This window comes from Onychomys torridus, chromosome 1, assembly GCF_903995425.1.
Source record: "Onychomys torridus chromosome 1, mOncTor1.1, whole genome shotgun sequence".
Lineage (NCBI taxonomy): Eukaryota > Metazoa > Chordata > Mammalia > Rodentia > Cricetidae > Onychomys > Onychomys torridus.
Window position 1 is genome coordinate 56,189,556 of NC_050443.1, and position 71,098 is coordinate 56,260,653.

Here is a 71,098-nt window from a genome sequence, read left to right on the forward strand (position 1 = left end):
AATAAAAATAAGTAAAGAAATAATGATAGGACTAGAGAGTGGACACCGTGGTTAAGAGCACTGGCTGCTCTCCCAGAGGACCTGGGTTCCATCACAGCAACCCTGTGGTGGCTCACAACCATCTGCCACTTCTTTTGGTCTCTTTAGACACCAGGTGCATGTGTGGTACACAGACATACATGCAGACAAAACACCCCTACACGTGAAATGAAACAATAGAAAGCAGACAAATAGAAGTGCCACAAGCCTGCTTCTGAGGGCCTCCAGGGGTGAGCAGGTGGTGCTCAGTGGGCTTCAACGTTCAAGTTACACAGAGACCAGAGTCCAGCAGAAGAGCCAGGGATCTCCAAACCCTCAGGTGCAGCCAGAGATGCTCAGTGGGGGCGAGGCGGGGTCCCTTTCTTTCCTCCATCCTGGGTTGGAGGGTGATGGAGGACACCCTGCATCTTTATTACAGAAAGAAGAGCTGACATTTCTCAGCAGCCAAAAACGAAAGCCGTGTCTGAAGAATCCGGGAGCTGCTCTCCTGGCACTGGTGGGAGTTATGTAAGGACTGTGCCTCACTGTTCCCTCAGGAGCCCTGGCTCTCTGCCTCTCAGCTGAGAAGTGTTTCAGTGACAACCCTATGAAAGTTGCCCCCGTCTGGTGTTCCAGCCTTTGGTGCCAAGTTCGTTATCATGTTCTGTAGTTATCATGTTCTGTCAGGATCTTCTTCTTCAGGAGCTTAAGAGAGCTTCTTGGACTGTGGGTCCTGCAACCTGAAAATGGGGCTGTGGAAAGTCTGCCAACAGTAAAAGTTTCTGGATGTGTACAGGCCACACAATTCACTTTTTAAAAATTTATTTTTGGCTGGGCGGTGGTGGCTCACACCTGTAATCCCAGCACTTGGGAGGTAGAGGCAGGTGGATCTCTGTGAGTTCGAGGCCAGCCTGGTCTACACAGCTAGTCCAGGACAGGCTCCAAAGCTACAGAGAAACCCTGTCTCGGAAAAAAAAAAAAAAGAAAAAACAAACAAACAAAAAAATTTGAGGTATTCCTTGCAACGTTCACCCTTCACTAGAGCCTTGTTTCTGAACACACACACACACACACACACACACACAAACACACACACACACACACACACACGTGCACTTCATATTGCAAGTTACTGTTCTCCGTAATGCTGTTAAACACTGCCTGAAACAGCTCAGATCTGAGACTATTCACATTGGTTTAATTGCAGACAACAAAGACTGTAATACTTCCTCTCTCTCTCTCTCTCTCTCTCTCTCTCTCTCTCTCTCTCATCGATTTACTGTATATACAGTGTTCTGTCTAAACGTTTGCTTGCACACCAGAAGAGGGCATCAGATCTCATTATAGATGGTTATGATCCACTATATGGTTGCTGGGAATTGGTGCTCCTACCCTCTGAGCCATCTCTCCAGCCCTGAATATTTTCTCACCATCATTTCTCAGTGTTGGGTGATGGTTGGGTTAAGTATCAAATCTCCACAAATTAGAGTCACTGGAGAGCAGGGATCCTTATTTGAAAAATCTGTCCTGACTGCCTTGGTTGATGCAGGTAGACGTACACGGGGTATGGGTGTTGCCTTCTGCTAGAATCCCAGATTAAAAAACAACACAACAACAGGTCAGAAGGAAGCTTATTCACCTCTTGCTCACTCATCCTTTCCTTTGCTGAGGGCTTGATTTACCCATTGCTGATGCTGACTCCTTTATTGCTACCAGAACCAATGTTTCCAGACTCCATTGCGGATGAAGGACCGACTGTTTTGTTTTATTTTGGCCTGGTTTTGTTTCTCTGAGTGTAGCCCTGGCTGTGCTGGAACTCACTTAGTAGACAGGGCTGGCCTTCAACTCACAGAGAACTGCTTGCCTCTGCCTCCTCAAGTTCTGAGATTAAAGGCATGCACCACCACACCTGGCATAAACTGAATTTCTTTAAGATCTATTATCTGTAAATGTTTGCTTTACACTTCTGTTTCAGAGATCTATGTGCCTGGTGTGTGATTTTTAGTTGTAATTGTCCACTTGAATCATGTGAGTAGAGTCTCAATAAAGGATCATCTAGATTAGATTATCCTGCTCAGTTGCCCTTGTATGGTGGGAGGGAGTGCTGATTACATTAATTGATGTGGGAAGACCAGCCCTAAGTGTAGATGTATCCGACTTGTTAAATAAGAAACACAGAACCGATTGCAGAGTTAAAAACCACGAGGTCAGAGCAAGAGCGGAAAACCTTACCCTTCACTGCTTCTGCGGTTCTTCCTCTCCGCAAGAGACCTACTGCTGTGTGTCCTGTCTATTTAAAGACTTTCTGTTCTGTTTTCTCATTGGTTGTAAACCCAGCCACATGACCTCCTTGTCACTGCCTGTTTGTACAGATCTCCAGGTCTTCTATGGTTGGTATTGAGATTAAAGGCGTGTGTCTGCCATGCTGGCTGTGTCCTTGAACACACAGAGATCCGCCTAGCTCTGCCTCCCAAGTGCTGGGATTAAAGGTGTGCCCCACTACTGCTCAGCTTCTGCTCTGGCTTGCTCTGACCTCAAGGCAACTTTATTGACATACAAATAAAATCACATTTCAATACAAATAAAATATCACTATACCTAAGAGTGGGAGGCTCCTTTCCCTGAGTTTGGGTCCTGGATTGTATGAAGAGGGAGAAAGCTGAGCAGTGGGCATGCATACAAGAACTCATTTCTCTCTCTCTCTCTCTCTCTCTCTCTCTCTCTCCCTCCCTCCCTCCCTCCCTCCCTCCCTCCCTCCCTCCCTCTCTCTCTCTCTCTCTGTTGACTGTAGAAGGGGGATCAACTCTCTCAAGCTTTGACCCTGGGACTTCCCATGGATCATGGACCATAATCTGGAATAGAGTTATAATAAACCCTTGCTCCCCATGTTGATTTTGTTGTCGGTGTTTTCTCACAGCAACAGAAAATGAAACTAAGACATCTAGGGTCATGGAAGCATTTCTTAGATGAAAAGGGACCTTTGGGAGAGACTTAGGGAGCCTTGCATTAGGCACTAGGGCATCGGGTCTATGCCCAATTTTTGGGAGGTTGTCTAACACTCAGATGATCTACCTTAAGGACTGTCCTTAATTAACGTCATCAGCCTGCGATGGTGTCCTAGCCTAAAAAGTGGGCAGGCCCTCTGTGCCTTCCTTTTCTCTTTCCTCTCTTTTCCCTCTGTGTGGTCTCTCTGTTTCTCTGTCTCTCTGTCTCTCCCCCCCCACCCTCTGTCCCTCTCTCTCCCAATAAAGCTCTAAAAGGTAACTATGTTGCAATGACTCTTCTGTCTGGCACTCTCCGCCAGCCACGAGCAGCGCCTCTTTAACCAGCACTACCTATTGAAATACTAGAAGCTAGAAGAATATACAGGCTCTAAAATTCCGTTGTAGCCCTGGCTGTGCTGGAACTCACTCTGCAGACCAGACTGGCCTTGAACTCAGAGATCTACCTGCCTCTCCCTCCTGAGTGCTGGGATTAATGGTGTGCACCATCACCACCCTGCTCTAAAATATTATTATTATTATTATTATTATTATTATTATTATAGCTGAGGATCGAACCCCGGGCCTTGTGCTTGCTAGGCAAGTGCTCTACCACTGAGCTAAATCCCCAAGTACCTAAAATATTTTTTTAAAGCAACTCAAAAGCCAATTATCATTAAATATCTACTAAATGAGATACAAGGAAACTGGTCTGAGGCTGCTCAACCCACCCTTTGCTTCCAACTGAACGACAGGGTTGTTTTACGTCCCAGATAGACTTTCCTGAGCTTTGCTGGGAGTGCAGTTTTTCTAAAGAGAGGAGACTAAGTAGGCTTTCTGGAGCCTTCATGGCCCTGCGGGGTTCCCAAAGTGGACCTCAGAGTCAGCATCTGGATGGGAACCATGCGGTATGGATTACGTGAGACGGTAGAAATTTAATTCCTTTGAAAGAACAGAAAGTCCTCGCACAAACGCCGCCACCTGATTCTCTGAAGGTTTTTGAGGATCTCCCATCTTCTCTGTTTTCACCATCAGAGAATGAGTCAAGGTTCCCTGGAGCCACGCACATCCCGACTCCTACTCCCTTTCCTCCGCCAACCCAGTCCCTACAGGCAATCTGCCACAGACAACTCAAATGGGGATGTTCTCTGCCACCCGCTCTGGATCCCAGAAACTTGTTCTGTGCTGAGGCTCACAGATGTCATCCTTCTGCCCGTGTTCTGGGTCCCAGAGATCGGCTAAGGAATCAGGCACAGACCCGAGGACAGGTGAGTCTTCACTGTCCCCATCCTCCTCATCAGGACCAGTGTGCCTGGAAGATGAATTAGCCTGCTGTAACTTCAGTCCCAGTTTCCTCCACGGATGGCGAGACCATCAGGCTTCTGTGGCCTGTTTTGTTTGTTTTTGTTTTTCAGTCTGAAGTCTTCCTGCAAAAGGAATAGCTTTTCTCCATTATTATTAGTCCACGAGTGATGAAAATCTTCTTCATGAAATATGGTCAAAGGGCCATTGCAAAAAATTCAGTAATGACCATTATTAACCCAATTTCCTCTGGCTTTCTCATTGTCTGGCAGCTAGAAACTGCTAGAAATTCAAGTTTTCTTACCCAGTGCAAGACTAAATTTGATACTTCAGATGTCTCCTGCAGCCACACAGGACTTCAGACTTTTTTTTTTTTTTTTTCCAAGACAGGATTTCTCTATGTATCCCTAGCTCACTCACTCACTCTGTAGACCAGGCTACCCTCCAACTCATAGAGATCTGTCTGCCTCTGCGCCATCACTGCTGGCTGGCTTTAAATCCTTTCCTAACAAATGCTAGAACTGAGAGAACAATGTGAGGAACCAAAGCTTTGCTTAGGGAGAATGATAACATTAATAACAGCGTCAACAACAGGGAACTTTGTTTTTCCCTGAACTTACTTAGTCTGGCAGAAAGTAAGGTATGTCTGTGCATTAGATGCAACGATCCGAAAGCTCACATGTTGTGCAAGCAGTGTCAATAGTGAGGCCGTGGGGTGATCCACCGATGGAGTTACACTCTGAATAGACCTCTGAGAGACAGAAGTGCAGACAGTGGGGCCTGATTTAGGGGACTAAGTCACAGGGGCTTGTCCTAGAAAGACACCTCACCTCTTCCGGTCATTCTCTCCCTCCCTGGTAGTTGTGACTTGAACAGTTCCTTTCTCCACATGTCCTCTCCACCATGACGATATTACCTCAGGCCTAAAGTAATGACACCAGAGAACCACAGTGGAAACCGTTCTAGGCACCAAAATAAACGCTTTCTGTCTTTAAATTGCTCTCAGGGGCTTGTCAGAGTGATGACATTCTGTCAAACCATGGGAGATCTTTGGGAGGTTGTATGTCCTCAAGGTTCACATCGCCTTCTGTGGAGTTCTAGAAGAGTGAAGCTCGCCCCCAAACCCCTACCCCCTCACTCCCCACCCTGACACACACACACACACACACACACACACACACACACACACACATACACACACCCTTTCTGAGGGTAACATCGCTTACCTACTCAACTTCTAAACCTTGGAGTCAACTTAGTTGCACAAATGCACTTTAACAGCTTTTACATGGATGTGGAGGATCTGAACCCAGGCCTTCATGGCTCTGCAGACTTTAACAAATGGGTCAGCTCTCCAGCTCTGCAGTAGTTTGAATGTAATTGGCCCCCGTAATCTTATAGCCAGTGGCACTATTAGCAGGTGTGGCTCTGTAGGAGTTGGTATGGCCTTATTGGAGAAAGTGTGTCAGTGTGGGGTTGAGTTTTGAGTTTCCTATGCTCAGGTTACTGCCCAATGTCTCAGTCAACTTCCTGTTTCCTACAAGCCAAGTTGTAGCCAGCACAGTCTGCCTGTACACCAGGTTCCCTGCCTTGCTCAGAACCATGATGATAATGGACTGAACCTCTGAAAATGTAAGCCAGCCTCAATTAAATGTTTCTTTATAAGAGTTGCCCTGAGCTGGGCGGTGGTGGCGCATGCCTGTAATCCCAGCACTTGGGTGGCAGAGGCAGGTGGATCTCTGTGAGTTCGAGGCCAGCCTGGGCTACAGAGCTAGTCCAGGACAGGCTCCAAAGCTACAGAGAAACCCTGTCTGGAAAAAAAAAAACAAAAAAAACCAAAAAACAAAAAACAAAACAAAACAAAAAAAGAGTTGCCCTGGTCATGGTGTCTCTTCACAGCAATAAAAACCCTAACTAAGACAAGCCCCTTGCCTCATTCTTTCTGGAAGTTTATAGTTTTGTGTTTTAAGTCTGTGATTCTCTGTGGATGAGTTTTGTTTACGATCTGAGGCTTAGGTTAAAGCTTACTGTTTTGTTGTGTGTGTCTGTTTTAGTTGCTTCAACAATTTTTTTTTTTTTTTGTTGTTGTTGTTGTTTAAACAGTAATCCTTCTGTTGAGGGTTACAAAGAAAGAGACCACCATTCCAACAGAGTGTCTGGACAAGGCAAACTGGCTCTTGATCCTAAGGGTGCTTCAGAAAGACAAACACAGAGGCAGGAAGTGCATTTGGTGTTTACTCTAACTCAGGTGGTGACTGTGTCTTTTTCCCTTTGGCTGGGGTCAGACCTCTCTGTGTTATTCCATTGGCTAGTCTGAAAAGAATTGGTGAGCAGAAAATGAAGGGAGAAAGGGGTCACTGCTCCAGGCCATCAGATTCCTGGAATGCAATAGGAGGCCTTTGTGTAAACCAAGGTTTACTAGGTGGGGGATTAAAACCTTTGCATCTAAATCTCACAAGGTGAGGGAGACAAAAATATCTGAATCCCTTGTCCTAAGCAGGAGTTTATAGTGTGTGACCGAAGAGAGTGGCATTTGATATTTCTATACTTTTTGCATCGAATTGTTTCCTTATCTTTGTCTAAAATAAGATGACCACATATATGTGAGCCAATTTCTGGTTTCCTCAGTCTATCCCATTAATCTGTGTCCCCTTGGGGCCTATAAATAAACATTTTACTTCCGGGCAGTGGTGGCACACACCTTTAATCCCAGCACTCGGACAGCAGAGCCAGGCAGATCTCTGTGAGTTCCAGGCCAGCCTGGTCTACAGAGTGAGTTCCAGGACAGGTACCAAAATTACACAGAGAAACTCTGTCTCAAAAAAAACACACAAAAAAAGTTTGTTGTTTTTTTTTTTTTAAACACATAACATAGGTTAGGGATTTAGCTCAGTGGTAGAGCACTTGCCTAGCAAGCGCAAGGCCCTGGTTCAGTCCTCAGCTCTGAAAAAAAAAAAAAAAAGACACACACACCAAAAACTACTTAACACATTTTTTCATAATTGATAAGTGTTCCGATCTGAAGAATGATTTTTTCCTACTTATTCTTTCTTCTGAATCTTAGACTAAACATTCTATGAGCTTTTCATAGATGCTCTCTGTCAAGTAATATTCAGTTAAGTTGCTGAGAGCTGCAGGGCAGTGGTGGCGCTCGCCTGTAATCCCAGCACTTGGGAGGCAGAGGCAGGTGCATCTCTGTGAGTTCAAGGCCAGCCTGGTCTACAGAGCTAGTCCAGGACAGGCTCTAAAAGCTACAGAGAAACCCTGTCTTGAAAAAACAAAAAAACAAAACAAAACAAAAAAAACAAACAAAAAACAACAACAAAAACAAAAACAAAACAACAACAAAAAAAACCTAAAAAGTTGCTGAGAGCTTTGATCATAAATAGCTGGAGAATTTTGTCACAAGCTTTTAAAAGTTTGTTTATATGGCAGAGTATGTTGATTAGCTTTTGGATAGCAAATTAGCCTTGTATACCTTGAATTAATCCAACCGAGTCATGGATCTAGATCACTGAACTCTGCTGGTGTTTTGGAGAGGGCCCTTGTGCTCAGTTCATGAAAATACCCCTATATACTTTCTCTCCGTCATTTGTTTTGTTTTACTGGTTTTGATGACAAGGCAATAGTGGGTTCATAAAGGAAGTTGGGCTGTTACTTCCTGTAATGATTTAATCTGCATTGTCAGCTTGATTGGCATGAGAGGATGCCAGGGGGAGAGTAAAGCACACCTCTGGGTGTGTCTGTGAGAGCGTTTCTACAGCAGTTTGGCTCATGAGTCAGCAACTGAGTTGGGGGAAGACCCACCCTGATGGAGATGGCTCTGTCCAGCAGGCTCAGAGTGTTCATGGAGAAAAAGCATAAGGAAGAGGAAGGCAGATAGCACATGTGGAGTCCAACTTCCTGATCCGATGTGCCTGTGGGTCCTACCTTGACTTGAGGGCGTTGATCACCAGGTCCCTGGCCTTTCCTGCAGACTCCCACCAAAGGCTATGGAGGGAGCTTTCAGGCCCTCATTCTTTGAATAGGGCTGAAAGTCGGCTTGCTCCCTCTTGTCCTGGAGGTACTAGATTCTTGGCTTGGGTAACTTACAGGGTTCTTTGAGCTTTTAGCAAACAGATGACTATTACAGGATTATCCAACCAGCTTTGAGGTCAGCCAATCTAATACATTTTTAAAAATTATACATGAAGTTGGGCTGGCGTGGTGGCACAGACCTTTTTTTTAAATTTAATTTTATTGATTTATTTTTATTTTATGTTCATTGGTGTTTTACCTGCATGTATGTCTGTTTGAGGTTGACAGATCTCCTGGAACTGGAGGTACAGACAGGGTGCTTGGAATTGAACCCAAATCCTCTAGAAGAGCAGCCAATGCTCTTAACCTCTGAGCCATCCCTGCAGCTCCCCACCTCCACTCCCATACACTTTTAATGTCAGCATTCGAGGCAGGGGATTTCTCTGAATTCAAGGCCAGCTTAGTTTACAGAGAGTTCAAGAGTAGTCAGGGCTACATAGAGAGACCTTGTCTCAAAAAAACAAAAACAAAAACAAAAACAAAAACAAAAACAAAAAAACAAAAACCACACACACACAAAAACCCAACAACAACAACAAAAAAACCCATGAAAAACAACAACAAAAAGAAAAAAACTATCATCACTTTTTTATGTGACAAAATGCTATATATGAATGTGCACATATGGAGATAGAGACAGACAGACAGATGTGATATTTTTTGTTTTGAAGAGAACCTCACTAATAAACTCCATCCTGGTTCTTGGAAGACATTATGTCTCCTTGGTTTCATTCTTTAAACATCTCACAGATTCTCCAGTGAGACTCTCAGGACTTGGACAATTACTTTTTGGAATCTGTTATTTCACTAATTCTGATTCTTTAGTGGTTACAGAACGAGGGAGATTCCTTTGCTAATTCTTGGTTTTGGAAGAATTGGACCTTTCTTCAAAAAGGTGTCATATTTATCTCTCTCAAGCTGCTGCTAGCTCACCTCCATTGGATTCATAATGAGAGAGCCAAGGGTGTGTGGGGCCAGCTCCTCATTGTTCTTAGTAAGTGTGACCTCTGTCTTTTTGCTTTTGTTGTTCTCATTAGATGTTTATGTTTTAGTAATCTTTTCAACAACCAGAATTTTTTGTTTTATTGATTTTTTTCTTCCTCATATTTTTCTGCTCTTCATTATTTCCTTGCATTTGGGTTATGCTTTTTTGTCATATAGAAATATCACCATTTGACTGAAATATTTCACTTCAATTATTATTATTATTATTATTATTATTATTATTATTATTGTTATTAATACCATGTTCTGCCTGCGGCCAGAAGAGGGCACCAGATCTCTTTACGGATGGTTGTGGGCCACCCTATGGTTACTGGGAATTGAACCCCGGTCTTCTGGAAGAGCAGCCAGTGCTTTTAACCACTGAGCCCTCTCCCCAGCCCCAAGATTTCACTTTTTAATTAATTAATTGTGTGAATGTACACATGTGCTACCTCACACGTGTGGAGGTCAGAGGACAACTTGAGGAAGTCAGTTCTCTCTTCTTCTCATGTAGGACTGCAGAGTCACATACTCAGGTCATCAGGCCTGGGGGCAAACACTTGTACTACTGAGCCCTTTCCCAAGACCCAGCTGAAATATTGCATCGTCAGGAACTCCATTTATAGAGATCTGCCATGTAATACTTGTTGTGATATACAACTTGGGAAAAAGACTGTAACGTGTGTTTTATTTATGTGTTCTATGGTGATATTTTATTTGTGCTGAAGTGTGATTTTATTTGTATGTTAATAAAGTTGCTTGGAGATCCGAGGTCATAGCCATTTAGCAGAAATCCGGCAGTGGTGGCTTACGCCCTTAATCCGATCACGTGGCAGGTAGAGTCTCTGTGTGGTCAAGGACACAGCCAAGCAAGCTGACCTGAACTTTTAATCCCAGTATCAACCATAGAGACCTAAGGTCTGTATAGACAGACAGTGACAAGGAAGTCATGTGGTTGAGTTTAGAGCCAATGAGATGGCAGAACAGAAAGGCAATTAAAAATACAGTCAAATAGGAAGAAGGTCTCTCTCTGGGTGGTGGTGGGAGGAACAGCGTGGAGGTGGTCAGATAAGGTAGTCGTGGCTCTTGCTCTGATCTCTTGGCTTTAACGCTGTATGGCTCTGTGTTTCTTATTTAATAAGACCGTTTAGAATTTGTCTACAGTGTTCTGCTCATCTGATAGAGATTTTCACAATATGTTAGACTGAAAAATTTTTTTCTGGGCTGGAGAGATGGCTCAGGGGTTAAGAGCATCCACTGCTCTTCCAGAGGTCCCGAATTCAATTCCCAGCACCCACACGGTGGCCCACAACCATCTGTAATGAGATCTGGCGTCCTCTTCTGTGTACATAATAAATAAATCTTATAAAAAAATTCCACTTTTATTTATTTTTCTATTATCAGCTTGATACAGTATTAATTCTTATCCTAATAGTGAAATGTTTAATTGAGATTTGCCCAGTAATTGAATAAAACCAAAACTTATTATAAGCCACAGTCATCCTAGGGTCCCCCCTGCTATACATCCTCCCAGGTTCTGTGGGTTGTAGACTGATTGTTCTTTGCTTTATATCTAGAATCTACTTATGAGTGAGTACATACCATGTTTGTTCTTCTTGGTTTGGGTTACCTCTCACTCAGGATGATATTTTCTAGTTCTATCCATTTGCCTGCAAATTTCATGCTGTCATTGTTTTTCTCTGCTGAGTAGTACTCCATTGTGTATATGTACCACATTTTCTTAATCCATTCTTCAGTTGACAGGCATCTACGTTTAAAATTTAAAATTTTTAAATTTAAAAATCACTCTTTAAGAATTAATTTACAGGGGTTGGGGATTTAGCTCAGTGGTAAAGCGCTTGCCTAGCAAGTGCAAGGCCCTGGGTTCAATCTTCAGCTCCAACAAAAAATTAATTTACTTGTGAATCTCGTCCATATATATAATACACAGTGATCACATTCATCTCTCTGTCCTCTAGCCTTCTCACACCCTACAGCACCCTCTCCTCCCTTGCTCTTTTCTCCCCTTGTCTTGAAGTGGGAACTTAATTTACTCCCTTCTGATGTACTGAATGCTGTCGATATCCCAGGACTCCTTCGGCTGCACCTCACATTTTGATACTTTGTATATTCATTTGGTAGTAGTCCAATGTGCATATTATCCATTGTCTGTGATATTATTTCACGTAAATGATGTCATGAAGAACTTCAACTCGAAAGCTCCATCATTTCCTGTGTAAAAATAAAAAAGCAAACACAATAACCCTCCACACCTCCAGTGTAGGTCTGTAACATTTCAAAGATACCCTGTCAATCTTGGAGGAAGATCAGTGAAACCTTGGATGGGCTGGGGATGTAGCTCAGTAGCTTGCCTGAGGACCTAGGTTTAAACTAAGTCCCGAAAAAACAGTGGAAGAGAGAGGCATGGACACTCTGCCTGCTGAGCTGTGTGTAGGTTTCCTGGCAATCTGCTCTTTTCAGGAGAAGGAGATGGTCCAGGCATTTGCCAGCTGGTGCCCAAATCAATCTTTCTGATTTTAAGCAAACACTATCTCATGAAGGAGATTCCTGCTTGATCTGTTGGTTTTATAGGGAACTGGACTTTTGTGACTTGTTATAAAGCTGGTACATAACAATACATTTATGGTCTACAATGTGGGATTTTTGATAGATGTGTAAGTGAGATGATCAAATCAGGGTAATTACCATACCCAGCACTTCAAACACTTGTCTTTTGTGATGGGAACATTTACAAACCTCCTTCTAACTATCTTGAAGAACACAGTAATTTTTTTTTTTTTTTTTTTGGTTTTTCAAGACAAGGTTTCTCTGTAGCTTTGGAGCCTGTCCTGGACTAGCTCTGTAGACCAGGCTGGCCTTGAACTCACAGAAATCCACCTGCCTCTGCCTCCTGAGTGCTGGGATTACAGGCATGAGCCACCACCGCCCGGCTCACAGTAAATTTTTAACTGTATTTGCCTTTCCTTGCTGTAACACATTAAACTTTATCAGGATCTAACTGATCTTATCGTAATTACCCACATAATGTGCCCATTATGTGACATTTAATATTACATTGGCTTGAGTGACATCTTGAGATGTGTGTGTGTGTGTGTGTGTGTGTGTGTGTGTGTGTGTGTATGTGTGTTCTGAAACAAAGCCTCATGTATCCCAAACTCCTGATCTTTCTGCCTCTGCTGCCCAATTGCTGGGTTACAAACATGTGCCGCCATGCCCAGCTTGTGTATTTTCCTAAGATTATTTTAAAAAAGATTATTCACTTTAAGATTTGTTTTCTTTTTGTCTACAGTAATTAAATAATATATTATTTACACCAGGTGTGGTGTTACACACTCTTAATCCCAGCACTCAGGAAGCAGAGGTATGGAGATCTCTGTGAGTTCGAGGCTAACCTGGTCTACATAGGGAGTTCCAGGACAGTCAGAGCTACAAAACAGAGATTTTTTTAAAAGTATATTATTAAATTTCTACATGTTTAGAAATTTTCTCATTATCTTTCTGTTGCTAGTTTCTAGTTTGGTCCCATTAAAGTCAAAGCACACATTATGTAATTTAAATTCTTTTTTAAATTTAGTACTGTCTGTTTCCAGATCCAGACATATGCAATCTTGTTCTTGTTTCATGAATGCTTAAGGGAAAGTGTGCATTGAGTTCTATACATCAACTTTGATTTGCTTTTTATGTGTGTCCCTTTCATGTGTGTGATGTGAAAGTGAATGTGTGTGCATGTATGTGGAAGCCAGATAATAACCTCACAAAGGCCACCTCCAAGAATTCCATCCATCTCCTTGGAGTCAAGGTCTATCCTTAGCCTGAGGCTCATTTTGGCCAAGCTGACAGGCCAGGAGTCCTTTGGTATCCTTCTGTCTCCCGCTAGCTTTACAAATGTCCACCCCTCCAAGCCCAGCCTTCGAAGGTAGGTTTTGTTTATTGAACTCAGGTCATTTGCTTGCAGTTTGCCGACTGATTATCACCCCAGGCTCATTCTAGAATTTTTTGATACTTTAAACTAGCAGGGCATGGTGGTGCACGCCTTTAATCTCAGCATGTGGGAGGCAGAGACAGGTGGATCTCTGTGAATTTGAGGCCCACCTAGTCTACTTAGTGAGACCCAGGGCAGCCAGGGCTATGTAGAGAGACCTTGTCTTAAAAAAAAATCTAGAAAACCAAAACAAACAAAGAAACAAAACCAAACAGGCCTTAAATTGTGGGCTCCCTGAAGTACTAGCTAGATGGCGATCTTAGTGGGTGTAGGGTAGGAGTGTTGGTTGACATGAAGCACCTGTCCTTCCTTCTCCCCTGTTACCAGAGCCATAGCTTATAGCGAGAAGAGAAATATTTACATGAAAGTCTGTATTTCTCAATGGGCCTCGGCGGTTCGTGTTCCTGGAGTTGTGTCCATGCCAATGGATGCCCACACGCTTCAGAAGAGAATTTGACATAGCTGCTGTTGTTGTTACTGTTATAACAGCAGCGACCACTGCTACTACTGTTTCTGGGATTGCCATTTCGTAATTGGTTACTACAGCTAGCACAGTGGAGACCCTGGCAGCAAAAGTAGCTACCAGAGTTAATTAATCTTTTATTCTATTGGGCATGACAAATTTAAATCAATAGTTATATACATTTCGATTGGCTTTGAAACTTACATTTACAAACTCAAGTTCCATTTACGTTTGGGATACCATCTTACAAGGACTCCAATTTGCAGTAAGGCTCATTAAGGAAAGGAATGGCTCAGTTGCCTTTAGCCTACCCGCTATTGGTGGGTTAAGACTTCTGTTGATCTATTCTGTGTCCAACACACAGGTTGTAAGCCCAGTGTCACTTAGAGATCTTTGGCAACAGTTAACTCTGCAGCTGTCACACGATTGAGCCTGTATGATAATGAGTATTCAGAGACGGGTAATTCCTGGGGGGTACTCACCAACCTAAGACAGAACACCTGTGTGGCCTGGACAGGTGTCTCCATGACGGGTAAGCTGACCTGCTGATGTCCCACGCAACCTAAGTCAGAAGCTCATTTTTTAGTAAAAGTGGGGGGGGCTGTAGGTCCCTCCCCCCCCCTTTTGGGTAACTGTTGCCTTGCTTGCTGACCTTGACCTTGATATCCTCCCTATGCTAATTCCCTGTGAGATTCCACCCTCCTGAATGTTTAAGGGAAGTTCCTTGTCTGTGTATCCAGCATATTGGGCGTTAACAGCTTAGATACAAGATTGTAAAACATCAGAAGCAAACTTCTGCCCTCCAGGGTTCTCCCATTGTGCTGTAAGCCTGTATTTAAGACCTCCTCCCTCCTTCAATAAACAGCATTCAGCATTAAAAAAAATGGGAAAGAAAGAAATTGAAGACAGAGATGTTCTAAAAAAGGAAGTGGTGATGGTGTTATGGGCCTATTAGGATGCTAGACTAAAGTCTATCAAATTGTGTAAACAGGAAAATTGTATACTATGTGAATTATCTGTCAATAAGGATCATACATATATGGGTTGGGGATTTAGCTCAGTGGTAGAGCGCTTGCCTAGCAAGCACAAGGCCCTGGGTTCAGTCCCCAGCACTGGCAAAAAAAAAAAAAAAAAAAAAAAAAAGTCTGTATTTCTCAGCTGCCCTTGCAGAAACAAACTTCTGTCTTATTTATGTCATAGTTAATTTCATCTTTTCTCTCATATTCCGTATAAGAGAGCTCTGAGAAAATGGAGGGGGAGTAGATCTGGGGGAGAGGAGAGGTAGGGAGAGCTGGCAGCAGTGGGGGGAGGGAGCTGTTGTAGAGATGCATTCTATGATAGAAGAATCTAGTTTTAATAAAAAATAAAAAAGAGTTCTGAATGTTACAAGATTTGCTGGAAGTACTTCAAAACTGCAAAGCCCACTGTGTATAACACCGAGATTTCTGAGGTAACCGAGGTGGGCCCCTTCCCCTCAGGATTCCATGTGTGCTGGGCTGGCCTGGCAGGTAGGGGCTCTGACAGTGGGAGGCTACAGGGTCCATGCTAAAACTGAAACATTGGCAGAGCAGACTTATCTCTTCTTTCAGCTCATGGCTAAAGTCTATAATTCAACCCGTGTTCTTGCTCTGATGTCTTTTCATTTGCTATATTTAATATTCATGTATGCCATACCTCATTTATGCCTCAGAGTTGAAGATGGGAACAGTGATAATGTGGGCCGGATTTTAGATGGTTAGCATGTACAAGTTCACAGAGAGCCTTTAAGGAACCATGGTCACGGCTATGAATTTGCTAAGAATCAATTTTGCATGGGAACCTTTATCCAGCCCACAAAGACCTAAGTGCTGTAGCCTCATGAAATTGGCAGGGTACTAAAACTATAAATGCAGGCTGTCATTCATTGAATGAAACTGTTGTTTGATGCTGCCTTTTCCCTTTGGAAAGTTCCTTAACAGCACATTAGGCCAACTGGTCACCTCTGGCCAAGGCTCCTCTTAAAATATAGGACGGAGCCCTTCTGCCTTAAATGTCTCCAGATCTGGGCCAAATGGAGACACTCTATTGAGCATTTACTGGCTGCAAGCCCTAGCTCTTTACAATAATCCTATGGGGAAGGTTTGGTGATATTCCCTCTGCCTACAAGAATCAGACACTCAAAAACAGATCAACTTGCCTGCACTTCCTCGGAGGTCTTGAGGGGCAGAGTTAGATTCAAACCTGGACGCCAGGCTACTTGCAGCTACATCTGACTGCTCCCGCCTTCCCACCGGTACACTTTATGTTGTGTGTGTAGCAAAGATCTCTTTCTGCCAGGCTAAGCAGCTTTCTGCACAAGGGATCTGTTTTCCATTTTCCACCAGTCAGCCTGCTATTTATCTCCAAATCTTTTGCACCCTCCCCTCCCTGACAGACCTTCCTCCTGGCACTAGCCATAAGAGAGCATAAATCTGCTCTCTGGGATTTATCCCCATCCTTTCTGTGCCTCTGTGGTGCTTGTCACTTTTGTTTTTAAGATGGAATCTGACAATGTGACTCTGACCTCATATCGCTGTCCTTGAACTGTGTAGACCAGGCTATCCTTGAACCCACAGAGATCTGTTTGCCTCTGCCTCCTGGGATTAAAAGTGTGCACTATTATGCCTGAACAGTTTATCACTTTCTTAACTTGGGCTCTTGGTGTCCTTAAGTGAGCTGTTTCAATGATGACTTATTTGGTCCTTCAATCCTGCAGATATTCCAGGGGGAGTTTACATCTGCTGCTTTACAGACAAGGAGACCAGACACATAGCAAGCTGATGTGGTGGAAGAAAGGACAAACCCAGATTACAAGGTCTCAGAATTATAGTGCATACACACAACACCCCTCTGTCATAGGGTAAAGACATCTAGTAATTCGTTTTTGTTGTTAGTTTGTTTTTCGAGACAGGGTTTCTCTGTGTAGCCCTGGCTGTTCTGGAACTCACTCTATAGACCAGGCTAGCCTTGAACTCAGAGACTATCCTGCCTCTGTTTTCCCAGTTCTGGGTTTAAAGGCACTCACTACCACTGCCTGGCCTAGTGATTCTTGTTGTTTTCCAAGACAGGGTTTCTCTGTGTAGCTTTGTGCCTTTCCTGGAACTCACTCTGTAGCCCCGACTGGCTTTGAACTCACAGAGATCCGCCTGGCTCTGCCTCTCGAGTGCTGGGATTAAAGGTGTGCACCACCACGCCCTGTGCGATGGCTATTCTTGATTGTCAATTTGATTATATATGGAACTAGCTAAAACCCAAGCAGCAGGGCACACCTATGAGGGATTTTTCTTGGTTGGATCATTTGCGATAGGAAGAACCACGCTAAATCCAGATCTTTGGAGATGGGAAGAACCACCATCAATCTGGGCTAGATCTTCTGGTGGCAGCCTACATAAAGGACCTGAAAGAATGAAGCGCTTGATGTTTGCCTTCTTGCCTTCCTTCTCACTGGTATACTCATTCCTTCATTGGTATTAGAGGCCACTTCTGGATTCCAAAGTATACTGAAGACCAGCTGAGACATCCAACTTCATGGACTGATAACTGGATTCTTGGCCAGACCACAGGCTGTAAATCAGTCTAATAAATTCCATATATGTTGTGTATCTATGTATATGCAGATATAGATTTTATCTATTAATTTTGTTCCTCTAGAGAATTCCGATAGTGTAAAGAATATTGGAAGGCTATTTTTAAAAAAAGTTTAGTAAGAAATAACGGCCGTTTTGACAGGACAGCTGAAGTATGTCCTCTCCCCTGAAATATATGGATTCCGAGTGTGGACAGGGATTTGCGGCTGTAGAAACTATATTGAAACTAGCCGGGAATAACCAATGATTTCCTTAACATAGGCAGGGTTAGATTGCAATTCTGTAAAAATGATTGTGAGTCGGGAACAGAAAGAAGCATGTGTGTAATCTACAAAGCTTCTTCCTTAGGAAAGCTCTAGAGAAGGTCGCTTTTCTTTCTTCAACTCTGGCCACCAGGGCGGAAGGCAATGGCCTGTCGCTTTAAGAATCTGGTAGCAGTGGCTTTCCTCTCCCCGCCCCGCCTCCCCCGGTACCGGCGGCCGGGATCACCACCCCTTTCTCCTCACGCGGCTGTACTACGGGTTAGTTGGCCCATCCGTCACAGAGGCGCGGCCTATGATTGGCTGCTGCGCTTCGGGCCGGGGAGGCGGGGCGGGAAGGCGGGGCGGGAAGGCCGGAGAAACTAGTTTGTTGGCGGCGCCGGTGCAGGTCTGCTGCGGGAGCGCGGCCGGGACTGGTGAGCCGGCCGGGGGCAGCGGCGGCGGCGGGGACTGCGTGGGGACTGAGCGGGGACTGCGTGGGGACTGAGCGGGGACTGCGGGGACTGTGGAGCGCGAGGGGCCATAAGGTGAGGACCAGGTCGGGACCGGGCCGACAGGGGGCGCCGTCGTCGGGACTTGTCACCGGGACAGCGAGCGACCCTGCGAGAGAAGCGCCGGGCAGGGCGTCAGACCCCAGGCCGGGTTCCTTGGGTCTGGGAAGTGGGGGGCTGACCCGGGAGGGCCCCTCGGTCGAGCCTGTTGGGGACCCCGTAAGGCTTTGCTCAGAGCTCCCGCGGAGGCAGTGAATTGTTTTGTAAACGGATGTTACGCTCGGGAGCTGCTACCCTCCCCCGGGAGTGGTTGATTCATCGAGTCCGCTGACTCTTTAAAAAATGACTATTGATCCTAGAAAGAGGAGGCTGCTTGTCTTCGAGGATGGGAACAGCGCAGCTTTGCGCCCGCGCCTAGCCAAGGTCCGCACGCCTAGCCAGATGGCCGAGGGGTTAGACAAGGGAGGAGAAGCCAGCGGAATCTAGCCGTGTGTGGCCCGCCGCCCAGGGTCCTTCCTGTCCCGGGAAGTTGTCTGTCCAGGGAGCGTGGTGACACTCCCGGAGTCACACCCATCCAGCTAGGTGGTGGCTCCACCCTGGGGCTATAGCAAATCTTCCTCCTTCCCAATTGCTCGACCCTCCTTCTCCCTAGAATTGCCCGGGGTGGAGAACTCGGCTGTGGTTTGCAAGGCCCTCACTTGCCTGTAATTCATAGTTGTAGAAGAAGCTTCATTTTCCTGTTGTGGAATTGAGCCTCTGGGGCAGCAGACACCGTTGAGTGCAACTGTTTCAAGGACCCTAAAGTACATCCCATTCCGGTAGTCTAAGGTAAATTTTTCTTTTTTAGTCTTGATATGTAGTCAGGCCAGCCTTGAACTTGGGACCCTCTTTGAGTGCTGGGGTTATAAGCAAGTGCCACAGTGCCCATCCACAGAATTCCTAGAAACTTGACCACAGTTGAAAGAGGGTGGCAATCCCAGGCCTCCCCCAGTTCATCTGTGCATTGAGGAGTTCTGCTGAGTCCAAGTTGCTTTGGCCAAGATTTACTGCTCAGGGAGGACAAGATATGCCAGTTGCCTGGGTTTCACCTTCCCCTGGAGTAGGACAGGGAGGGAGGGGGACTTGGGACCTGACCTTCCAGGATGCTGGGCCTCTCCTCTCATAGGTGACACAGTTATGCTGTGAGGACATCTTATGGGTGTTGCTGAAGGCTTGTGTCTGGGGATGGGAGGGAGGACCCAGAGTGCTCTTGCCCTACAGTAGATTTGGTCCCTTTAAGACGGGTTCTTGAGTTCACAGGCTTTGTCTGTGGAGACTGGCAGAGTCAGTCTTGTCCCTGGCCCTATAATTACTGGTATTTCAGCTTTGAGTCATTTATCAGCAAGTAGTCCAGGGAGAGTGTGCTAAAGGAAGCAGGGGAAGGTGGAAGAAACCTTTGTCCTGGGCCTCAGGCTGCAGCTGGCTCCCCTGGGCTTTGCGGAGAAAGAGCTGTGGGTCAGCTGCGTGTTCCACAGTGGCTGGATTCCTGTTGATGGCATCGTGAGCCTGTGGGCACCAGTGTGTGTAGAGAAGAGTAGGAAGAAAAGAAATGGACCTGTGTGTGGTGTGCAGGGACAGCAGTCTACCTTCCCCCTCTTTAGAGGGAGGGGATGGCCTGGAGCAGTGAGCACGTGATGTGGGGTGGTGTTAGTGGTTCGTTTGTTTGATCCGTCACTTGAGCAGACTTAGACCCTGCATGTAGAGAGAGGGGTGCTGGCACATGGATGGGGGCTTTGACACACCATAGTGTGCAGAGAGCCCCAGTGAACAGGATCGCAGGGAGCTGGAGTGAAGAAGTGAAGGCTTCCTGGAGAGAGGAAAAGGGAGATAGCAAAGGCCTGCCACAACCCGGATTCCATACCCTGGGCTGCAGCCATTTTTCTTGCCATGCATCCATGCTCTTCCAGAGCCAGCTCTAGGATGCCCACTTTAGGCACAGGTGAGGTCAGGGGAGAGGCAGATGAGAGGTGACCAAAAGGTTCATTCTTGGCTGTGATAGTGTGATGAACATGGGCAGCCTTCTAGGTTCATTGGAGGACCTGGCTTCCCATGAAGCTTCTGGGGTGTGTGTGTGTGTGTGTGTGTGTGTGTGTGTGTGTGTTCCTGAGAAGACTCACCATGCTAACGAGCTCACTGCTTGAGTCCTGAAACCTTCACTAACTAGCTGGCAGTGTGGTATGTCCTGGGCAGGAGCTTGACTCCCTCCCCGCTGTGCACCAGCAAACAGTAGTGGCCACAAATGAATTGGCCGATTGAGATGCTGCTTTTCATCTAATGTGGTAAATTTCATAATTGAATTGCCTCAGCTGATCTGGGTTAGTGAATCCTTTTCGGGGCCAGGAAACACTTACTTGGGACCCTTGAAAGGAGGGCCAGGAAGAGGCAGAGCTTAAGCACCCACAGTTTACAGAAACGGCATCTCTGCAGGACTTATGAGTCCTTTCCATATGGCTTCCACTACAGGTCACTCTCTCTTAGTTGCCCCCGGCAACCCTCTGCTGGTACCACTTCTCAAGGCATCTAAAGCTGACACCTGCCAGCCTGGCCAGCTCTCTCTGGGCTGTTAGCACATGGGGCAGACACTGAGGGGATTAGAGGGACAGAGGGGACTCAGAGGTTGGAAGGGCTCCCCTTTAATTCCAGTTGGCACAGGGTCAGGAAGGACCGGGGATCAAATGCTGCTTGTGTGTCACTGTAAGGCTGTCTGGATGGTGTGAGATGAGACCATGCACTGGAGAGCGTTCCCTGGAATGGTGTCTGGCATCTGGTGGGCTGCTCATGGCCAGCTCCCTTTCCCCTTTGATCCATCCTCATGAGACAGAATGGAGATGGGGAGCTTGTTCTGTGGTTGGCCTGCATGGGGTCCACAGCCATGGCTCCACCCTTGCTCTCTCCCTCCTTATCTCTTTCTTGCTCTTAAACCTTTTCTCTGCAGCCCTGTCTAGGTGCCCCCTAGGAAGACAAGGTAAACAACTTTGTGGCCTGTTGTTAAAGTGACAGTCCTTGGGCTGAGATGAGCTGATTGGTGGAGTGCTTGCCTAGCATGCATAAAGGCCTGGATTAAAGCAGACACAGTGGCCCACACCTGTACCCCAGCCCTTGGGAAGTAGAGGCAGGGGGATCAGGAGTTCAGGGTCAGCCTGGGCTACATGAAACCCTGTCTCAAAATGGTGGTAGAGCACATCTTTAATCTCAGAAGTCTAAAATGCCACTGGGAGCGGGGTTGGGGAGGGCAGCAGCTCTCTCAGTTCCAGGGCATCCTGGTCTACATAGCAAGTTCCAGAACAGCCAGGGATACAAGGGAGATCCTGACTTTTAAAAAATTTATTTATTTTTTTATTTGCCTTGGTATTTTGCCTGCATGTGTGTCTGTGTGAGGGTGTCAGAGCTTGGAGTTAGAGACAGTTGTTAGCTGCCATGTGGGTGCTGGGAGTTGAACCTGGTTCCTCTGGACGAGCGAGCAGTCAGTGTTCTTACCCACTGAGTCATCTCTCTAGCCCTGAGATGCTGACTTAAAAAAAAAAAGAAAAGAAAAGAAAAGAAAGTGGCCAGGTGGTGGTGGTGCACGCCTTTAATCCCAGCACTCGGGAGACAGAAGCAGGTGGATCTCTGTGAGTTTGAGGCCAGCCTGGGCTACAGAGCGAGTTCCTGGTAAGGCACAAAGCTACATAGAAAACCCTGTCTTCAAAAAACAAAGAAACGAAAGTGTCAGCTTTGTGGTCTTAGAAATCCCAGTTAGAGCCAGGTGTGATGGCACACACCTTTAATCCCAGACAGAGGTCAGCCTTGGCTAAACCGCTAGGCCTTGAGCCAAATAAGTTACCTGAGAAACTGCACTGTACTTTCCATGAATTCATAATTGTTTCCCCAGACATTTTCCCCTTAGTGGTCTTCCCCCAAGTTCTGTGGTCTGTAGGGTTACTGTGTTTCAGCTCAACCAAGGCCCTAGGCCACCTCCACCTCTTCATCTCACAGTGGGACCCTCCACCTGAAGCTGTGGTAGGAAGGACAGTGACTCTGCCTGTGTGACCATAAGCAGGTCCCCTTGCCACTGTGGGTTCAGGTGGCTCTTCTAGAAAATGGATGCTTTCCAGAGGGTCCTGCTAACAGTCTCACTGTGATGTCCCCGGGTCTTGCAAGCTCTAATGCTAAGCAGTAATAATGCCTGTGTGTCACCCCTGTGTGCAGGAAGAATTAGTCTGTCTGTGTAATGCTAAGCAGTAATAAGGGGCCTGTGTGTCACCCCTGTGTGCAGGAAGAATTGGAGAGTCAGCCTGTGATGGATGGGCAGTGTGGACAAGGTGGAAGGCAGAAGCTGGGTGGGTTCTGGCTCCGGCTCTATTGAGTGCTGTGGGCATCAGATGAATCATTCTCTCTGTCTGGACCCTTGTTTTTGTATGTGTAGAATAAGGTCAGCAAACACAAGCTCTCAGCTTCCTTAGCTCTATGAGTGGAGACTGAGTCAGGTCCTGCTGGTTCTCCAAAGGGACAGGGCTCTTTTCCTCTCCATCCTCCCTCAGTGCCCAATTGCTTCTCAGTTTGGGGCTGCACTGCACCTAGGAAACCGGGTCAGGGAAGCACCAGTCTAGGCCCAGGGGGAGCAGGCCTGGGTTCAGTGGAAGGCGGCCCATAGATGCGTCATCCCCAGGTCTCCCTTGGCTTGTCTTGGGCAGAGAACTGGACATTAGTGTGGGAATGTCTGTGTGATCCCCTCCCTCTAAGCAATGGGATAGCCTATGGGATGTCCTCTGGGCACAGAGCCAAGGTGGAGAGATGGAGAAAGAGCCCAGAGAAGGAGACAGGATCATGGGGAGCCCAGGGGGGCAGGAGGAGGAGGCTGAGTGCCAGGCTTTGGCAAGGATGTGCCTGCAGGACCAGTTGTGTGGCTCCTCCTGCAGAGCAGGGCCGTGGGAGAGCTGTGGCTGCTGCAGCCTGCCCCGCCCGAGGACCACATCTACCTGGGCTGTCACTCCACCCCCCTCTGCCAAGTGGGTGCTTTCCATGTCAGCCATGGGGGCAGGGGTAGACCGTGGGAGCGAGGGAAACAAAGCTTAGCCCTTTCTACCTGCTCCTGTCGGGCTCCCCAGGAGGGGCTGAGCAAAGATCAATGGAGGCCAAGTGGAATTTATTTCCTAATTAAGATAAAGGGATCCTTTCCTTGTTCAAACCCCTAGATGAGCTGCTTGCCAGGTTTGCATAGCCAGGCCAGTTTGTTTGGGCAGGAGCGAGGTCAGCAGGCAGGGAGCTCTCTTCTAGAGAGCCAAGGCAGGGGCACCCAGGGTCCAGAGTTTAAAGTTCCTCTGGGCCTGAGACTGCATAGTGAGTGCCTTCATCTACACATGCCTGCATGTGAATTTACAGCCTGGGAATCTGAAGGAGGAGGGTATGGTGTTCTGTCCTGAGTGGCTTGTCCTGTAGGTGACACAGGAGGAAGGCTGAGCTCAAAGAGTTTGCATTGGACCTCAGCTTCCGGTGTGCAGGGTTGGCAGTCAGTGGTCACAGCTCAGCTAGGGTTGAATGCTGTTTCCATACTGGAGCGGTGAGCAAGTGGACATCGTTAGTCTCTTCATTCCTGATGTGTTCATGGGCTTATTTTGTCATCTGTTCTCTGCCTGGTTATGGAATTCAGCCGAGAAGAGGGTGAGCCGCGTTCTCCTAAGCTCCCATTCATTTGGAGGAGGCTGATAACAGGCAGAGCCAATCACTGCAGGTACCCCTAAAAGGTCTGCAGGCAAAGAGAACTGCGTGGTATGGGGAAGAGGAACAGGACAGGGAGCATCTGAGGAGACACAGGGGTTGGGGAATGCCCCTCAGGGAGGTGACATCTGAGGGGTGTGCTAGGTAGGTAGGGCAGAGTTCAAAGGCTGGGATGCCATAATACAAGGTGGAGTGCCAGGCTTCCTCACAAGGTCTGTTCTGAGGGGACCAAGGAAAACATTGTGCTTTAAATTGTCGTTTTGAATTTAAATATATGGACAGATTCCATGTATACCTGGACAATATAGAAAAATGATGTGTGTGAAAGTCTATCCCTTCCTTGGTGTGTTTCACAGGTCAAGTTTGTGTTTGAAGTTTGATTTTCTTTTCTTTTTCTTTCTTTCTTTCTTCCTTACTTTCTTTCTTCCTTTCTTTTTTTTTTTTTTTTTTTTTTTTTTTTTTACTTTTTTGAGACAGGGTGTCTCTGTGTAGCTTTGTGCCTTTCCTGGAACTTGATTTGGAGACCAGGCTGGCCTGGAACTCAGAGATCTGCCTGGCTCTGCCTCCCGAGTGCTGGGATTAAAGGCGTGCATCACCACCGCCCGGCCAAGTTTGATTTTCTATACTCCGACCTCGTTCAGTACTCTTTAGCCTCTGTCACTATATAGAAAGGAGCTCTTTCCCTTTTAATGGCCACATAGTAGTCCATCCGTTTCATCGCCAGACACTGGCTCTCATATCATCTTCTACGCAGAAACTGAGTTGGTCCTCATTTTCCTTGGAAATATATGCAGTGATTCTCTGGAAGCCTGTTGTCATGTATCTTTCAAAGCAGGTATGGCAGTTTTAAATTTTATTAAAGTCATAAATGCCTTTCACTGTTACTTATTTTTCCACTAAGTGTCCATTGCCCCATCTCTCTTCCATGCTTGATATTATGTACATTTTGAAGCTTAGCTCATATGACGGCGCCAGTACATATCTTTAAAAAAAAAAAACAATAAGCCAGTCAAGCAGCCTATTCAGGCATTTTCTTTTGACTTGGCTTTTCTGGGAGATCAAGGTTCTGCCTCCTATTGGTCTCCTAGGTTCAGCCAGGGATTGAGGGAAGCTCTGGGCTGTGTGTGCTCATCTGTGAAATGAGGCCCTTTAATCCCTGCCCAGCCCTTCCCCCTGCTTGCTGCTGTGTGCTGTGCCTGGGAAAGCATTTCTGAAAGGTCCTTTTCAGCTCCGAAGCTCCGGAACACCAGGAGGTATGGTTTCTTCTAATGGGAGCCTAGTGTCTGAGGCTGGAGCATTTGAATGAGTGGGAACACTTCTAAAGAGCATCTTAGTGACAGGCAGGTGGCTTTGTCTAGGTGAAGTGTATGTGTCGAGCTTGTCTTACCTGACAAGAATGTTGGCTGGATTTTTAATTTTTTTTTTTAGCTGAGGATTGAACCCAGGGCCTTGTGCTTGCTAGGCAAGCACTACCACTGAGCTAAATCCCCAACCAGGTTGGCTACATTTAAGGGTGCTTCACAGGGGGCTGGTCCACCTGCCCCAGTAAAGTACTTGAGTTAGCAGGGCATGGCCGGCTCTTCTTGTACATGGAAGGGTCTAGAAGGGGCATCTGTGGACTGAGTTGTGTGTTGTATGTTCCTGTGAGGATCCCTGTGTGTTTTCCTATGGCAAGGAGATTTAAAAGAAGCCAAAAACTGAATGGGCACTTGTACTTGACTAGGAGACAGAAAGAATGTGGAGACTGCAGGAGAGGGAGAGGTAGATCTTGAGGTCTGTGGAGAGGCAGGCTGTGCACATGGTCTCCAGATAGACCTTGTGGCCAAGGAGTCAGGGTGGCCAGGCTGTGGCCCTGGCTGCCTGATGGAATGCATCCTTGCTGGGACTCAGTGCTGAGGCATTGGCAGAACCCTCCCTCTCTTCCCTTGAGTTCTTGTTCCTTCCTTTCAGAAGCAGCACGCAGTCTGGTTTGCGATTGCTGCCCTAGACCGTTAGAACTCTGTCCCAGAGTGGGCCCTTGTTAGGACCACCAATCTGACCCACTAGGAACAGGCATTAGAGAGGATGGGCCTTGGTCAGGTAGGCAACAGAGGGGACAGTGGGGCCCCCGAAGTATTCCTGGGAGGCCTCCTGAAGTGTCCTTGTGTAGCTCATGAAGGGAGGAGGCTGATGGATGATTCTGTGATTATGTCCCCATCTCCAGTCTGAGTCCTAGGTGTTTGGGAAAGGGGTGAGGGAGCGAGGCACTCCCCAACAGCTTTTGAGTGGACCCCAGCCTTCTGTCATCCCAAGTTTTGTGGGCAGGATTGGCACCTAGTGGTAGGCTGGGTTGCCAGGTTTCCTCTCAGGCACCGGCACCTACTGGGGTATCCGTTGCAGGAAGCGGCAGTTGCTGTTTTTATCAGTCCAACTAGAATTTTATATTGAAAGGTACAAGCAAAATGTCAGGGTTTGTCTGGCTGGCGAGACAGAGGCAGGGTCACTGCACACTGCTCCCTTGATGAGTAAAGCAAGGCACATCTGTGCTTGGACACACCTACCCTGGTCACAGGGGGCTTGCTCAACTGCTTCTGTGTCTACAGTTGCTTTTCTTGTTTTAGACTGGGTCTTATTGCAATCCAGACTGGTCTCAAAGTAAACTTACTTTGCAGACAATGGTAACCTTGAACCTCTGATTCCCCTGCCTTTACCCCTAAATGCTGGAATTACAGGTATGTGACACCATCCCCCATTTATGTGGAGCTGGGGATCAAACCCTGAGTTGTCTGCATGTTAGGCCAACACTCCCAACTGAGCTGTATCCCAGCCCTGTGGTTTTTTTGAAGTATGAATGAGACCTTTGCAGAGTTCTCCTAGATAATTGTACCTGAGCACAATTGGCTGCTCATGCAGCTGTGGAGGGAGCCTGGGAACAGAAGTTGGAGCTTTATTAAAATCACTGGGACCCCACTTGGTGCTACCTCCTGCTAGTGCCAGGGACAGAGATGACGTCCTGTTCTGAGCCTCACACCCAGACCCGAACACCTTACCCTTTGGATAAATCCCTGGTCTGCATTAAATAGACATACTGTCCCTCAGGAGGCCACTGGGGCTCACAGGGTAGCCTCCCCTGCCTTCAGCTTCAGTTATCTGTGGTCAGCTGGTTTGCAAATACCAAATGGAAAATTCCAAAAACAACTGACAAGTTTTGCTGGGTGTGGTGGCCCAGACTGGCTTCAGACTAGTAATCTTCCTGCCTCATCCTCCTGGGTTTTAGGATTACAGGAAGGGACCACTACTTCTACCAGATGGTCTCTTACTGTGCCTAATTTACACGATTCTGGGAATCAAACTCCAGTCCCTATACTTGTTGTTGAGCAAGGACTCTCCTGACTGGCCGTCTCCTCAGCCTAGAACACTGTCTTTACAGGGATCGTTGAGGTCAAGTCAACTCAGTTTCTTTCCTAAGGGCACATGTGTGCATGTGGGTTTCAATGAGGTGAAAGGTCAACCTTGGATGTTACTCCTGACACTACTTTTTTTTTTTAAAATAAGGTTTCATAGGAGACTGGAGCTTACCAAGTAGGCTAGGCTGACCAGCCCAAGGACCTACCTGTCTCTCTGCCAAGCCAGTGTCCTCCCACACCTGGCTTTATGCGGCTCTTGGGATGGAACTCAGGTCCTCAGCTTCTGTGGCAAGCACTTTTCCAGTTGAGCTATCTCCCCAGCCCAGGGCAATCAGCCATTGCACCTGTAACCCCCCTGCCATGTAGGCTAATCTCTTGACAGGAAAAGACCACTGGTGGGAGTCGGGGGCCCTGTCTTGGAATCCCGCCTGCCCAGGGCTAGTACTGATGATGGTGTGTTCAGGAGAACATTGTCAGGGGTGGCAGCTTTAGCGAACTAGACCAGTTCACATGCTCTTGTGGGACATTTGATGAGAAAACCAGACATCTCCAGCAGCCTGGGATCCAGAGCTAGGGACACTCTACCCAGCTATCCTGTCATGCTGCTCGAGGTTATGTGATTTATGGACCACCATCCAGAGCAGCGCTGGAGGTGGTTCTCCCCTAGTTACAACTAAAAATGACTTTTATTTTTATAGACGAGAACTCACCCTATTATTAGCTCAGGCTCTTCTCAAACTTACTATATAGCCCAGGCTAGCCTGGAGCTCAAAGTGATTCTTTCCCTCTCAAGTATTGGGATTCTGTGCATGAGCCACCTGGCTTAAATGATTAAACATGGGGCAGGAGAGATGGCACAGTGGTTAAGAGCATCTGTTGCTCCTGCAGAGGACCTGGATTCAGGTCCCAGCACCCACATGGCTGCCCATAACTATCTGTAGCCCCAGTTCCAGGGAATCTGATGCTGTCTTCTGGCCTCCAAGGCGCCAGACAAGCAGGTGGTATATTCACATTCAGTCAAAACACTCATATACGTAAGAAGAGAGTCTTTTAAATTAGTGCAAGCATGAAACATATTGATTACACCTCCAGAAATACAGCTGACAGTTGTACAAGTTTGTAATAGCCCCTTGGACATCTCCATTCTTACTCCAGTGGGTAGCACTTTAGTCCACTTTCCATGACATGGAACTTACTGAGCATCCCGTGTACACAAAGGGGATGCAGAATGATGCCGAATCTGCCCTTGGAGCTGCAGACATAGATAAGCACAGGAGGAAGTGGTCTGCAGTATGCCCGCCATCAGGAGAAGGTCTCGATGCTATAGCAGAACAAAGGGTGTTATTCTTATGAGAGGCAGGACAGATGTCCCTCTTGGTATGGGTGTAGTGTGCAGTAAGTGCCTGGAAATACTAGTTGAATTGATTTTCTTAGCATCTGCTATGTATAAGGTATGCTGAACAACTTAGGAAACGGGTTGTGGGCAGAGGGATTGTGGGGGGACCTTGAGCTGGAAGGGTGGAAGGGGAAGGGAGAAATGGGTAGGCTGTGCACAGATCTGGAGAGGAGGAAACACATTGAACAAGGCTTGAACATCCAAGTTCCTTGAAGACCTTTGAGCAGGGGAGGTTGACCATGCAAAAGCATCATGAGTGACTGGTTATTTATGGGCATCTGTGTTTTTGCTATAAATATGCATGCATATGTAATTTCAGGAGACTAGGGAGTATCAGCTGTGATGCCTGGGCACAGCCCCTGTACTTTGCTGAGGGAGGCCTGTCATTTGGGGAGAGAAGGAGGTGATGCAGTGCTGAGACACACTTCTGACAATGGGCCCCTCCTTTGGGGCTGGGAGGGTTCCTGACCCAACCCCTGCAGCCCAGTGACTGCAGGGTGCTGCTGCAGCTTGGGGAATAGGGAGAGAGAGAGAATGTGCATGTGGGGCACAAGGCTCACAGTCCACAGTGCTTGGGATGTGGGAGGTCCTGGGCTCATTTGCTCTTCAGTAGTGACTCTGGCCAAATCCTGGATGTATGTATATTAGTTACCTTCCCCCAACACTTCCTTCAGGGAGTGTCTGTAAGTTCCAGAGAAAGTGTGGTTAATGTGAGGGAGTTTTGCAAACAACGTGAAGCTCCTTTGAGGGCCTCCAGATCCAAACAGTTTTTCACAGCGATGCTGAGACATCATCTGCCTTGATCACATTCTCCTGAGTGCAAAACTTAGCGAGCCAATATATATTTTCACGTGACCCATGCATCACCAGGTTACAAAACCCTGCCTGGGTAAATGATCCATTCAAGGTGCGGGTTGGGAATGTGGGCAGAGTACAACAGTTCATTGATACGGTTCAGATTCCACACTTCAGTGACCCATAAAGAAACTACCACTGGTCCGAGAAGAGAGGCCATGGTTGTCTGAAAAGGCTTTATCTGGGTGAGACTGGCTTTTCTTCAGGTACCGTAATCAGAACCACATATCTTAGCAGATTGAAGGCTACAGCAGATAGAATTCAGTCTGTGTTCTGGAAGTAATTCTTTCGGATTGATTTTATGGGAAGCAACTCGGCCTATGTGACTCTGGTGTGTTGGGTGGGACATGCGTTTATAAAGGTGTGTAGTACTGTACACCACAGACTACTCAATCTTGAGCGCTGAGGCCCTCCTGGCCTATGTAGCCAGGCCACCGTGGATACTCCTGTCCACGGGAACTGAAGGAAGGTTGCAGTGAGTGGAAATGCTGGAGCAAAGGGCACCTAAGCCTCACTTTGAAAGATGTTGCCTGGTTGGTCTCCTAAGAGGTGGTGCAGGCTGCCTTCTGTATTGTACCCCTCTAGATGAGCTGCGCCCCGGGAGATGGCTCCGTGGGTAACGGTGCCTGCCACCAAACCTAAAGACCTGATCAATCCCTGGGACCCACATGGTGGAAAACGAGATCAGTGCCCAAAAGCTGTTCTGTGGTTTCTACATTCAAACCATAGCACATGTGCTCCTAACCCCAAAGATATAAATACATATCAATTTTTAATTAACAGAGGAGTGTGCAAGTGCAAGCTGGCCTTGGAGCGTGTGGTTTCAGGATGGGGAACCTGATCTTCATGGAAGCCAGGGATTGTGGGGAAGCAGGGCTTCTGGGGATACAAGGCAGTCCCCTCCTGGGAAATGGCTGGTACTATTAATCTCATCCATTTTCTCTGCTGTCCTGTGTGTTCCTCACTCCGGGAGGCTCGTCGAAATTGGTATCTAGGTCAGTGTGTTCTTAATGGCTCCATCTGTGGGGCCAGAGAGTAGGAGAGGCAGCCTCTCCCTGAGTATCTACCGGGTGTCTGGTGTGCTGTGCAGGGGCTGCATTGTTCCGTCTCTCTGCCTCACCCTGGCTAAGTGAGAGGAAGGCAGGGATTTCACCCGATGGGAGAACCTGAGTACTCAGGTTGCTTGCCCCTGTGGCAGGAGTAATGGTGTGCTTTCCACTGGCCTTGCTCCCATCTGGAGCTCCAGCTGGGTCTGGAGATCGGGCCTGAGACAGTGGAGGGGAGCAGGTGGTGGGATGGGGAAGTTGAGTGGCACCCGCTGCCTGTCCTGATGGACTTGAGTCTGTGCAGGCTCTCTGTAGGGACAGCAGGCTTGAGTGATCGCCTGGCAAACAGCACTTGAAAGACAATGAGACATCGGCCATCCTTCTCCCAAGAATTTATCTCAGGAGAAAGCAGTAATTCAGCCAAAGCAGCAATATTTGGGTTTGGGGCAAAAATTAAAATACGAACCCCTCAAAGCATATGAGAACAGTTAGGAAAGTGTCCCATGTAGTGAGTAGCCATTCCAGCCTTGGCCTGGAAGTTCCAACCCCCATTGAGGCTTCGGTCATGGTCGTGCCCACAAGGTGGGGCTGAGAGAGGAAGCAGAAGACCCAGGATCGAGAGGAGAGGTCTCTCTTGGTTCTGGGACCCTGGACGCTGGAGGTAGATGGAGCAGAGTTCTCCAGAGAACACCGCCGGACTGCGCCATACCTTTCCCAGACCCTGTAACCTACCCCTTCATTTGTAAGTTACCCTACAAAATAAACCTCCCTTTTAACTACGTGGAGTGGCCTTAATAATTTCACCAATATCTGGCGCTCACGTGGGGCAAATTCCAAAGGCCTGGGCGGCTCCCTCCCTCAGCCTCCTCCCTGGCTGGCGGGTACCTAGGGTACCTAAACCGTCTGCAAAGTTCCATTTAACCAGGGAACGCCTACACGGTTCCATTCCCGAAAAAGGGAGCAGCTAGTCTGGTCTCAGTTCCCTAGCTTAGCCCCTAGACCAGCGAAAACCGCTGAGTGAGGCGTTCCCACTCCTCCCTGAGTGCCGGCTCCCTGACATATTGGCTCCTGCCTTCAGCTGCCGCCAGCCAAGGTCGCCAGCAGTCCCATCTGTGAAATGGAGGTCAAAACAGCATGAAAGAGTATTCCGTAACTGCAGTGATTCTAGTTTGGGTGTTTTACATGGGGCTAGGGAATGGACCTGTGCCATGTGCCCAGCACCACTGTTACAGTGTAGAAATGTTTGTGGTTAAGAGCAGGGTTTCTTGTTGCTGCGTGCGTGCGTGCGTGCGTGCGTGCATGCGTGTGTGTGTGTGTGTGTGTAGGCATGTGAGGTCTGAAGGCTGCTAGCAAGAGTTGATTCTCTTCTCCCACCATGTATGTTCTGGGAATTGAACTCAGGTCATCAGGCTTGGCAGCAAGCATCTTTACCCCATCTTAAACCTAACCAACTTTAGTATTTAGACAGGGTCTTATGTAACCCAGGCCGGCCTCAAATTAGATATGTAGCCAAAGGTGACCTTGAACATGTCCAGTGCTGAGAATATGGTGTGTGCCGTCACACTCCAGCTTATGAAGTGCTGGGATCAAACCCAGGGTCTCCTGTGTGCAAGCCCTCTGCCAGCAGAGCTACATCCTCAGCCCTATTAATTTGGAAAGAATTATGTGTTTGCGTGGTTTGTACATGTGTCTCTGTACCATTTGCATGCCTGGAGCCTGAGGAGACCAGAAGAAGCATTGGATCCCTGGAACGGTGGTTACAGATGGTTCTGAGCTGCCATGTGGGTGCTGGGAACTGAACCCACATCTTTGGCAGAGCAGCCAGTGGCCCCCTCCCTGCCATTTTACTACCCTGGGTCCATCAGTATCTGTTTTTTATGTAGAAAGGAAGGTTGTGTGTGTGTGTGTGTGTGTGTGTGTGTGTGTGTAAGAATGGACTTTTGCCCCTAAGTAGGAGACCGCCCTACCTGCCCCCTCCCTCTCCACTCACCTCCATGGAAATGGCTGGGCTCAGGAATATTGTTCTAGAGACTGTCACCTTCAATCTCACTCATTACTGTCACTGTGTCCTTTAGGTGGAGCTCCTGAGTGTGCGTGTTGGTCTAGGCCGGATACCAGGCAGGCAGAGGTGGACACTGAGGGTCTTGAACCAGCATGTGCCTGAGCAGGAGGGTCTGACAGCTTCTATACAAAGCTTATTGGTGAGAAGCTGGCCAGTTCCACACATCCTCTCGTTGGTGTGAAGCTCTGGGCAACTGTCCCATCCTGTCCCTAAGGCAGCATTTTAAACACAGAACACAGTGACTGATGGCAGCTTCCTGCTTTCCACTGAGCTCAGGACAGAAGTGAATTCATTACTGCCATGGGTGTCTTGGGGCACAGGGCATGCTCTTTTCAATGTTAATTGTCCTAACTAGATAGAGCCTGGGTGAGAAAGGTTGCTTTGTGGGTGGAGAGCAGTGTCCTGATACCAGAATCTGGTGGCATGCCAGGCCCAGGCCTTCCTCTCCAACGCTGTGGTTCAGGGGGAAAGTTAAGTGAGACCTAGAGTCTAATGCCACGTTTTCCTCAGCCTTGTGGTGTTGGGGTCACATGGGGAGGTTGTAGGGACCCAAGCCAGAGACCTGGCTCTGTCCCAGTCCCTGTTGGCCTTTGGATAACTTTCTTCACATCTCTGCGTGCTTTCCCAACCTGTGCAGATGTGATTGCAGCCTTAGATAAGTTAGCACACACAGGGCTCTCTGTCAGCAGTTCTGTCTCCTCGAAGTTACAGACAGTGGGCGAATGACAGGTTTACACCTTCTGCCTTTCTCTGGCCAGTCAAGTTGTGTGACTGGTTTTGGCTACTGAGATAGGAAGGGAATGGTGTGTCCTTCCAGGCCAGGCTCTTAACCACCACTGCCATGGGTTTTCCCTCTGGCACACTGACTGGTGGTTTGATGATTGCTCTCTTGGGGTCTCTGAGAGTGACCTAAAATGAGTTCAGTAAGATGAAGCTTACCACAGCCATGTGGTTTTGCCAAGACACCGCCGTCTGAGGGCTGTTTGCTGCAATGTAGCCTCACCCATTGGGAGGAAAACAGGTTGAACCTGGGTCTCAGGATTAAAACTTCTGTCAAATGCTCAGCTAGAGAGGGCAGTGGGGGTGGGGATTGGGGAGAAAGACAATGTTACATTATCCTCCTGTGGTTTTACCTATATGTGTGTATGCCAGGAGCTGAAGGTGATTTATTTTGTGGGGAAAGAGGGGACCAGCAGGGGGAGTGGGGGAGGGGCAGATATGAGCAAAGTACAGTGACCTGTATGGAAAATGTAGTAATGAAACCTATTGTTTCTTTAAATTTCCACTTACAAATCCTGTAAGCACAACGTGGCCCTGGCCACTTGGCAGTTGTAAGTTGGCCCCTTCCTGACCAGAATTCCCTGCGGATCCTTTGCAGGATTGCCTTATTCTCAGTTGGATTTCACAGGACTTGACCTTTTCCCTCCTGCTCTGTGCCGCCCCTGAGAAGGCAGAGCTGCTGTCCTGGGTAAGGCCCAGCAAGGTCCATGGCCTGACCTGTTCCAGGCTTGCCCACTTTAGTGGAGAAAGCATTTGATGGCATCCACCAGTGTGTGAACCTGCCCAGTCTCAACTGCAGTCAGCCTGGAATTATCAATATGGATGCTAATGTGGCCGTCCTTCCTCAAATATGCATACCATTGGTGTTGTGGGTGCTAAGTGAGAAGGTTTGGGGTAGGGAAGGGTGTGGTTTCACATTCCTGTTATCTCAGCACCTGGAGGGTGAGGGTTGCAAGTTTGAGGCTAGCCTGGGCTACACAGTGAGACCCTGTCTTGAAAATGACAGGCTGTGATCATTTACCCACCATAAGGCAGTTCCTGTCTGCCTTCACTTCCCAAGTTCTGGGAAGGGAAGTTGGGGTGGGAGGTAGTGTGTAGGGCTCACCTCACTGACCAAAATGGGGGATTGATGTCGGGGGCATGCCAAGGACATGGTACCACAGCACAGTAGTTCTTGACCTCAGTAGCAGATAGAAGCAGGGCTGTCCACCTGTGCATGTTACAGGTTCTGGAAGCAGGTCTGTTCTGCCCTGTTGGTGTGAGCTCAGGGGTGAGTGTTAGCTTGCTCTCCTGCCCTTTGTGGGAAACTGGAGGTAGGAACAGTTGATGACCTGAAAAGGAAATACATCTATTACCAAACACTGCTCCTCAGTCCATTCTAGACACATGCCCGTGTCAGCCTATCCCTGTGGGGGAGGTGTGGGCCAGGCATGCCAAGATGTGTGAGCTCAGAGCCCAAGCCAACTGAGACATGGGCACATCTCCCGCTAACTTTCCACAAGAGCCATTTGTGACTTGTGCCTGTGATTCAGCCTTCAGGAGGCCACCACAGAAGATGCTGAGTGAGACCCTGTCTCAAAAGCAAACAAATTCTTTTATAAAAATATGCTGGCCAAAAAAAGTAAAAAGCTGGGTGGCGGTGCACGCCTTTAATCCTAGCACTCGGGAGGCAGAAGCAGGCAGATCTCTGTGAATTGGAGGCCAGCCTGGGCTACCAAGTGAGTTCTAGGAAAGGTACAAAGCTACACAGAGAAACCCTGTCTTGAAAAACAAAACACAAAAAAACAAAACACAAAAAATGTGTGTATGTGAATATGTGTGTGTGTGCATATATGAACTTAGCATGATGGTGCAGGCTTTTGATCTCAGTACCAGGAAGCAGAGGCAAGCTGACTTTTGAGCAAGCAGAGGCATCTGAGTTCAAGGCCAGCCTGGTCTCAAAAAACACAAACAATTGAAAAGAAAACCAAAATAAAATGTGTATACAGTAAAAATATAAACACTAATGATCAATTGAATTTTAATTTATTCTGTTTTTCTTTTTTCTTTCTTGTGGTGGGTATTGTGTTCCCTGAAATATTGTGTGTTCCCTTAAATAAACATCTGGGGTCAGAGAACAGACAGCCACTAGAACAAAGCCAAAAATGGTGGCTAGAAAATGGGAAGAGTAAGCCATAGCAGAAGTTGGGCGGTGGTGGTACACGCCCTTAATCCCAGCACTTGGGAGGCAGAGCTAGCAGGATCTCTGAGTTCAAGGCCACTTTAGAAACAGCTAAGCATGGTGACCCACGCCTTTAATCCCAGAAACCCAACCTTTAATCCCAGGGAGTGGGGGCAGGAAGAGAAAGGTATATAAGGAGTGAGGACCAGGAACTAGAGAAGAAAAGCATGTAGTTAGTTAAGTCTTTGGTTGGTTAAGCGTTCAGGCTTTGGAGCAACACAGTTCAGCTGAGATTCGTGTGGAGGAGGACTCAGCTTCAAGCCTGAGGAAACAGGATCACCTGAGGAACTAGCAAGGTGAGATAGCTGTGGCTTGTTCTGCTTCTCTGATCTTCCAGCATTCACCCCAATAACTGGCCTCAGGTTTGATTTCATTAATAAGACTTATTAAGATTCCTACTACACTTTTTTTGTTTTGTTTTGTTTTTTCCAAGACAGGGTTTCTCTGTGTAGCTTTGCACCTTTCCTGGATCTCGCTCTGTAGACCAGGCTGGCACAAGGCTGGGATTAAAGGCGGGCGCCACCACCGCCTGGCAATTGATTCTGGTTTTATTCTTCACGTTTTTTTTGAGGCAGGGTTTCTATGTAGTTTCTATGTAGCCCTGGCTGTCCTGGATCTCTGTGTAGACCAACCAGGCTGGCCTTACTCACAGAGATCTGCCCACCTCTGCCTCCCAAGTGCTGCGATTAAAGACATGTGCCACAGTACCTTACAAGAAAGGCATTTCTTTTTAAAATGTATATGAATATGCCATGCATGCATTGGATCCCTCTGACACTGGAGCTACCTGATACAGATGCTGGGAACCAAATTCAGGTCCTTTGGAGGAACAGCACACTGCTCTTAACTGCGAGCCATGTGGGTGTTTTGCCTGCATGTATTATGTCTGTGTCGAGTTTGCTCCCACAGGCTGCCAGAGGGCATCAGATCCCCTGGGACTGGAGTTTACACAAGGTTGTGAGCTACCTTGTGGGTATTGGGAATCAAACTCAAGCCCTCTGAAAGAGCAGCCAGTGGTTTTAACTGCTGAGTCCTCTCCCCAGCCTTCATTTGCATTTTTAAATATAAAGCATGCTAGTGCCTTTATTTTAGGAAAGGGCGAGTCGTGATTTTGTGGTGTGGGGGTATAAACCAGGGTCTTGTGGGAGTTGGGCAAGCACTGGGTACACTGAGGCCCCACCCTTGTGAGAGTATGTAAGGTTGTGTGTGTGTGAAGGGTTGAAAGGTGGGACGTCTGTGTGAGGCCCAGTGTGTCTGCTCATCTGCTTATGTCTAGAATGGTCTATGGCACTAGTGCAATCATGGGACTCAAGTTTTATGCCCAGTTAAATTTATCTGCTTAGTGAAGGTTCAAAGTGTGTGCCAGACATTGACCTCCACCTTTGGAACTTTCTGTGGGACTGGGAAGGTGTCCATGCTGAGCAACACTGCCTGGGCATACCTCCAGTATCTCAGCCTTGATGTCCTTCACTGCAGTTCCAGGAGTGACCCACACCCAGCACACTTGACTAGAACCTTCCACATGGCTTTTTTGTTTTTTTCCGAGACAGGGTTTCTCTGTGTAGCTTTGTGCCTTTCCTGGAACTTGCTTTGTAGACCAGGCTGGCCTCGAACTCATAGAGTTCCACCTGCCTCTGCCTCCTGAGTGCAGGGATTACAGGCGTGCACCACCACTGCCCGGGCCACATCACATGGCTTTTTAATATAAAACTAGTACAGTCATTAAAAACTCAGACTTACCAGGAGTGGTAGAGCACCTTTCATACTAACACTGGGGAGGCAGAGGCTGGCAGGTCTCGGAGTTTGAGGCCAGACTGCTCTATAGAGGGAGTTCCAGGACATAGCAGGGATACATGGAGAGGCCTTGTCTCAAACCACCAAAAACAAACAAACAAACAAACAGACAGACAATAACAACAACAACAACAAAAACCAATACAGACTTAAAGAAGCAGATTCTATCGATGGCCTAAGATCAGAATGCCTGCCTGTTTGTTCATTCAGGACAGTGTAGTGACAGCAACAGACGACAGCTGGCTGAGTAGACAGGGAAGCCTGGGCTGTTGTAAGTGCAAGTGTGTTCCTCTCGTGGAACTTTGAAATACTTAAAGTACCACTGCTTTTATTGGTACTTTATTGTTGAGGGAAAATACCCCGAGGTAAATTAATTTTCCCAAGGTTACACAGTGGCTGAGATGTCTTGAGGGTCCCTGTTCCTAACCAATGGCATCAAGGAGTTTGGATCTTTATTCAGGGTCATGTTGCCAGGCATGCCAACCTGGAGCTCAATACCCTGGTGTGTGTGTGTTGTAGATCCCGAGATGAGATTGAGTGCTCAGGTACCACTGCAGCCAGAGGTGTGTGTCACAGACCTAGTCCTGGCAGAACAAAGCTAGTCTCTGTAGGACAGGGTGAGGCCCAGGGCTTTCTTGCCTGCAGTGTCTTTGGGGACGCAGGAAGGAAGGCTTGGTTCCCTAGGGCTGGACAGAGGAAGGGAGAGAGTGGGGCATGTGGAGCTGAGCGTGAAGAGGATGCAGAGGGCCCGTGGGCATGCGATTCACTCTTACCGGTGTCTTTCCCCCTGCAGGTCGGTGCACCATGTCCGTCAGTGTTCACGAGACCCGCAAGTCCCGGAGCAGCACCGGCTCCATGAACATCTCTCTCTTCCACAAGGCCTCGCACCCTGACTGTGTGCTGGCCCACCTCAACACTCTGCGTAAGCACTGTATGTTCACCGACGTCACGCTCTGGGCTGGTGACCGAGCCTTTCCCTGCCACCGGGCAGTGCTGGCTGCCTCCAGCCGGTACTTTGAGGCCATGTTCAGCCACGGCCTGCGGGAAAGCCGGGATGATACGGTCAACTTCCAGGACAACCTGCACCCCGAGGTGCTGGAGCTGCTGCTGGACTTCGCCTACTCCTCGCGCATCGTCATCAACGAGGAGAATGCAGAGTCGCTGCTGGAGGCCAGTGACATGCTGCAGTTCCACGACGTCCGGGATGCAGCCGCCGAGTTCCTTGAGAAGAACCTTTCCCCCTCCAACTGCCTGGGCATGATGCTGCTGTCCGATGCCCACCAGTGCCGACGGCTCTATGAGTTCTCCTGCCGCATGTGCCTGGTGCACTTTGAGACGGTGCGGCAGAGCGAGGACTTCAACAGTTTGTCTAAGGACACGCTGCTGGACCTCATCTCGAGCGACGAGCTGGAGGCTGAGGACGAACGCGTGGTCTTTGAGGCCATCCTGCAGTGGGTGAAGCATGACCTGGAGCAGAGGAAGGCTCACCTGTCACTGCTCCTGCGCAATGTGCGGCTGGCCCTGCTGCCCTCGGACTGCCTGAAGGAGGCCCTGTCCATGGACACCCTCCTCATGGGGGATGAGCGCACCAAGCTCCTCATAAACGAGGCCTTCCGCTGCAAGGCCAAGATCTTGCAGAACGACGGTGTGGTCACCAGTCCCTTTGCCCGGCCTCGGAAGGCAGGTCACACGCTGCTCATCCTGGGGGGCCAGACCTTCATGTGTGACAAGATCTACCAGGTGGACCACAAAGCCAAGGAGATCATCCCCAAGGCGGATCTGCCAAGTCCCCGGAAGGAGTTCAGTGCCTCGGCGATTGGCTGCAAGGTCTATGTGACTGGAGGTAGGGGCTCTGAGAATGGGGTCTCTAAGGATGTCTGGGTATATGACACTGTCCATGAGGAGTGGTCCAAGGCGGCCCCTATGCTGATTGCCCGCTTTGGCCATGGCTCGGCTGAGCTGGAGAACTGTCTCTATGTGGTGGGGGGACATACATCTCTAGCAGGCATTTTCCCCGCCTCTCCTTCTGTCTCCCTGAAACAAGTAGAGAAATATGACCCTGTGGCTAATAAGTGGACTATGGTGGCCCCGATGAGAGACGGTGTCAGCAACGCCGCGGTGGTGAGCGCCAAGCTGAAGCTCTTTGTGTTCGGAGGGACCAGCATCCACCGGGACATGGTATCCAAAGTCCAGTGTTTTGACCCCGCCGAGAACCGGTGGACAATCAAGGCGGAGTGTCCCCAGCCTTGGCGCTACACGGCTGCGGCTGTCCTGGGCAGCCAGATCTTCATCATGGGAGGTGATACAGAGTACACAGCAGCCTCAGCGTACCGCTTCGACTGTGAGACCAACCAGTGGACTCGCATTGGGGACATGACCGCCAAACGCATGTCCTGTCATGCCCTGGCTTCGGGCAACAAGCTGTATGTGGTGGGAGGCTACTTTGGGACCCAGAGATGTAAAACCCTGGACTGCTATGACCCTACTTCAGACACGTGGAACTGCATCACCACTGTGCCCTACTCTCTCATCCCCACGGCCTTTGTCAGCACCTGGAAACACCTGCCTGCGTGAGAGGCACCTTTGGAGCCCAGCCAGGTGAGGAGGGCAGAGGAACCCCACTGGCTGGTCGGGGTAACATCTACATCTAGGGAGGGTCCAATGAGCAGCAGGATAATGGGATTTGGGGATAGGCAGCCCGTTCATGTCCTAAGTCTTCTGGCACAGTTCTGGGCTTGCTAGTGGGAGGGGGGATATCTGTGTGCTGTGTGAGCTAAAGGGATGAAGGAAGGCCTTCTGTAAAGTAGGCCTCCATTCTGCGAGCCCCGCCTTTCTTCTCAGTACCGTGAGTGTATGAAGGCATACAGAAACAAGAGCCTGCCTGGAGGAGAGCCAAGTGACTCATCAGGTGCTCCTTGGGGTGCCACGGCATGGGAGAGACTCTAAGAGACAGGTCTGCAGTGGCAGAGAGCCTGGGGACAGGAGGGAGCGGCAGAGGGAGGTCTGCCCTTTGTAGGCAGGCAGGACGAGGGTGCCAGGCCAGCCTGCTAGGGTCTTCTTGGGAGGGGCTGGCAAGGTTGGCTTGTGGGAGCCTGAGCTCTTATGGCCAGGTCCTAGGAAAGTCAGCTCTATAGTAGCCCTTGTCCCTTGCCCAGTTCAAAGTCTTTGCAGGGGTGAAGAGTCAGGGATGGACTCCCATGGGCTGAGATGGGGAGGCGGGTGTTGGTCTACTGAGAGCAAGAAAAGGAGGCCTTGGAAGAGGAACCTCCCATCCTGCACTCAGCTGGCCTCCTGTCTTGTGCTCCTGTGGCATTAAAGGACCCAGTCAGGAAGTGTCCTGAGCCTCAGCGAACCTGTGGGTGCTACCTCACAGTGAGGCAGGGCTCCTGAGCTGCACCTGCTTGTGGACTGAGCTGAGTTCACACTAAGTCAGATCCTGCTGAGCCTCCAAGGCTCCTCATCAGGGGCCCACAGACCTCAGATCCGTAAGCATGGAGCTGCTGGCTCCTGGCAGCATTGGAACAGGATTCCGTTCTTGAAGACTTTTGGGCTTGTTTTGTTTTCATCTGCTCTCTTAGCTCCCTTACTGGGGAGAAAAGTGTGACTCTGGCAAGCGTCTGGGTCCTGGGAGGGGGGGGGGGCGGTGGGGGCAAGCTTCAAAGGGATGTTGTCATTCCAGTACTATTGTCTATTTCTGCCACCGGGGACTTGGGATCACCCGAGGGGCGGAGTCGCCTGCAGGGCGGAGGCTCCTCATGCCTGTGTCCCTATTTGCCTCAGGAAGTGGGGGCGGGTGCCTTACCCTCCCCAGCAGAGGCTCTACCCTGCCACTGCCCTGTGGGAGGGGCAGCTGGGCTGAACCTGGCCAAGCACATGTTTTTAGGCGCTGTCTGCTTTAGATAAAGCTCACACGGCCTCTTGCCACCGACAGACACCCCGTTGGCTTAACTTCCAGAGTCTCAGCGTTCTGGTCTGGGAAAGGCAGCTGTCTTACAGTTCTCAGATGCTGTGAGCTGTGAGCTCCTTTTATGTTCCTGGCCCATCCCACAGTCGTCACTCCTGTGACTATGACAAGCTTTTGTTACTAGGCTGCTTTAGATGATGAAGTGGGCACAGAGAGGGCGGTTGCTCATACCCAGTCAGCCCCAGATGCAGGTAGCATGTGTCCCCAAGGTGGTGGTGAGTGTCTCCACGGCCTTAGGCTTCCTGAGCATCTACTGAGAGTTCAAGTTTGCTCCTAGATTTCAGCTTTCACTTTCTGGGGGACCACAGCAGTCTGGCCACACCAGCAGCCCCTCCTCCATCTGAACATCCCCTCCTTGCCTCTCTGTCCCCAAGACTGACCCTGAAGTGTTCCCACTCTCTGCAGGCCCCTCCTCTGGTCAGCTTGTTTACACAGGTCATAGTCTCTGGGTTCTCTTTAAAGACGAGACCCACAGCACATCAGAAGGGCAAGAACCTGATAATGCAGAACAGGCCAGGCACTCCCTGGGTACTGGGAGCCCTGTCCAATTTAGTCCCCATGGCATGTGGATGAAACTCAGCTACAGACCAGGGCCTGTGGTGTAGGAGGTGAGGAGCCCAGGATAGGAGAGGGCCAAACACCTTAATGGTCAAGGCCAGAAGGGGCCAAAACACAGCATGCCTGCTACCTCCGTGACATTCACTCCAGTGACCATGGCACGAGCCAATAAGCTGTTGTGGGATGCCCAGCCTGGTACCTCACCCAGGTCCCCTTCCAATGGCTCTGGCTCTGCTGATCCAGCCTCCTGTTCCAGGTAACCAGTAGGAAGGTCCTGGCAAGGGCCACCATCCCTGGTCCCCTGGAAGTTCCACTTATGCCCAGTTTCTATAGATCTACTCTGCCATCCTTATAGGCTCCAGGGTAGTTCCAGGGGGCACAGCAGCAGGCCCCTGAAGCCCCTGCTTACTACCCTATGATTCCCTGTTGACCCCATGTCTGCTTTCTCCATCCCAGGCATCCACTTCAAGTCGTGATGGGAGCCCCACTCTGGACACATCCTTCTGTCTTTTCCTTCCCCTCTGTGCCCCCCTCAAGGCTACTTAAGTAAGGTCCAGTCTCCCATGTTCTTCCTGCAGCTTCTCATTGCTGCAGACAGCTGGTCCATTTTATCCTGTCTTACTACTACTACTACAAAGAACACCCCAGAGCAGGACTGGGGGCTTCCGTCAGCTTTGTGGATCGGCCTAGCTGGCGGGAGAGGACCTTGTGATGTCGTCCTGAGGACAGCACAGATTGAAAGTCATCAACCCGTCATCTGCAGGGTGGCTTTTTGCCAAGGCCTGCCATGCCCAGGAGAAACACTGGCTTCAAGTCCTCTTTTCAGCTGGAGGGTTGATTGTATTGCACAGATGAGAAAACCAGGCTGACAGAATTAGGGGCACAGACTAAGACCTGGGTGAGCCAGAGGACAGTCACTTGTTTGGAGCCATCACGACAGCCACGGAGGGAGGCTCCCATCGTCCTTTTTTTAAGATTTATTTATTCATTATGTATACAGAAGAGGGCACCAGATCTCATTACAGATGGTTGTGAGCCACCATGTGGTTGCTGGGAATTGAACTCAGGACCTCTGGAAGAGCAGTTGGTGCTCTTAACCTCTGAGCCATCTCTCCATCCTTCACCCTGGTTTTGAGGAACACATTTTAGCATATGGGATGCTGGGGTGAGCCCTGGCATTCACACTGTCCCTCTCTGGCACTCTCCTGCCAGCTAGGCCTATCTTCCGAAGCTGGTAGGAAGCCTCAGACCTTGCTCTGGTTATTTAATTGTAGTAATATTGCGGCAGGATAAAGTGGGCCAGCAGTCTGTGCCCCTGAGATGTTCAGATTGGCTGTCTTACAGTGTCGTAGGATTGTTAGGGGCCTCAGGACCCTGCTGGAAGAGCAGGATCCTTTCCGCCCTGCCAGTGTCTAGAAGATTCAGGACCTCTGTAGATGGCAGAATTCCTATGGCTCAGCACTGGCCTGCCTCTAGCAAGTGTAGCAGCGCTAGGGTCATAACTCACTTGCAGAGAACTTCCATGGGGCCTCAGCACTGGCATGTGTTTTTGCTCTGATGTTTATGTAAACACACAGAACTAAAGAAAAGTTCCTTGTACTGGGGTTTCACACCGGTACAGCTCACGCCAGTGTACAGGTTCCATAGTTCTAAACCTAAACTGCCAAGCTTTCTAACCGGTTTTGTTTCCTGCAATGCTTGCATGAGGACACAGCTCAGCACAGAGCCTGTGAGTTCATGAGCACCTCTAGCCATTCAGAGATGGGGACAGAGTCTGTTCTTCCTTCACAGGTGTTCCTCCCCACCTTAGGACCACCTGGTAGCTCTGGTATATCCAGCCCTGGCTGCCACTGGAACTGCATGGATTTCTGGGATGCCTGGGAATCAGGATCTGTGGCTTCCCTCCTCTCTCTTGCTTCCTTAGGTTCCTCACTCAATCTAGTTTCTCCCCTGCTTTGTCTTGCAGAGGGTCCCAACTCGATCAGCTCAGGAAGTATAGCCTGGCCGCCACCATTTCCTAACTCAATGCTCAGCCGCATCCTCCTTAGGGCGGGCCTAGGGTTTTGTGGGGTGCCACTGGGATTCAGCTGTAGCAGTGATCACACATGTCATAAATCAGCGTTTCCTTCTTGCTTCAGGAACATTCTTCATGAAGCCTTCAGCAAGGGGTCCGGTTGCTGGACCCTTCTCTGGGCAGGTAGACAGCCACCGTCTTCTTATCCAGGGCAACCACTGGTGCTCCAAATGACTGAGGACGCAGCAGGGGATCTGAGCTTCATGGCCCCAAGGACAGTCCCGCCTGTTCACCACTACATCCCCGTAGCCTGTCCCATGGCCTGGCAACTAGAAGCTGTGGTGAATTTTTGTTCAGGTCACAAAAGAGCATGCCTCTTGTCCAGAGCCAGCCACCTGCCCTTCACCACACCTGCCTTCCTCCTAGACCACAGACTGTGTCTGCCTCCTGTGCCTGGCCCACTGGCCCACCGGCCCACGGCCCACTTTTGTTTACATTCTTAAAAGTACCACATTTTCTCTTAGGACCACCGTCTTGCTTCTCATCTTCCCCCCCAGCCAACTGCTGTCCCCCATTAATTCTCCTCGTTCTCCACACCTGAATAAAATAAAGGTTCTGGTTCTTAACTAAGTGGTAGAAGTTCCTTTTTGTCTCCAGTGTTTCCCAGTGCAAACATCATGCAATTAATTGTTTGTGTAAGTCTGCAGTTCCTCCAGGGAAGATGATGCCTAGGGACCATAGCTGCATTTGCTCCTGGATCTCCTGTTTGAGGGAGGGAGCGCGGTGACGGATGAGTGTGTGGCTCCCACTGGGTGGCAGAGGTAGCTCTGGTTGGTGAACTGTGCAGGGCTGGCCGCACTGCGCGATGCACAGCAGAGCCTTATCCAGCCCAGGGTGGTTAGGTGTTGGGACCTGAGGCCTAGCCCTGGGGGCTCTTGAGTCTGGCCAGGCTAGGACAGAGCAGTGTGGCCATTCATGTTCTCCCTGTGTTTCATCCACAGGCTACGTGGCTCCTCCCACCTGGGCCGACCACACCAGCTCCGGGCCGCAGCAGCTCAGGCTGTTCTGAGCTTCAGGCAGAAGAGTGAAGATCTCCATCAACAGCTGTGCTCAGGCTTCCTAAGCTGCCAGCGACGTGTGTGGAGAGAAGCTTCCAGAGCCCAGGAACTCTGGGCTGGGGGATGACATTCACACAAAGCCTTGAGGTCACCTCTGTCAGCCAGGCCTGGCAAGGGCTGGCAGGGGAACAGCAGGGGTCCCTTGGCACCAGCGACACAGCCTTTGACTGCCAGGCTGCCTGTGGGAGGTGGCAGTGTTGTCCTTAGTGTCCTGACATCAGGGAGAGTGCAACTGAGGACATTGCATAAGGGACAGACACCCACAGGGCAGCCCACCCTCTCATGGTTCCCACAGGCCTTTGCAGCAGACGGCACCAGACCCCAAAGGACAAGGGGAATTAATTCTCCTGTGTGCCCACTGCCAAAAGCTAGCCCATCCCTCTAAGGCATGAGTTCCAGGAAGCTGCCAGGGATGTATATAGGACAGGTGTTGGTGACCCATCAGACACTGCTGAGGGTTCCCAGCAGGACTCTAGGCCCCAGGGAGCTAGTGGAGCCTATTGCCTGCCCTCCTTGGAGCGGTAGTCCTGGGCTCCTTCTCTGGAGACCCAGCTGCCCCTGAGACAGGGTAGTCATGAGCCCAGTGTGGCAGAGGGACCCATGGCCACTGCAGTTCCCACAGAGATTGGATTTCTGTCAGTGTGGGGTCTAGTGACAAGGCTCCCGTCACAACTGCTACCCTCCTTGGCACCAGCTGGCAGCTGCATCCTGCCTGTTTGTTCCTTGAGCTCACAAAGAAGGATCCGAAGACACTTCCCGAGTGTGTTTCTCAAGGGTTTCTCACCAGTGTCCCTGCAGGGGGTTCTCAGAGGCCTTCTGACGCCACTGTTGACCCCAGTCTCCTCCCTTGTTTGGCTAGCCTGGTGTAGGGAGAACAGGCACTCCTGTGTCTGGCACAGAGTGGGCAGGGTGCCCAGCCGGTGGCTTCCCAGGCCATTGCTGTGTCTGGATGGAGCATGCAGAGTGGGTTCTGCCATTGGCAGAAGTGGAGCTATGGTACAGACCAGTGTGGTTGGCGCTCAAGTCCTCACAGCTTAGCCTGGTATTGGTGCTGAGTGCTGACTAGGTTGTAGGATTTTAGGGCAGTGCCCCCCATGAATGTGGTCTGGGAAGGAGGCCAAAGTCTACTTCCTGATGTGACTCAGGCTCAGACCGGCCCTCATCCGTGGTCCAGCTCACTTTCCATTCCACACCTGGTCACCCATGCTGGAGACTTAGAGGTTCTTGGCCTGTGGACTACACCATCGGGACTAATCAGTCTGCACAGCACAGGGGACCTAGCCACGGTGCTGGTCTGAGCATAGGTGTTGCTTTTAGTAGCTTTCTAACTTAATAAAGTGAGGAAGTTCCTGACCTTCCTTTTGTTCTAACCGTACTGTGGCTTTGTGAGTTCCTGATCCAGAGTCTGCCTGTCTGTGCCTGCTGCCCTGTGCACTGCAGGGGACCCTCCAGACCAGAGGACATAACTTCCTGTTGGGGTTCTTTTTCCTTAACCCTTTGTGTGAAAACCAGTTCCATTCATAGGCCAGCTTTGTGCACCATGGGTCCAGAGACACAGTTTTGTGAAAGCCACATCAGCGCTGTGAAGGTGATCATGGTTAAGTCAGCCAGTGACTGCTGGGTCACAGCACCACCCCAAGGGCAGTTGGTCCTCAGGGGTCACATTACTGCCCTATGGGCTGCTCTCCTTCTACTGTGAACTGTAAACCAGGACTATGTGCTGGTCAGACGGGGCTGCATGAGGTGGTCTAGCCTTGGCACCTCTTCATGGCTCTCACCTTCAGTGGCATCATTCAGCAGCATGCAGACTCCTAGGGGGAAGCACTTCAGACAGCAAGTGAGGCACACTGTCCCCTTGCTCCGACTGGAGTGATCATCCCATTGTAGGAACCAAGAGCCTCTCCTAACTAGGTCATCCTGGGAGTTGGCTCAGAGGTCAAGAGCATTGTGTTGCATTTGCAGAGGACCTGGGTTTGGTTCTCAGCACCCACATAGTGGCTCCCAGCCATCAGTAACTCCAGTTCCTGGGGATCCAGCACCCTGATCTGGCCCTGTGATCACCAGGAACACATATGGTACACATACATGTAGGCAAACCCTCATACACTTTTAAGGCATCCAAGAGCAGAGATGGTCTACCTACCCCAGCCCCCAGTGTCTTTCATGCAGGTCTCCACTTTTGACAGCTGTAAATACAGGCCATAGTGATAAGAGGCCAAGTCCTTTCCTTCCTTCCAGATGCCTCATTAACTTTTAGACTTCCTGGTCCAGCAAGCTGTGCCAGCTCCTGCAACTATGTGTGTGTCTGTGTCTGTGTGAATCTGTGTGTGTCTATGTAGCCCTGACTTTCCTGAAACTGGAGACCAAAAAGGCCTCAAACTTACACCATTCCTCATTTAAAGTTGTGATTTGGACTTAGCCCCACCTAATATGGCCTGCAGAGAGGTTGGACAGTACACGGTCTGTGTCCTTGACTTCTTCCTCCTGGTATCAGGCTAAATGACCCAGGGTAGGGGCTCACATGGTTGCCCAGACTCCATGATCAATAGTGGGTTGGAGCTGGGTTGGGGACTGAGGCTATGCTCTAGATCTGAGTGCTCAGCTGGCTCCTGGAACACCCCTGTTGCAGTGATGGTGCCTTCCACGCTGCAGTGGGGCTTCTGTGGTCTACTTGTGAAGGAGGTGAGGGGCTCTGTACCTGGGGTGGTACCCAGCTTTGGGGCCAGCCTGACTCTGGAATGGGGCTTCCGGAAGGAAGGAGCCCTGCTAGTGCACCAGCGTGGGGCCAGTTCTCCTGGGAAACAATCCCCAGCACCACCAATGGAGAGTTCTGCCTACCAGGGAAGAGTTCCAGCCATTCTGGAGGGTCAGCATCCTGGGAGCCTGTCCAGGTGAGGATGGGACCCTTCTCAGTGTTAACACATCTCAAGAGGGCTACTGTGTTGTCCATTTTCACATACTGCCTTCTGCTCTACCTCAGGGCTGTGTGACTTGGAGAAGAAAGGTCTGTTTATGAAGCAATTGGGCAGCTGAGTGGTGGTGGGCCCCGCCTTTAATACCAGCACTCTGGAGGCTGAAGCTCTGTGAGTTTGAGGCCAGCCTGGTCTACAGAGCTAGTTCCAGGATAGCCAGAGCTACACAGAGAAATCCTGCCTCCAAAAAGCAGAAGCGAAGGAAAGAAGGAAGGAAGGAAGGAGGGAGGGAGGGAGGGAGGAAGGGAGGAAGGTAGGCAGGCAGTTAGTTGGGTTCCAGGGAGGCCTTTGTGGGGCTTGGCATCAGCAGGCGTGGTGGCAGGAAGAGAAAGCTGAGAGTTCACATCTTTAATGGAGCATGAAACATTCAATTGTTTTTTGTTTTGTTTTTGTTTGTTTTACGAGACGGGTTCTCTGTGTAGCCCTCACTGTCCTGGAAGTGAGACTAGGCTGGCCTTGAACAGAGGTCCACCTGCCTCTGCCTCCTGTGTGCTGGAATTAAAGGTGTACTCCACCACCACTGCCTGACAAAACAGTACATTGTTAATGTGTTGTTTGAATCTTAGATGGTCTTATTAATAGAAAGCTCAAGGCCAGATATCAGGGTTAAAGCTGAAAGATCAGAGAAGCAGAACAGCCAGCCACTAGTTCTTACCTGTAAGAAATTCTCAGCCCAAAGAGGTTGAGTTCCTGTTTCCTCATGCCTTATATACCTTTCTCTGCCCTGCCATATTACTTCTTTGGATTAAAGGCATGTGTGCTTCCCAGGCAAAGGCATTAACTCTCAAGTGCTGGGATTAAAGGTGTGTGCCACCACCGCCTGACTTCTATGTCTAATCTAGTGGCTGGCTCTGTCCTCTTGATCCTCAGGCAAATTTATTAGGGTACACAATATATCACCACATTAGTGAGGTGCAGCTGTAAACTCTCAAGGCCCTCTTCCAGGTACAGTACCTCACTCAGCAGGGTGCACCTCACCATAACCTCCCCAAACAGCATCACCAACTGAGGACAAGAGCTCCGATATGTACCTATGGGGCACTTTTCATTCAAACCATAAGTTAGTACAGTGCTAGCCCTGAACACACAGAGGCCTGGGATCCCAGCACTCCAGAGGTAAAGGCAGGGGAGGCAAGGTCAAGGTCATCCTCAGCTACACAGGAGTTTAGGGCAACTGGCCTACTTGAAACCCTGTCTGAAACAGCAACAAAGCAGTTGTCTGAAGGTTGAGGCCGGGGGTTTGGTGAATTCAAGGCCAGTCGGGGCTGCAGGATGAGCTCCAGGCCAGCATGGACTAGAGTATGAAACCTTGACTCAAAAAACCTGGAAGCAAAACCAACAAAAAGACAGCTAGGTCTTTAATGCATGAGGCTGGCAAGAGCTTGAGTCATTCATGATCATCCCTGGGTGGGATTTAGTACACTGGGAGACTCAGGCTCAGTCTACACAGCCCTGGGCCTAGCTTCCAGCTTCGTTTGTTGACATGTGGACTTCACCAAGATGAGCTGGGTCAGCCTGTCCTCACTTCCTTTTCCAACCTCAGCAGCCATCAGAGTCAAGGCACTGTTCTGCATCCAGGAGTGTTGGGGTGAGGGTCCCAGGCCTTGTGCCAAGGAATGCCCTGCAACCAGGAGTGAGGTCCGCCTCTCTGGGTTCTTCCTGGGTTTCTTCAGGGAAAAGGCTCCCAGACACCTTGAACTCAAGCTCCAAGTAGATGGGTCAATCCCAGGTTCATTGGCAGTACTGTTGCTAGGTGGTATTTGCTGGTCCTTGCCTTTTTATAGCACATTCCTGCCCCCATGCTGGGGAGTGACTGGGGAGATGGAAGACTGCCTAGCATGCCTGAGCACTTAGTTCCTGCCTCAGCACCAAAGCATCAATAAATATCAAACTATGCCCTTGAAGAGTACACATGGTTCCCCAGCTGGCTAGAGAGGGCCAGGGTGCCATGTAGGGAAGTCTGTTCCTTGTCCCACTGGAGAGAATGGGGGCTGCCTGTGGCATCAGGTGTCCTAGCCTAGTGGCTGTAGACTAGGGCAGTGCCCCTGTACAGGTCTCCAGCCAGACACAACGACCAGTCCTTCCTCTGTCTAGATTAGGAAGGAGCAAGGGACCACAGTCTTGAAGGGAGGTCCATGCCAGGGACCCGTTAGCAGGTCTGGGAAAGAATAGAGCTGCCAGTCAGCAGACCGGCTCCTCCATACTCCCTGCCAACACTGTTGTCCTTAACACCAGTCTACTTTACTGTAATTTCCCAGCAGCTGGCTCCCACTGTTGCCCCAGCTCTGTTAGAGCATTCCCAGCCCACAGGCACTCCTCAAGGGTAGATTCCTGGAGGCGGAGGCAGGTGACAAGTCCACCCTTGAGTTTCATCCCCATGGACCCTGCATCTGAAGCTTTCTGGGAGCCCATGCTAGCCTGTGCAGAGTGTGATGGAGTTCCACAGACCAGGGGCCCATTTCCAAGATCTGGAGACTGAGGCTCCACAGGGGTGCTAGGATGAACCAGAGCTATGAGTCTCTCCCCAAGGGCCCAGGGAAGAGGCAGGGAGTGAGTTGTTGCCTTCACCTAGGGGGATTCATTTTCAGTCTTGTTTATCTGACTGCCTGTTGCTCAGCTAAGCAGAAAACGCAAACGCTAGCAGAGGCGGCCGCGGCATCCCTGTGTTAGTGTGTAACAGCTGGCACAGCAGGCTGGCACAGTGGTTCTCCTCACCTGGCAGACCGCCTTGCCAGGCTTTTTGGTACCCTTCCACTGCAGCACATGGATGTGACTGTGCAGTATTTGTACACTGGCGGCAGAGGGCCCCTGACAGGCTGGGTGTCCCCAGAAAAGGCAGTTTAGCTCTGTGGACCTTATGAACACACCTTGGATATTATCAGAGGCTGTGATGAGAATTGAGTAAGTCAGTACATACCTGGGCATGGGTGGTGGCCCTGGCCTGTAATCCCAGCACTTAGCTGAGGCAGGAGAATCAGAGGATTGACAGTTCTAGACCAGCCTGGGCTACAGTTGAGATACTGCCTCAAAGATGAAGAAACACAAGCTGAATCACAGGACATGCAAAGCCCCACCAGCAGTGCCTGGTGCTTGGAGATTTTGTTACAATTGTGAGCCATTCTTGTTACTTTGTGATACTTTGGTCAAATACAGGGACCCTGCCACAGCCCTTGCCTGGCTCAGCCTCCTGGTGTGTGACCAGCTTCTGATTTCTAGCTCTGTGTGTCATGGTTTATGTAGTGCAACCACGGACATCTTTACCCATCACTCTGTGCACATTGTGGCAATGCTTTGACATCCTTTAAACCCCAGTGGGAAGTTGGGGTCAAAGTGAACTATAGTGTAACTGAAGAGACAGGCTGAGGGTGACAGGACAATGTGTGGAGACCACTTACTCAGGGTCAGTGAATCTGAACTTGCTTTACCCAACAGGGCTGCATAAGGAGGTGATTTGGCCAGGGAGTATTTACCAGGTGTTGGGCAGGGTCTACACTTGGCTGTATGGTGTGTTTTGATCTTGCAAGGGGTAAGTATTTTGCCTCTCTCCTTGGTTTATTATAAAAAAAAACCCTGTTTGGGGCTGGAGAGACAGCTGAGAGGTTAAGAGCACCGACTGCTCTTCCAGAGGTCCTGAGTTCAATTCCCAGCACCCACATGGTGGCTCACAACCATCTGCAATGAGATTTGGCACCCTCTTCTGTATACGTAATAAATAAAATAAATCTTAAAAATAAAGTCCTTTTCAATAAAGGACAAGGCTGCTGGGTATTGATCCAGGCCCTCCCGAAGCTATCCTGAGTTTCTGTCTTTGTTCTCATCATCTAGGTCTCTCTTTCTATCTATTTTCTCATTCCTCTCTCCTCCACCTAAGAACCCTTCAAAAGGTGAGACTGCACCCCTACAGCAACATCTTTTCAAATGAGGCTAGCCCAAGACCCCCCCCCCCCACTTGTCCAGTGGTTGGCACACAGCCTTCTGCCTGTCTTAAAGAAGCAGCTCCTCTCTTGTTAGTGTTGTCAACGGCATCACTAAGGAAACATGGATCTCTGGCTGGGGCGATGGCTTTGTAACCAGGACATTAGTTCAAATCTCCAGCTGCCATGTCAAAGCAAGGCACAGTGGCATGTGTTTATAACCCCAGCCCTGGAGACATGACAAGTTGATGCTGGGAGCTGGCTGGGCAGCCTAGACAAATGGTTGAGTTCCAGTTTTCAGTGAGAGACCCTGTCTCAAGAGAACTAAGGTGGAGAGTGAGTGAAGAAGATCTCTAATGTTGACCTCTGATCTCCACTCATTTGTACACATGAACACACACACACACACACACACACACACACACACACACACACACACTGTTCATGAGTCTCATGAAGCAGCAGATTGGTGTCGCTGTCACAAAGAAATGGGACACTAAAAAGCCAGGACTGTCTTTAACCACTTAAGAAGCTCCAGTGTTCCAGTCACAGAATCACGCAGACCTGATGTGATTTACACCATCAGAACCACGCTGGATGATCTACACTTTGGGTAACAATTTAGCCCTATGAAAACCACGCAAAACACAATCACCAAGTGCAGCCTCAAACACAGCTCAGGATTTAATCTATTTGTTCTTTCAGAGTTTAACATAAAGGTTCTCACTCTGCTTGCACGTTAGACTCAACCAAGGAGCTTCTAAGAGCATTAAAGCTGAAGCCCCCTGCCCAGTACCTCTGCTTTGATGGGTCTGAGATGGGACCCAGTATCTGTTTTTGTTTCATTTTATTTCCGCCAGGAGAAGAACTATTCTTTAATCAGGACAGCTGAAGGGCCACAGCCTCTCTGAGGGAGTGGAGACTGTGCACACAAGACTATGACTGCACATAGGAGTAAATGCACAGTGGAGACTGTGCACACATGACTATGACTTGTGCACACATGACTTATGTACACATGACTATGACTTGTGCACACATGACTATGCACAATAGAGACTGTGCATACATGATGCTGGACTTGGGGTTTTTTATGGCAGAAAATGGAGGAAGATTCCATCTGCATCTCAGTTCCCTGCAGTCTCAAAGTGGGAGGTACCAACAGACAGAAGCATCCTGGTCCCTGACAGCCCACACGTGTTATCTGTGAAGTCAATTTCCTGCCCAGAGTTTTTCAATCCACCTGAGGCTTTTAGGTCATTAACCCTTTATTCCAGTACCTGGAGACAGATAAAAAAAGAAGAGAAGCAAAGTATTCTCCCATTGGCTGCTTCCTGATGGAGATGATGGGGGACATAGGCTCTGTCCCCAGAATCTAAGAGAGTGCTGTTCTGGTTGACTTTATGTGGCAGGAGGAGAGTTTTAACTTGATCAGCTGTGGTGGATCATGATCATGTGACTGCCATCAAGTGATCCTAGAGAAACATCTGAAAACTGCTAGAGGGCTGAAAATGGATGGTTACAGTGTGAACCCGAGAGATTGACTAGGAAGGTGTGTGTGTGTGTGTGTGTGTGTGTGTGTGTGTGTGTGTGTGTGTGTGTGTGAGTAGAATCGGGAGATGATAGAGAGGAGCCAGAGAGAGGAAGTGGGTGTCCATAGATGGGGTCCCCATATAAGGCAAGGGGAGGATTCGTACTGTGTCTCAAAGGGCTGTGGGTATCAGTCAGAATGGGAAGGATGCCAGGAGAGGTGATATATGCAGGAAGCAATAGCTCTACATTCTGGATTTTTGTGAAGAATAGAGGGAGGCGAGAGACTGAATATAGCAGAGACATCTTAGGAGGTCCACTCTGGGTAAAGGACCTGGGAAGGGATGTATGAAGATGTATCTCGAGATGGGTGTGGATCCACCGTGATGAGGGGGCAGAGCAGGAGCACTGGACGGTGCACCAGAGCCCTGGTGCAAGATAAGGTTACTGTAACTGGCTGTTTGTTGCATCAGACTCCTGCATAAGGTTCAGTCACTTGGAAGTTTTGTGAGAGGTCAGGTATGTAGCTAGAGTTTTCCTGCCTGGCCCACACTCAGGACAAATCTCTCTCACCCGCCAGGCCCATAGACACTCAGACCCAACCAAGTAAACACACAGAAACTTATATTGCTTACAAACTGTATGGCCGTGGCAGGCTTCTTTCTATCTAGTTCTTATATCTTAAATTAACCCACTTTTGTTAGTCTATAAGTTGCCACGTGGCTTGTGGCTTACCAGTACCTTACATCTTCCTTGTCATTGCGGCGATTGGCCGTGTCTCTCTGCCCCAGCCTTCCACCTTCCAGAATTCTCTTCTCTCTTGTCCCGCCTATATTTCCTGCCTGGCCACTGGCCAAACAGCATTTTATTTATTTTAACCAATCAGATCAACACATTTGACATGCAGCCCACCCCACAGCATAGGTAAGTCGGCATCTAGCTGACAATGTGGAAGAGAGAGAAGTGGCATCCCATTGAGTCCTTTATCATACATAGGCTTGTCCAGGAAAGCTCTGAGAACATCACTTGGATATCCTAAATAATTTTCTAGATGTGTGATGACCCAGTATGGGGCCACTTCCTTTAATCAGGGAACATGGGTGCTTAGGGTACAGAAAGGCACGTTCTGTCTGTGAGAAGTACTCTTTCAGAAAGTGATAGTGTTTCATAGTTAAGTGCAACCTTGTGCATGGGACAGAGACGACAGACACAGTGCCCTTGGAGCTGTGGGGCCTTGGAGGCTTTGTGTCTTCCTCCTGGTCATGAAATCTTGCCCCCATGGGTCTTAATTAGTCCTTTATAAATTTCAACAATCAGAAAATCTGCCTCTCAGCTCAGAGGAAAGGAAAGCCTCCTCATCCGTATGCACACACTTTGATAGCAGTTTCCCCAGTAGGCCATACAGGTCTCATGACAGAAGAGCAATACTTGCAAAGAGAGTAAACTAGAGATGTGTGTGACCTAACAAACCTGGAATGAAGCCGGGGGCCTGCATCTCTTACACTCTGTAGATGAAGGTCACTGGTCTGTAGTTACCCTTTAAGTAACTGAAGGTTGCCTGGAGGCCATGAGGCCATGGCGTGGCCAGCCTCTGTTTTTCAAGACAAGGTTACAGGGACACAGAAGGGCACCCATGGTACCAAAGGTCTCTGCCTTCCGGTTCTGCAGAAAGACAACATTTATGGCCAGGTGGTAAAATCAGAAGAAAGAGCACAGACTGTGATGTCCAGTGACCTTCGGGCTAGTCCTCGTTCCTCCTGGAGGAAACTGTGGTTCTGGGCAGAATACCTAGGCTGCTACTGTTGGTTAAATAGGCGCTGCTCTTGCTGACCGAGGAGCTGCTGGAGGAAAATCACAAGCCATGGTTACCTTTCTAGAGCTTTATTGAGAGAGAGAGGGTGAGAGGGAAAGAGGAAGAGAGGGAGAGAGAGAGAGAAACAAAGAGACAGAGAAATAGACAGAGAGACAGACAGAGAGACCACATGGAGGGAAGAGAGTGGAAAGAAAAGGGCACAGAGGGCCTGCTTGCTTTTAGGCTGGGATCCGTTGCAGGCTGGTGACATAATTAAGGACATAGTCCTTTTAGCTACCACACACTGTGAGGTATCTAATAGAAGAAGAGACATGAGGATGCCTGAAAATCACCTGGGGATGCATGAATGCAAGGTCAAGGAGCCACAAGGGAAACCCAGAGGTTGAAGAGCCACATTCTTTACCCAGGCAGCATCCTCACCCACCCTGTTCTCATCAGTGGTTTGCACACAACTCTCAGGACATTGAGAGGCACCATTAGTGACACAGAAACTATCCATCCAGCCCTTCCTTAGAGCTGTACTGTGTTCATACTGTGACCCTCACCAATCTGGCTATCCCCAAGGCATGAGGTTTTCTAAGGGAGTAATAACAGATCAGCTCTTAGGTCTTTCTGTTTTTAACTGCCTTTGACTCGGTGCTTAGTTACTAATTTATTTGTCTGTCAGTCCATTTATTTAAGACAAGGTCTACTATGATATACAGGCAGGTCTTACACCTCTGGGCTCAAGGAGCCTCCCAGCTCAGCCTTGCAAGTAGCTGAGGCACCTGATATATGCCACAGCATCTGGATTTGACTCTCCTCTACACCCTTCAGCTTTGAAAAAGTTGTGGGGAAAGTATGGGCTGTTCAAGCCTCCTGAACAATGAGAACGGTGAGACACAAGTTAACTACCATGATCTCTGTGATATACAGGAAAACCAAAGTTGGAAGTGGTTCTTAACAGATGGGTGCTTGGGAATCTCTGCTGCTGAGGGCTGAGGACCAATGGGATACCTGGGGAAACTCCTAGGTATGAAGCAGCCCCTGGGTCCACATTCCTATCCCCTGTCCCATGCTATGCCCCTCCCCCTTCATCAGCAAACAGGCAGATGGCCTGTCTGTCCCAAGCTACCTGCTGTTTGAGGGGAGGAGGCTGTCTAGCAGAGACAGTGATGGATCAAAGGAGTAGAAAACACATTTGTTCCCCCTTACCAGCTTAAAATGGAGAGATAACTTGTATCTGTTTCTCATGTAATGAAACTCAGAATACAGAGTATGGAGCAAGATTCTCAGCCCCTGTGCCCTGTAAAATGCTGCAGGCCATAGGAATATATCCTAAGAACTTAGCTGGTTATTGCAAAAGTTACTATCTGGAGGGATCAGGGAATTCCTCCAGATGAAGCCAAATTCCAAGGAGTTTTTGGTGTTATTTGGCTTGTTATATATCAGCTGTCTTCTGTTATGAAAATTGTGTGTGCCTTCATATTTTTCCCAATTGACTTCTTCCTAAGAAGGGCTAACAGTGTGGACTGATCACTCTCTAGACATACACATTCCAGGTATTTGGAGAACAGCCTCAGGAAAGGCTTTCTCTGGAATCAGATATCTCCCTTAGCCACTTTCAAGGACCAACAGTGATATGCTAACCTGTCATTAGCACTCAGTTAACTTTCTCTTTTACCACTCCCATTTTGGATTGTCAAAGCCTGGTGGTCACTGCTGGAGAAAAGATTCTTACCTGCCTTTACCACCCTGTAGAATTCAAGCCTGGTGCTCTTGCTCCACCAGGGGCTTGATATAACTGGATTCTGGGGAGACTTAGATAGAAGGTGGAGAACAGAGGACAGAGAAGAGAAAAGAGAATGGAAGAACTAGATGGGTAAGAACTTGAGAGGAACAAACTGAGACGGGGAAGAACTAGATTGAAGGGCTAGAAGAGAGTACTAGAGGAACGAGATGGGAGATGAGGAAGAGCCAGATGGAAAGTCCTAGCTGGGTAAGAAGAAGGTGAAAAGGACCTAGATGAGGCAGAATTAAGATGAGAGAATTAAGATAGAACTTAAGAGGGAGCAGTAGATAAACAGAAGTCAGGCAAGAAAGGAGCTAGGCACGAGAACAGAACTGAAGCTGTGTATATAGGATGTTATGCCAGAGGGATTAAAGCAAATGGACTATAGAGCTCGGTGTGCTGAGATTCTATTTCCTGAAAATAGTCCTCACCGTTAGTAGTTCTCTCTCCTGAGCCCCTGGGATGTATAATATTAAGGCTGGCCCCTCTAATATTATGCAAGAGTAAAAAGGTAATCCCCTGGCTCTGAGACAGAAATGCAGGTCTGATCTGGGGTGGCATAGACCACAGCAGTGGAAGCAGCTGGGAGCGCAACTGTCACCCCAGGAAAATGCAGTTTGTTGGAAGCTCCTCCAGCTGTCTGCAAAGCCTGGGGTACTAAGTGGAGCCACACCCAAGGAAGGCTGGAGTTAGGAGCGAGGAGATGCTGCCCCCTAGCGGTCATCTCAGGACTGTCGCAGTCTTGGAGCTTTGATGTCTGTGTTCATGGTCTGGTGCCCTGTGGGAAAAAACCAGAGCTTGTCCTTGATTTGGGGTTCAAACCTCCCCAGTTGGTCTCTCTAGCCCAATTTCCTGCCTTTGGTAATTGTAGTGTGGTTCTATGAGAGAATTTTCTTGTTTTTAGCAGAGTGTGACTGACATAGTTAAACACATGGAGATGCCATATTGTACTAAAAAGTATTACTTAAAAAATTACATATGATAGAACCAAGCAGGGTGGCCCACTGCGATACCCCCATGTCTTGAGAGGCAGGGACAAGAGTGTGGCTATGACAAAAAGCTGGGGAGACATAGCAAGACACTGTTTCAAAGTAGAAAAATTTAAATATGAGAAAAAATACCTATATCATGCTGGAAGAGGCAATTTAGCACCTGCCCTGCAGAAGACAGCCCTCCAGACCCGGCGGCGGTCTGAGTCAGCGCCTACTGTCTGGGGAAGCAGGTGTCAGCATCCCTTCACATCGCTCCCTTCCTGGTTCAGTTGTGAATCAGTCTGAAAACGGAGCAGCAGTGGAGAGGGACATGCATTTCATCCCACACAGAGGCTGTCCAACCAGGGGTTTCCCCGGTTCTCAGACACTTGAGCAGATTTTACAACTGGTAACATCCCTCTGGATCCTTTGCCTCATGAGCCAAGGGACTCAGGGTGACCTGGATAGAGTGAAACATCATGGTTGTGTCCTGTGACCTCCAGCACCCCCAGGGATCTAGTCCACTGGCCTTTCCAGGTGAGGATAGAGAAATGCCCTAACTAACCTAAACCCTTGCTCAACTCAAACCTTCTAGGGATCTCAGTAGCCATGTGCTCAATGGGACCTATCCCTGCCACCAGATTCAGATATAAATAATAGACCAGTATTTTAAAATCATTACCATTAAAATCCTATTTTACAGACAAGCAGTTCCTTAAAATGTCTTGTCTGGAAGTCTCAGGGGTCACCCTAGAAGGTTGAACCACAGGCTCCATGAGATGACATTGGGTGTCTTAGCCACAATTCACTTTATTTTTGGGACAGTCCATGTTCATTGGGTATAGGCCTGTAGTTTTCTTTTCTTTCTTTCTTTCTTTCTTTCTTTCTTTCTTTCTTTCTTTCTTTCTTTCTTTCTTTCTTTCTTTCCTTTCTTCCTCCCTCCCTCCCTCCCTCCCTCCCTCCCTTCTTCCTTCCTTTCTCTCTCTCTCTCTCTCTCTCTCTCTCTCTCTCTCTCTTTCTTTTTTGCTGTTAAATCTTACTGATTTGGGTAGTAGAAGTTTGGGAGTGTTCCTTCTGTTTCTTTCTTTTTTTCTTTTCTTTTCCTTTTTTTTTTTTTTTGAATAATGGCTGGCTGTAGATTTTTTTTTTTGAAAATCTGGTAGAATTCCATTATGGCTCCATTATGGCTCCATCTGACCCTGGGACTTTTTTTTTTTTTAAGCTGGAAGGATTTTAAAAAATTATTATTATTATTATTATTATTATTATTATTATTATTATTATATTTGTGTTTTAATTTTACACATCAGCCATGGGTTCCCCTGTCCTCCCCACTCCTGCCCCCCCCCCCACTTTCTCCCATCCCCTCCCCTCCATTCCCATCTCCTCCAGGGACAAGACTCCCCTGGGGATTCATTTAAACTTGGTGGATTCAGTACAGGCAGGTCCAGTCCCCTCCTTCCAGGCTGAGCAAAGTGTCCTTGTGTAAGCTCAAGGTTCCAAACAGCCAGCTCATGCACTAAGGACATAATACTATAGGAATCTCTTCTTTTGTTATGGATCTGTTTAGGTTGTTGACTTCTTGGTTTAATTTTGGTGGTTTGGCTGAATCTAGAAGTCCATCCATTTCTTTGTTTTTTCCAGCTTAATGGTGGACAGATTTTTTTAAAAAAACATTCCTCTATGATATTCTGAATTTCTTTGGTGTCTGTTGCAATGTTTCCCTTTCATTTCGGAGTCTTAATTTGGGCCCCCTCTTTCTTTTGGTTTGGTTAGTTGAGCACAGGGTCTGTCAATCTTCATCTCCTCAGACAACAGCTCTTAGATTAATTCTTTGTTTTGTTCTCTTTGTATCTATTTCATTGATTCCTTTTCTGACTTTAAAAAAAAAATTTTATTTCTTGCTGTCACCTGGGTTTGGATTTGGTTTGTTCTTGTTTTTCCAAATTCTTAAATTGCATCATTAAGTCATTTATTTTAGCTCTTTCTGATTTTTTGGTTGGTTATTTTGGCACTTAGAGCTCTAAATTTCCCTCACAGGTCTGCTTTCACTGTGTCCCAGAACTTCTTGCTGTGTGGTGCTTTCATTTTCACTTAGTTCCAGGACATTTTTCACTTTTTCTTTATTTCTTCTTTGACTCATCCATCATTCAGCAATGAATTGTTCATTGTCTGTGAATCTGTGTATTTGTTAGAGATGCACTTGCTGTTCATTTGAAGTTTTTTCGTACTGTAGTCAGATAGGCTACAAGGAGTTCGTTAAGTCTTTTGGAATCTGTAAAGACTTGCTTTGTGTCCCAGGATGTGGTCTGTTTTAGAAGCGTCTGTATGCTGCAGGGTAGAATGTGGATTCTTTGGTGCTTGGATGGAGTGTTCTGTAGACATCTGTGAAGTACACTTGATGCATGACTGCAATTAATTCTGATGTTTCTCTGTTTATTTTTTGTTCAGTTGACCTGTCTATTGGAGAAAGTGGGATATTGAAATAACCTACAATTAATGGAGTGACATTAATCTGTGTCTTTAAATCCAGTAGTATCTTTTTTTAAAAAATGGAAAGTTTGGTGCATATGTTTAGGATAGTAATGTTTTTTGGTTAACTATTCTCTCTCTCTCTCTCTCTCTCTCTCTCTCTCTCTCTCTCTTTCATTTTTGTTTTTGGGACAGGCTGGCCTCAAACTCACAGAGATTCACCTGCCTCTGCCTCCCGAGTGCTGGGATTACAGGCGTTCGCCACCACGCCCAGACCTGTTCTCTTGATTAGAATGAAGTGCCTCTCCATATTGCTTCTGGTTGGTTTTAGTTTGAAATCTATTTTGTTATCTATTGGGATAGAGATGCCTGCTTGCTTCCTGGTCCCATTTGATTGGAGTGCTTTTTTTCATCTCCTAACTCTAAGGTGGTGCCTATCTTTAAAGTTAAGATGTGTTTCTTATAGAGAACAGGTAGATGGATTTTGTTTCTTTTTCTTTTCTTTTCTTTTCTTTTCTTTTTTTTTTGAGCTGAGGATCGAACCCAGGGCCTTGCGCTTGCTAGGCAAGCGCTCTACCACTGAGCTAAATCCCCAACCCAAATTTTGTTTCTTGATTAGTTCAGTCATCCTGTATTTTTTGATTGAGGAATTGAGGCCATTGATATTTAGTGTTATTGTTAAATGGGTATGTGCGTAAAGCTTGGTTATTTGGTGGTGGTGTTTGCATTCTCAGTGGTTCTTTGTGTTTTAATAATCATGACTTTTGTTTCTTTCAACAGTGTCTCTGCTATGCTCATTCTTTTCTTCAGCCAGAAATATAGATACAATTAAAACCTCTCTATGAATTTGAGCATCATACCTGAATGAAAAAAAGAAATAAAATGAAAAGGACATGATTGCTCCTAGGTATGGTGGAGGAGAAGGTTTATTGTAGGTAAAAAGGAGAGCATGGCCAGGGGCAGAGACATCTGGGAGAGTCCAGAGTGCACTTGACCCTGAGCTGGGCTATGTGAAGAGAGGGGGCAGGAAAGAACCAGGAGACCAAGGGGCCGGGAGAGAAAAGGAGAGAAAAGGATAAAAAAGGATAAAAATGGACTGGTGTAGCCAATGTGGCTGGATTATATAGGGAAGGGCTGCTGGGGGAAGGGCTGCTGGGGGAAGGGCAGCCTGGCCCCTTGGCTGGAGGAGTTTAGGGTAGGGGACAGGACACACCACCCAGAAGGATCCAGTAACAGGTAGGGACTGGGGGATGCTGGGAGAATACTAACCTTTTCTTCTATATATACTTACTTTTACACTACCTCACTCACTAGTTTCCCATCAACCAACAGCATCAAAATAGTTAACCGTGAAGACGTGAAGAAATATAAAAAATAACTGAGTACTCACCCCCCTAATTATTCGTGGTACTTTAACCCCCATCCCACCCATTCTCCCTATAATTAGTTCCCTGTAGAGGTGTTTGCTTGTTTGTTTTTGCAGTTCAGTATGGACTTCACCTCAAGGCTTATAAGAAGAGGACATAAACCTCTGTATTTAGAATTACAGTCTGATGCTTACCCAGCCATTTTACCAATGTTCACGAACTGTCGACTATTCTCAATGAACTTCAAAGTTATTGGGAAGCTGGACCTCCTGTTTGCTGCCTGAGCTGGACTGGCTTTATGTCTTCTAATTCAAGCTGAAGGAGGGTCAACCAGGAGCCTTACTGGGAAATGACCGAATGTATACCGTTGTTACTGTCCATGCTTTCTTTTAATAGTTTTCTTCATAGTCATTCTGTCTTAGTGTTACTGCTGCTGTGGGGAAACACCATGACCAAAGCAACTTGAGGAGGAAAGGGTTTATTTAGTTTATGCTTTCACATCATTGTTCATCATCAAGGAAGTCAGGACAGGAACTCAAACAGGGCAGGAACCTGGAGGCAGGAGCTGATGCAGAGGCCATAGAGGAGTGCTGCTTACTGGCTTGTGCTACTTACTCAGCCTACTTTCTTTATTCTTGTTTTGTTTTTTTTCTGTGTAGCCCTGGCTGTCCTGAAACTCACTTTGTAGACCAGGCTGGCCTCGAACTCACAGAGATCTGCCTGCCTCTGCCTCCTGAGTGCTGGGATTAAAGGTGTGTGTCACCACTCCCAGTTTGGCTTGCTTTCTTACTGAACCCAGAACTACTTGACACTGGCTGGGCCCTCCCACATCAATTACTAATTAAAACACCCTACAGGCTTGCCTACAGTCTGATCTTATGGAGGCATTTTCTTTTTCTTCCTTCCTTCCTTTTTCTTTTCTTTTCTTTCTGTCTTTTTTTAATGAGTCAGGTAAATTTTATTTATATATTGCATCAACTTGCAGTTGGAAGGAAATGTAATATTTCAGAAACGGAACTGTGGCCAGCAGAATGTCCCAGTCATGAAGGCCAGTTGATTACCTTTTCTCTTATTCTCACAATAGCTTGAAAACATATTGTATTTTGATTTCATACTTCTTCTAAATTCTTTCCCTGTAGGGTTTGTTTGTCTTTGTTTTTTGTTTTCCTGTGGACAACGGATGCATATAAACTCACCCTCTATAGAATTTCCAGCATCATAATCTGACTATTAATGTAATTTGCTTCTGAAAGACTTCTTCTCAGACTGCCTGATTTATTGTTTTAATTTTGACTTGTCACCGCCTAAGCATCTGTGACACTATTATCCCAGGTTTTTAAAAAAGAGCTTCCTGGGCTGGCTCCCTGTTTATTGGGTCTTGTGTTTTCCTTGCATTCTTGGAGCCTCATTTTCTTCTGATTAACTAGTTGCTTTCATATAAATTACTTTCTTTTTTAAAAAATTTATCCTTTTCTCATATATTACATCAAGACAGTTGTTAACTACAATTTCATTGAGAATAGTCAACAGTTCGTGACTGTTTCCCCTCCTTCTTCTCCTCCTAGTCCTCCACCCCACCCCCTTTCTTCTAGATCCACTTCTCCTCTGTTGAGGTTCTCTCCTTTCAGATGACTTTAGCCTGTGTTAAGTTGACATAAAACTAGCCGGCATATGTACCAAAAGTAATTGGTGTTATGGTTTCTGAAAACTGATTGGTCTCTCATAATTGGGCCTGATGGAGTGGGCCCTAAGTCAAATCAGACATCTGTGGTGGTATTGTGTTCCCCCAAAATATTGTGTGCACTAATAAACTTATCTGGGGTCAGAGACAGAACAGCCACAATATTAACCATAGAGGATAGGCAGTGGTAGCATATGCCTTTAATCCTAGCATTCCAGAGGCAGAAATCCATCTGTTCAAGGATATAGCCAAGCTTGGTGACTCATGCCTTTAATCCCAGAAAGCAAGCCTTTAATCCCAGGAAGTGATGGTAGAAAGCATAAAGGTATATAAGGCACGAAGACCAGAAACTAGAAGCATTTGGCTGATTAAGCTTTTAGGCTTTTGAGCAACAGTTCAGCTGAGAGCCATTCTGGATGAGGACTCAGAGGCTTCCAGTCTGAGAAAACAGGATCAGCTGAGGAACTGGCGAGGTGAGGAAGCTGTAGCTTGTTCTGCTTCTCTGATCTTCCAGCGTTCACCCCAATAACTGGCCTCAGGTTTGATTTTATTAGTAAGACCTGTTAAGATTCGTGCTACAGATATTGGTTGGTGACTCCTACACGTTCTGTGCCACCATTGCTTTAGTGTGTTTTGCAGGGAGGTCAGATTGTAGATCAAAGGTTTTTGTGGTTGGGTTGGCGTTTGTTTTTCTCTTTTGGTAGTTTGCAGAGCACCTTTCCATGTCATAGAACATGGGGGTGAGAGTTCTGTGTAGGCACCAGCTCAGCTTCTCCGTGTTCAATGAGTTGTGTGGGTGTTGTCTTCAGCAATGGGACCTGGCTGCCAGTTTGTGGAAAGTAGCCCATTTTCTTGGCAACAGCCTAGGTTACTTGGGTATTTCCATGGGGCCCTTTTGGCCAACAATTCAATTGGATGTAATCTAGTCCTGGCACTGGAAGCTTCATTTAGTGGCAAGAGATGACCAGTAGGGTTTCTGTCTGCCTTGTAATTTTGGAAATGTTATTAGGATCGCCTTCACATATTATAGGAAGTTTCCACTGCATTTGGTTTCTGTACTACCCCTCAAACATTCTTCAGTTCTAGATGTCTCTCTCTTCCTTCCCTCCATCCATCCCACCTTCCCTCCCCTCCCCACATGATCCTCCCATTTTCTCCCCTCCCACCTCCAGTTCACCCATAAAATCTGTTCTCTTTCTCCCTCCCAGGTAGATCTATTTATCCTCCCCACCCAGTCCCTTCCACTATACCTAACCTCTCTGGATCTCTGGATGATAGCCTGGTTATCATTTATTTAATGGCTAATATCCAGATATAAGTGAATAATACCATGTAGATGTAACAGTCTTATTAAATAAGAAACACAGAGCCAAATGCAGAGTTAAAGGACCAGGAGGTCAGACCAGTAGCTAAGAGCTGATACTAAAACTGCCTTCTTACCACCCACCACTGCTGTCTTCCTTCCCTTGAGCAAGAGACCTACTTCCTGTATATCTGTCATTTTATTGACTTTCTGTTCTGCCTTCTCATTGGTTGTAAACCCAACCACATGACCTCTTCATCACTGCCTGTCTATACAGACCTCCAGCTCTTCTATGGTTGATATTGAGATTAAAAGCATGTGTCTCCATGCTGACTGTGTCCTTGAATACACAGAGATCTGCCTGCCATGTGACTGGGATTAAGGGCGTGTGCTACCACTGTCAGACTTCTGCTATGGCTTGCTATTAGCTCTGACCCCCAGGCACTTTTATTTATTAACATACAAATAAAATCACATTTCAGCACAAATAAAAGATCACCATAATACCATATATAGCTTCCTGGGTCTGGGTTACCTTACTCAGGATGATTTTTTTTCTAGTTCCATCCATTTGTCTGCAAATTTAATGCTGTCATTAAAAAAAAAATGCAGCGGAGTAATACTCCATTGTGTAAATGTACTACAGTTTCTTTATCCATTCTTCTGTTGAGGGGCATCTAGATTGTTTCCAATTTCTGGCTATTATGAATAGAGCAGCAATGAACAAAGTGTCCTTGTGGTATGATGAAGCATCCTTTTGGTATATGCCCAAGAGTGGTATAGCTGGATCTTGAGGTAGATTGGTACCCAGCTTTCTGAGTAGCCACCATATTGATTTCCATAGTGGCTGTACAAGTTTGCATTTCTGCCAGCAATGGAGGAGTGTTCCCCTTGCTCCACATCCTTGCCAGCATGAGCTGTTACTTGTATTATTGATCTTAGTTATTCTGACAGGTGTAAGATAGAGTCTCAAAGTAGTTTTGATTTGCATTTCCCTGACGGCTAAGGATGTCGAACATTTCTTTAAGTGTTTCCCAGCCATTCAATTTTGCCTATTAAGAATTCTCTGTTTAGGGGAGAGCTGGCAGGCTGACCAACCCTGCAACTACCTATGCCCAGAACTAGGGTCAAGTGTTGGTCCACCCCTAAATCCACCCCATCTGTGATCTGCTGGAGCACACATGCAGATGTGGGCAGTCCTGTGTTTCAAGGCTACAGGATCTCGATGACATAGGACAACAATGGGATGTCCAGGAGGAGTCTTAGTGAGGTCCCAGTGTCTATAGTGTAGCAGAGACCAGGGGCCTCAAACCAAAGCAATGATTCTTTGTGATGAATGCTTGCATGTAATTTTGAAAGACCATCTTACCTTGTCTAGGCAGAGTTCAGTAGTTGCTTTTCCTTGTGGGGTCTTTTTGTCACATGAGCACCACTTATGATCAATCCACATGAGTCTATTAAATGGGTAACAGAATTTATTAAGATATAAATTGAGGATATAAATGAATATAGAATGGAGTAGACAACAGAAGTCATCCTCTGATCTGACTGGGGGTGAATCCACCTCACAGATAGGAGCAGGGAGAGAGGGCATGTGACCCTTCTCCAAATCCTTATAAGAGGTCACAAATGGCAGGAAGCACTGCCTCCTTTGGGCCATGTAGCCCAGGGTTGTGGGCAGAGCAAATACCACTACAGTCTGTAATTTTCTTTCTTTGTGGGGTCTTTCAGCCAGAGGCATCCTTTGTTATCATTTTGCTTAGCGTTTGGGAATACATCTCAACCACCCTCCACCCTCCCATCCTTCCCCTACTCCTTCTCCCCTCTCCCCCTTTCTTTTTTGTGTTTTTTGAGACAGGGTTTCTCTGTGTAGCTTTGCGCCTTTCCTGGAACTCACTTTGGAGACCAGGCTGGCCTCAAACTCACAGAGATCCGCCTGCCTCTGCCTCCCAAGTGCTGGGATTAAAGGCGTGCATCACCACCGCCGGTTTCCTCTCCCCCTTTCTTGAGACAGAGTCTCATGTAGTCCAGACTGGCCTTGAATTTCCTATATAGCTGAGGATGACCTTGAACTTATGATCCTCTTGTCTCTCTTTCTTAAGTGATGGGATTATAATGTGTACCACCATTCATCGATTTATATGGTGTAAGAGAGTGAACCCAGGGTTTTGTTCATTGGGCAAGCATTCCACCAACTTAGATACACCCTTATGCCCCCATTTTGGAAATATTTCTAATTTTTATGATGTTCAGGGCTGGCAGGAGCCCCTAGGCTGCTTTTGTGAGAATGTGCAGTGATTGCCTTGTAGGAGAGGATGCTGGGACCAAATTTACCTTTCCCTTGGATGCCATGGGGAGGGCACATCTGGACCAAACAACAAGATGGAGCAGGGAACCCTGTGGGGCAGGTGTGGATTCTTGTTTGCTGTCAAGGATACTGAGGATCCCAGGGAAGAAATGAGATATGACTTGTCCAGTGTCACACAGTCCAGCTGCAGGTAGAGATGAGAATCAAATCTGTATCTTATAATAATATCAGCTTTAGAATAATGTGTAATTTTAATTATTCATGAATGATTTTTAAATTTAGAATAGAATAACACTAAAAATATTGAATGTAGAGCTATGATAGTGCAGTTTCTTCAGGAAAAGCTTGCTAAAATGTTTCAGTATGACTTAAAACGAACAAACAGAGTTATTGGGATAGAATTTACACACTGTACAGATCACACATTTTACCTGTTCATCTCAAGTCCTATGGGATGTCTCAGCAGGTAGAGGTGCTTGTGTGCAGGCTTGACCACCTGAGTTTGATCCCCATATTTCACATGGTAGAAGGAGAGAACTGATTGCTGAGAGTGGAGAGTTGTCCTTCTGTTCTCTGATTTTCACACTGGCCTGTGGTGTAAGGGCAGCTGTGCCTCCCCAAACAAAATAAACATATATAATCTAAAACAAAGCACTCATTCAAGTGGCTTTTTGTTGTGGAATATTCGTTGAAGATGCATTACATTCATTTATGCTATAGAATATTTGTTTAATGATGCAAAGATGTGTTGCATTCTTTTGTGTTGCATTTGTTTAATTCTGTGAAGCTGTGTTGCTTTGCCTGTCTAAAACACCTGATTGGGCTAATAAAGATCTGAACAGCCAATAGCTAGGCAGAAGACAGGATAGGCGGAGCTGGCAGGCAGAGAGAATAAATAGGGGGAGAAATCTGGGAAGAGAAGATTGGGGAGAAAAGGAGAAGGAGGGAAGACACCAGGAGCTAGCCGCCCAGCTACACAGCAAGCCACAGAGTAAGAAGTAAAGAAAGACATATAGAAAGGTAAAAGCCCAGAGGCAAAAGATAGACGGGGTAATTTGAGTTAAGAAAAACTGGCAAGAAACAAGCCAAGCTAAGGCCGGCCATTCGTAAGTAAGAAAGAATAGTCTCTGTGCATTTATTTGGGAGCTGGGTAGTAGACCCCCCAAAGAGCTAAGAGTAAAAAAAAAGAAAGAAAGAAACAACTACAACTTTTACTCTACAGAGTTGTGCAATCATCATCACATGAGTGTGTAAAACACCTTTTATCATGTCCTCTCTTCCCCAGAAGCTGTGTACAGCTCAACTTAACCTCTTCTCTTTCTCCCATTTTATGGTCCCTCCTGGTGCCCAGCGTGTTCTCCCATCTGTCCCTCTCAATTTGCCTGCTGTGAGAATTTCTTACAAATGTGCCTGTGGTTCTCAGGGACTGGCCTCCCCTCTTCAGGGTTCATACAGGCTGTGGTGTGTCAGTACTTTGTTCCTTTTCATTGCTGGCTGATATTAGATTGTGTGGACATGACACCTTTTTACACATTCATTCATTGGTGGATGGGAAATCCAGGCATGGAAATTATCATCATGTACTGGGTGCTGTGACTAGTGAAGATACATGCCCAAGATTTTGTGTGGATATGTGTTACCACTTCCTTGGACACATAATTTTAGGCATGGGAGTATTGGAACTCTTTCTGATTCATCGTTTGAGCTTTTAAATGTTTCTTAAAACAACTTTTCCACTGTGAGTTCCCACCAGGGTGTAGGGCTTGCCACATCTTCACCAGTAGTCACTATTATCTGATTTAAGATAAATTATTATTATTATTTTATTTTTATTTATTTATTTGAGACAGAGCCTCTCCATGTAGCCTTGGTTGTCCTGGAATTCACTATGTAGCCCAGGCTGACCGCAAACTTACAAAGATCTGCCTGCCCCTACCTCTTGGGTGCTGGGATTAAATGCTTTCACCACCACACCTGGCCTTATTATTCCTTTTGGGACAAACTCTCACTGTAGACTTGAATGACCTGGAAACACTATGTAGATGAGGCTTGTGATGATGATGATGATGATGTTGACAATGGTGATGATGATGACCATGATGAACTTGTGATGATCCTCCTGACTCAGCTTCCTGGATGTGAGGATTATAGATTTGCTTCACCGTGAACAGTCTAAATTTTTGAGGGTTTCCAGCTTAATGAAGGTTGTTGTGACTTGCTTGCCTTAATGTTAACAACACTGAGCCCTTTTCATGTTCATATTGGGCATTTGTATGCCGGCTTTGAAAATACGCCTGCTTGAATCCTTCTGCCAATTTAAAAATTGAACTATTTGCCTTTTATTATTGCTTCATCGTGGGTTTTATTTATTTCATTTAAAATTTTAATTATTTTAAATTTTGATTGTATGTGGGGTGTGTGCATGTGAGTACAGATACCCTCAGAGATCAGAGTTGTCAGATCTCTTGACCTGGAGTTCCAGGAGATCATGAGCTATTCCAACGTGGGAGCTGGGAACCAAATTTGGTAGTTCTGGAGGAGCCATTAAAGCCACGCCATCTTTCCAGTGCTCTTGTGTGTTTTAATAAAGGGGAGTGGGCTGGTTAATTAGTTCGCTGTCTGACGGTCTGAAGACAGGTGAATTGGGAGCACAGGTTTTCTCATACAGTCTCAAGTGGTTTGCACCTTAAATAAGTCAGGTATATTGGACTGGGATACTGTAAGCCTTACTAGGCTTATTGAGTGCTCTTTGGCTGTGTGACCTTGAATAAACTCTCACCTTTTCTAAGCCTCAGATTTGGGTCAGTTTGATAGGTGAATGTTTTTCTTCCTCATTGCTATTTGACTGCCCTGGATGCAGCCAGCTCTGTTGTGTCACATCCAGCATTGTCCCAGGGTGGACAGATGTCACAGCCTTTCTTCTCCACATCTAGAAACACAGCTTCAGTTCCTGGGAATCATGGAGTCAGATATCATGAACAAAGCTCACTCAGACAGCTTCAGATTTCCTGACTCAGCTCTGATCTGGCCCTTGGGTGCACTGTAGGTCCCAGGACATTCCGCAGAATCCTCTGCATAAGAAAAACGTGGAAGGCAGAGTTTCCCACTTGAGGGTTTTCTCTTCAAAGGGGACCGTGTTGATAGAATGATAGGCCCCGGGGCGGGGCTGTCCCCTTCTGTATTTGGCCTCCTGAAAGGAAGGAGCAGAAGAGGAAGCCACATGGATGTGGAGAGTGTGCGAACATAGCGGGAAGGCTTTGATGGTTTAGCAGGAACCAACTTCCTGTCTGCTTCCTACTTCCTGATGGTAGAGGCAATGTGGGCAGCTGCCTCATGCTCTGACTGCCCTGCCAGGCTCATCTGCCCTGCCATGGTGGACTGCATCCTCCCAGACTGTGAGCCAAATGCGGGCCCTCCCTTCTTTAAGCTGCTTTCATCTGGTATCTTTGTCACAGAAACAAGAGAGGAGGGAAAGAGAAGGTGTGCTAGCACATACAGCAGCCGGCGCCGGGATCTGAGGGTCCCCAGAGGAACGGTTCCTGTCTCTCTGGGTGGACCATGAGGCTGAGCATGTTTCTCTTCTGCTCCTTGCTACTATTCTGTCTCTTCTCATTGCAGCTCAGGGTGAACTCAGTATATGGCTCATTTCCTCATTTCTTCTTTCATTTACGCATTCACATGAGTGGTGTCTGTCCTCCATGCCAGATGTTATTCACATGGAGTCAAACCCCAAGCCAGCATCACTGTGCTCACGGTCAAGGAAGGGAGATGATATTGTCAGGGAGGAACAGTTTAGCATTACCTTCTTAGGTAACTTCAGCCAATCAGGAATTAGTGATAAGACGGATAAACAGAGAAAAGCATATAAACATACAAATTTTA

General features: G+C 47.8%; 1 protein-coding gene across 6 annotated transcripts; it reads left to right on the forward strand.

Annotated features, from left to right (window-relative positions):
* The first annotated feature begins 18,068 nt into the window (after nucleotides 1–18,068).
* Nucleotides 18,069–46,489, forward strand: Klhl25 (kelch like family member 25). 6 transcript variants are annotated; one of them, XM_036207952.1, is made up of 4 exons: nucleotides 18,275–18,607; nucleotides 18,900–19,012; nucleotides 38,254–40,058; nucleotides 44,998–46,489. In XM_036207952.1, exon 3 carries the CDS (start codon nucleotides 38,265–38,267, stop codon nucleotides 40,032–40,034), a length of 1,770 nt encoding a protein of 589 aa, XP_036063845.1. In that variant the 5' UTR covers nucleotides 18,275–18,607; nucleotides 18,900–19,012; nucleotides 38,254–38,264; the 3' UTR covers nucleotides 40,035–40,058; nucleotides 44,998–46,489. The 6 variants fall into 6 exon arrangements, with proteins under 6 accessions (XP_036063852.1, XP_036063839.1, XP_036063845.1 ...); XM_036207959.1 differs by lacking the exons at nucleotides 18,275–18,607; nucleotides 18,900–19,012 and adding an exon at nucleotides 18,069–18,109; XM_036207946.1 differs by lacking the exons at nucleotides 18,275–18,607; nucleotides 18,900–19,012 and adding an exon at nucleotides 18,167–18,220.
* The last annotated feature ends 24,609 nt before the right edge of the window (nucleotides 46,490–71,098 follow it).

Excerpts from the sequence above, each read along its gene's own strand:
- Klhl25 (XM_036207936.1), top strand. The coding sequence starts at position 20,111 with ATGCATCCATGCTCTTCCAGAGCCAGCTCTAGGATGCCCACTTTAGGC. Across the intron at positions 20,163-38,253 it reads GATGCCCACTTTAGGCACAG|GTCGGTGCACCATGTCCGTC; the intron begins GTGAGGTCAGGG and ends TTCCCCCTGCAG.